This window comes from Eleginops maclovinus, chromosome 6 (assembly GCF_036324505.1).
Source record: "Eleginops maclovinus isolate JMC-PN-2008 ecotype Puerto Natales chromosome 6, JC_Emac_rtc_rv5, whole genome shotgun sequence".
Taxonomy (NCBI): domain Eukaryota; kingdom Metazoa; phylum Chordata; class Actinopteri; order Perciformes; family Eleginopidae; genus Eleginops; species Eleginops maclovinus.
This window is the reverse complement of record NC_086354.1, coordinates 1,474,681-1,546,769: the sequence shown is the minus strand read 5'-3', so window position 1 is coordinate 1,546,769 and position 72,089 is coordinate 1,474,681. Positions and strand designations below refer to the sequence as shown.

Genomic DNA, 72,089 nt, shown 5'->3' with positions numbered 1-72,089 from the left:
AATGTATCTGTGGAGTTTGGTTATCGGACGGCTACCCAGTATCCTGTAGGCCAGCGGCAGCATGTCTTACCTGACAGCAGATCTCCACAGCACGGGTTCTCCGACTGATGAATGCCGTGTCACACACACTGCTGAGCTGCCATCCACTACTTTACTTTGTACATGTTAATATCTCACCTATCGTCAGCACTCGACAACTTTCATTCAAACTACACTACAAATTTTCACTTTCCGTGCAAAACTTTCAAAGTAAGATAAGAACAACACTTTGCTATATCTGCTTAGCACGCAGGAATTTAATTAACACTTAACATGTAGGAGGTAAGATCCAGTAAATAACATTTGTTTTTCTAAAATGGTATCTTGCACTACTGTGTCTGCTTCATTCAAGTCCTTTCCTGCTTTTATTTTTGAAAGCGCAGTCCACTGACTTCCTCTCTCACTCCGCCTGGTTACTTCTGACTTGACGCATTGACAGTGACGCTTCAAGTGCTGGCCTGTAATGGCGCCACGTTGATCCCGACATCCTTCTGCGGAACCAATCATATTCAAGACTCAAAGAGCACAGACCAATCACATCTGCGGGAACAAATACAAGAAAAACAGGTTGCAAATAAAGGTAACTGGTAAAGGAAGAAGTGGGAAGTGAGTTATTTATTCAAGTACTGGCAAAGTACAAAACTTGAGTATTTCCATTTTATGCTACTTTATACTTCTATTGCATCTCTAAAAAAAAAAAAAGTCACAACAGTGTCAAATTATTTAAATACTTTACAAGAAGTCAATCAGAACTTTGATTGTCCATAACAATAAAATGCTGCGTGATGCAACAATATTATTCACATTACTTTTTATACTTTAAGTTCAAATTGCTGATAATACTGTTGTACTTTTACTCAAGTTAGATTTTGAATGCAGGACTCAGTAAAGTGGTCCAGCAGGCTGATGAACAGCTACACCTGGAGACTCTGTACCTTACAGCGGTTATCCAGCTCCATAGTATTCGATGACTCACACCCTCTGCACTCAGAGTTTAAGCTTCTTCCTTCGGGCTGGAGGTTGGTTGTCCCAAAGAGCAGAACTAAGCGGTATAACAACAGCTTCATCCCAGCAGCTATTGCACAAATTAATAAATCATATGATCACAGGAGTGTCACACAGATGCCTATTCATCTAATTACTTATGAATTTTGAATGCCATGCATGTCCATGTTTTTAAATATTTTTGAGATTTGACGGAGCAGGGTGTACTTTTATTAGTCCTTTTATTAGAGATGTGTCTGTTGTCTGTGTTTGTTTTTAGAGTGTCAGCATGGATCCCTTATCTTTTTATTTGCAAACCAAATCTACCTATGGGTATAAAAGAAAAAAACCTGACCTAAAGAATCTGAATACTTCTTCCACCAATGGAAATGTATATCATATGTCTGAAACACCATCCTTTTTCCTGATATGGTCAGACAAAGAAAATATGCAGATGCAGGGTATGTAGGCTGACCAATATAAGGCTTGTGTATGTATTGGAAGGACAATAATAGTTTAAACTTAATGATTTTATGCTGGCTTAACTATCATTTACTCAGAGAGTACTCCCCTCTGCTGAGGCAACACACTGTCTTCTCCCACCTGAGAGGGGGAGCAGGTGGTGTCTTCACAGGGGGGTCTGACCTGCTTTTCCTACTACAAATGTAATGTTATCTGTAACATGAAGGTCTCCATAGCCCAGGTAGATAAAAATGTCCTCAGTTCAGCATGACATGGTGTGAGAAGTAAAGTGGGATGATGCCAGACAAATCTAAGCTGCAGAGGTGGGAAGTAACTAAGTACATTGACTCAAGTAATGGATTTAGGTATCATTTTGAGATACTTGTACTTCACAGTAGCAGGTCTTGCTTTTCACACCTAGGCTTTCATCAGGGTCCTACCTGAGTAAATCCACCTCTTACAGTTTTTTTCAATTGCTAAAACACTTTTTTTGAAAGCAGGGCTCATTTTCTCAAAACACTAAACACAATTCGCAAAACACCTCATACTGTATATCTTGCAAAATGAAGCACTGCACCCAAAACTACATAAACATTTACCAAAACCAAACTTTAGCACCAAATGGCACAAACTTCATTCACATCACAAGGCACTTTGTCCCACTAACTACACACAGACGTGATTGATCTAAAGCACAGTCATCTTTTTGGCCTTTTTCTGTATGGGGACATTCTGCAGCAAAGAAATATGTGCAGAAACACAAATATTGTGTTGAAACAAACCCTTCTACACAACTAATGAGCGCAACATCCATGCACAGCACATACAGGTACAGTTGTGTTAACAAAAATGTGCTCAACATCAAAGACAGTAAATGGAAAAGAAAAGTTTGAGGAAAAAAATCTAAAAACATTAAAAAAAAAAAAAAGATGTAATAGAAATATTTAGGTTGCATTTAACCACCTGACTGGGTCTGGCCTCATCATAAGCAGGAACCGCAGACATGGAGGGAAGAAGCTAGATCTGTTTCACCATCACAGAGGATATCTCCCCTCTCTGCCACTGCCTGTAGAAGAGGCACAGGGCTGATGCTCATACAGCTCCATGCTGAAAACAACTCCTCCATCACTAGATCTCCCTGTACCTCTTCCTCTCGCTGCTATGTCCATGTATCCATTGTTGTTGTAAAACGTTATTACGTGTAATATTTTTCTAGTGCTGACATCCTGATTATTGTGTCAAGAATAAAGCAGTTCCATGTTTATGGTCATATGGCGCGTGTATTTGTTAACTGGTTCATGTGTGCAGCATTTTGAATGACAGAGTTTTGAATATGGCAAACAAGTGAACCTGACAAATTTCTGTGTCATACTGACAGAACTGTGTGCAGTGTTTTGCAAAAAGTGCCAAGATGAATTGAAAATGGAATGCAAAGCTGAGAATGTGTTTACAGTTTTGGAGACTTGAGCTGAGGTTTTGCTCTTTGAGTGTCACTTTAAATAATTAAGCTTTATGTGTCATTTTAGTGTGTTAGCAATGGAAAAAACTGTAAATCATCATTATGATGTCACGACTATAGGACTAATTGATATTATACAGAAACACAGTATAACAGGGCGCTGCATCAAAGACAGGTATCTGATGTAGCGAGAATGAATGCCGTTACTAAAGCAAGAAACCCAAATAACACATTTTAACAATTCTCCTTTCACTGCAGCCACAGCTGCACCACACAAATCATCTTTAGCAGAAGCATCAATATTTACTTCATAACATTTCAAGAATATATAAAAACATTTCAAAGTCATTATAGCCTTCACTCCCCAATATGTTTGATTATTTGTACTCAAAATCCATAATCCTTTCTTTCCCCAAGAAGGGTTCAGTTACCCTGAGTCTAATGGTGCGTTCACGCCAGAGGCAATTCTTAGGCACTTCTTGATTACATGAAAAGTCAATGCAAAAACGCAAATGGACGCGATTGTTGTGAGTGTAGACGGATGAATGATCCTGACAGCTGATTGGGTAATGCGAGAATGTAATAAAAAGATGTTGCGCGTGATTCGCACCACCAGAGCAAATTTGCGTCTATCCACTTTACAGGTAATCGAGACCCACCCAAAAATCGCAACGTGTCCACTGTGAACGCACCATAACTGTTGTACAGATTATCTGAGTTTTCAGTTCCAATAATAAGACCTGTTCTATCGACACTGAGGCTAGTACTGAAAGTCAGGTCTGTCCAGTCCATTGTGGAGGTCCGTTTCCCTGCGCACTTGTTAGTTAAGCTGTAGATCCACTCGGACTTCCCCCAAAAGGCTTCAAAAGCCCTGTTGCTTGTAAGTGTACAAGCAACAGCACCTTAAACATCTAATTGTATGATTGGATAAAAGCTCCAACATTAACAACCATTACTGGACGCAGCGCAGCAAAGCGCAACACAGAGAACAGCTATGAAATGAAGAGAATAGTCTATTGGAAATAATTTAATACATGTTCATGAAAAAACTATTAAAGGTTAGTTAGTGATTCTGATAGTGTTTAGGCCAGCAGAGAAGGCCTTGCTGTCCCTGATGGCCCGCCACTTGTACTTTAATTGAGTATTTCAATGTTATGCTTACTTATACTCCACTACAGTTCAGAGGTCAATGGTGTACTTTTACTCAACTACATTTACTTAATCCCTTTAGTTACTTTACAGATTTGGATTTATGATGGTAAATATAATCAGCCCTTAAATCAGACTTTAGTTCCCCTGGAGTAAATTCAGCAGCTACCCTGCAGTATACAAAGCTATTCAAACTAGCTGCACCTTTAACAGCTTTGAGAACACTTTAATGATCAATAATTATAAAACATATCATATACAGCCGTGGAGAAAAATAAGAGACCACTTCCGCATTACAATTTTCTATTGTTTTATTATTTATAGACACGTCTTTGGGTTAAATTATTATTTTATTTATTTATTGTATTCTATAAACTACTGACATTTTCTCCCTGTGTTGAAATTTAACAGACACTGGAATGGCTGCCATACATGTAGAGATAAAGATTTAAGAACAACTTGGAGTGGTCTCTTGATTTTTTTTTCCAGAGCTGTATATTATTCTGAAATGGACCAATCTGCACAATGGGTGTGTTTTATTTATGAGAGTTTTTAGAATGTGTGCCAGTTGCAATTAAAACAAATACATACAATGAAACAATTTAGTTTTAGAAGTGATCTTGAGCTTCTTATCACTATATCACTATCCCCTATCTCCTATGTGAAGTCTTAACAGCATGTTACGCTATGATATGTTCATATAATGTGAAATAATAAATTATAAAGAAGCCAAAACTCAACTAACTTTATAAGCACTTTTTCTGCATCAAAACTACAGTATTATTGCCTTCTCATTGTGGGTAAAACATGGAAAAAAACTTAGCGGAAGTAACATATCCAGTGATGGGCAAGTTACTTCCAAAATGTAATACACTACATATTACTGTCTTTTTAAAGTAATAAGTTATATTACATTATTACTGTCTCTGAACTGTTCTGCGTTACACTACTTTTGCGTTACTTTGAGTTACTTGCACCAAAATAACCGCAAAAGTATGGCTTTAAATGAAAAATGTAGTTTATTGCAGCTCACTAATTAAAGCTATCTATCTATCTGGCAGTACATGCTGAAAATTAGGAAAAGAGCTAGAAGTTAAACTCATGCTCCGTGGGCTAAATAATATTTGATATCGGAAGCATTACGTCGCTGTTTGTTAGTAATAACATGTTAGTGGAGCCTCTGCACGGCCCTGTAACCTGCTGTATATGAAAGAGTCTCTATGGCAACGTTAGCTCACCTAGTCATTGGTTTGTTAATGAGGATTTTGCTGACAAGTGTTAGAAATAATCAATATATTGAAACGGAACATTAAAAGATAATTCACTGTTTCTGGACGGATCATGTTTGTCCAATTCCAGTAGTATTACAGGATGTTGTTTTTTGCCTCAGATAGCATATAGCTAATGTTGTATTGTTTATATGAGTAGAGGGAGAAGGACGCGTGGAGTTACATACTAAACACACCGCCTCTACCTCTCACTCATTGGTGCTGCAATGATACTATTGCATGTTTAATAACTGATAAACTTCAGAAGGATTGCATAATAGAATATCGTAGGTGAGAGCTTCAGGACATCACTAACAAGATGGCGACGGTGACGTCATAAGAGGACCCGCCCCCGACGACGCCAGCCAATAGAAGAGTCCGGAGAACCCCATGTGACAAGCGGCCAACAGGATCCAGCCCCCGCTACCAACCAATGAGAGCACGAGACCGGAACACGTCTTATTTCGAAGTTGTTTATTTTATGGCCGGAAAGGGATGGTTCTATAAAACATGTTTGTATTTGGAAATCTCTTTTGTTCCGGACCGCCAGACAGTAAGTGGGTCAATGACATATAAGGGTTGGCATGATGACCAATTTAAAAATATATTTTCAACCTGTTAAAACAACATGCCCAAAGACCGTTAGAATGTATATTTTGCATTTCTGTTGGTTTCATAGTATTTGATATGACATTTCTACCATTTTTAATCAAATACAGAGCTAATGGCCCATTATTTTGTCAAATGGTGTAACCACAAAACAATTCATATTCATTTAATATTTCACCCTCTGAGATGTTATGTAAGTGTAGCCATGAAAACAAGTAATTGATTTTCAAATATCACATGAAAAATATTTTGTTATATCTATTTTTAAATTTAGATTACATGGATTTTTTATCGAGCTGAGCAAGACAGTGTGTTGTTAACATTTAAGTTTTCTGCATATTCCTTGACCAGTTGGGTAAAAATGGTTTTAAACCACATTACTACAGTGTAGTTAAATACTTGAATCTCATCCATAGTAACTTTTTTGTATAATATGAGATTTTTGGGAAAAATACTGGTTACGCCAATTGACAAATCGGTTACACCAACTGACCATAAAACATCTACAGCAAAAGGACAAGAAATTGACACAGAAAATAGTCATCAAGGTAAACTGATTTGGATATTTTAATACTCCATATCAAAAATGATTTCATAACAACAAGAAACAGGATTAATTTGTGATCTATTTCAGTTCAGTTCTCATACAATTTCATACCCTTTGTTTTCAAAGAGAGTAAGAGAAAGTGTGTGTGAGAGAGAGAATAAGAGTGAGTGAAAGAGTGAGTAAGATCATATCTTAACAACCATGAAGAAACAGGATTAACTTGTGATCTATTCTCATACAATTTCAGTTTGTAAAATAACAGCCTTTTTTTTCAAAGAGTGAGTGAGAGAGAGTGTGTGTGAGTGAGAAAAAGAGAGAGAACGAAAGAAAGAGTGAGTATCATCATTCATTGTGAGAGAGTATCATCATTCATTTCTTTCATCACTAAACTGTTTTGATTACACTTTTAAAACCCCCAGAGCCATCAGTGTAAATTCATGCCATCTGATGATATCTGAACAAATTATTTAACATTAACATAACAATATACAGTGGTATGCAAAAGTTTGGGCACCCCTCTGAGATTTCATGACAATTTGCTTTTCCTTTATAATAGAAGATCACAGCAACAACATTTGTTTTCCTACAAAGATGTAGACGTTTTAGTGTTTTCCAGACCAAAATTCTTAGGGTAGCATTACATAGTTTTATTATAATAAAATAAAATGCAAAAAATGGGATGTGCAAAAGTTTGGGCACCCTTATAAATTGCATTCATTTCAACACCTGTACGGATTTATAGCTGACAGGTTGCTGCACAAAATTGCTTTGATTAGCTCATTAGACCTTCAATTACAAAGACAGGTGGAACCAATCATGAAAAAGGCTATTTAACATAGGTAATAGCTGGCTGTGCCTGGCCTAGGTTCTTTCTTAGGGAGTGGCAAGATGGGGACCTCAAAACAACTCTCCACTGACCTGAAAGCTAAGATAATCCAACATTATAAATTAGGAGAAGGGTACAAAAAATTATCTGACAGGTTTAAACTGTCTGTCTCCACAGTCAGAAACGTAGTTGTGAAATGGAAGGCCACAGGAACAGTCCGTGTGAAGGAAAGATGTGGTAGGCCGACAAAAATAGGGGAAAGGCACAGGCGAAGGATGGTGAAAATGGTCACAGAGAAGCCACAGACCACCTCCAGAGAACTACAACAACATCTGGCTGCTGATGGTGTAGTTGTTCACCGTTCCACAATCCAGCGTACTTTGCACCAGGAAGAGCTCATTGGAAGGGTGATGTGCAAAAAGCCTTTCCTGAGTGTTAATCACAAGAAGAGTCGCATGAGGTATGCAAAAGCACATCTGGACAAGCCAGAAGCATTTTGGAACAAAATACTGTGGTCAGATGAGACCAAGATTGAGTTATTTGGTCATAACATGAACAGGTATGCATGGCGAAAAAAACACACTGCATTCAATGAAAAGAACTTGTTGCCCACTGTAAAATTTGGTGGAGGATCTATCATGTTATGGGGCTGTGTGGCTAGCACAGGTACTGGAAAACTTGTTAAAGTTGAGGGCCACATGAATTCCTTACAGTACCAGGAGATTCTTGACAAGAATGTTCTAGAGTCAGTCACAAAGTTGAAGCTACGCCGGGGTTGGATTTTTCAGCAGGACAATGATCCTAAGCACCGATCAAAATCCACCAAGGAATTCATGCAGAAGCACAGGTACAATGTTCTGGAATGGCCATCCCAGTCCCCAGACCTTAACATCATTGAAAATGTATGGATTTATTTGAAGAAGGCTGTCCATGCACGGAGGCCAAGAAACCTGACTGAACTGGAGACGTTTTGTGTGGAAGAATGGGCCAAAATACCACCTGCCAGGCTTAAGGGACTTGTCTGTGGCTACAGGAGGCGTCTACAGGCCGTTATTGCAGCAAAAGGAGGCAATACTAAATATTAATGGAATTATTTCTTAGGGGTGCCCAAATTTATGCACATGCCTATTTTTGTTTGAATGCACATAAACATGTTTCTGTTTGACCAATAAAAGTTATTTCACTACTGAGATGTTTCTGTTACCATAAGGTATAACATATGTTAAAATGAAGTTGCTGCTTCAAAAGCTCAGCAAGTGACAAACTGATGCAGTGGTTTTCCTAAGGGGTGCCCAAACTTTTGCATACCACTGTAAATGAAACAGCGTCTCAGAAACGTAAGACTTGAAATATTTCTGCCCAGAAAAGTTGAGTCTGTGGAAGAAAGACATTAACCTTTCAAGTTGTTTGCTTGGAATTGTTTCCAGGCATCTTCTGTTAGTTTGGAATGACGTGAGTTCACAGGTTCTGGCTCAGAAATAATGTGAAGAACATCAGACTCGTAATAAAACAAAATGTCAGGTGGATGAGGCCAGGTGAAGACATTTTTCTCGGCTAGCTGTTGCATGCAGCTTACCTCAACTTCATCCCCAACCACCTGAATGATTTGCCCCACAAATGGTTTGCCCTCGTATCTAACTAGAGCAAACTTTCCTTGCCTACTTTCCTGATCCTCCACGCTGTCAGGTGTTGAAGTGGTGGCTGGTGGATCCCGGAAGTCGACTGTAGTTGGCCCATGACACTTGCAGACATTGGGTCTTTCGCAAAAGCAAGAAATGTCCCGGTACTGAATGACAGCTGGCTCTTCACAGGTCACTTGATGTATCTTGAGTGTGCCTTTTACAGCTGGAATGAAGGCCGGGACTTTTTCATCATATATATGGATTTCTTCTTCTGAAAAAAGATCTTCTTCTTGTAAGTGGCATCTATTGGGGGACAAGAAGTACACTTTATTTATAATAAATGTATTATTGTTTGTATTATTTATTCATAATTTAAACATGTTTACATACAACATAATGAAATATTAAAAATATATTGTGGAAGTTTACATTTTAAATAAACAATATTGACATTTCCAAAATCGCGTAAAATACAATCTAAATGAAACGCTATTAAAGTTACTGTTCATGCTACAGTTAGTCACTATTAAATAAGAAAAATAATATAATTGCCACCTTAAATTACATACTCTTTGGCCTGAATCTGATCAAATTGGCCTCAAATAGAAAGGTGTCAAATGGTGTAACCGGTTACACCATTTGACATTTCTATTTAAAATCAAAATTTGTAGGCATTATTATGGACAACTATGTACACACCTGACCTTTATGTGAATATTCAAACACAGTTTTTACATTCAATTCAATATTTTATGATTATTATGGTTTATCAACATTTTAAGGAGGTCATACCATTTGACATGTAAACTAAGCTTGCCTGACCATGGCCTATAAACACTTAATTATTAACAATTTTAAAGAGAGTTACTAACCTTGACTCATAGCAGTTGGGGTCTTCAGGGGTCCTTCTCTGTGACATAATTTCCTGTCACATGATCTTATGACAAAATACTTACAAAATGGCTCCTTCAATGGCGGTTACACCACTTGACATTTCAAGTGGTTGATGTGACAGACATAATTCCCCATATTCATTAAAATATTCAGAACAATGGGATTTCATTACTTTTATTTCATATAGTAAAGTTCTTATGCAAAATCATGCCAGATTATTTTAGAAGGGATTTCAGAGAGAATTTCACATTTTTTTCAGCAAGTGTAATTATTTGTGTAATGTAATGATGGTATGAACGTTATCAGTTATATTACGCAGTGACGTGGTTCCGGTCTCTGCTGTACAGTTGAACAAGTTATAGAGGCACGCGTGAGTTAGCTCCGCAATGCAGTTTGTAACGTGTTAATCCAAAGCCCTAATAAACTACACGATAAGTGACACAGTGTGTGCGTATCGTGACATGGTGTCAGAAGTTACGGACTGAACGCCGAAAGAACTAAGATGGCCAAGTTTGGACCGCCAGAACAGTTTGACTTTACCCGGCCAGGGGAATGGCCAGTGTGGAGGCGCCGATTCGACAGGTTTCGAGCGGCTTCCAAGCTCAACAAAGAGAACTGTGAGGTACAAGTCAACGCTCTTCTGTATTCGATGGGGAAAGAAGCAGAGCCAATTTATGAATCGTTTGTGTATACGGAGGACGACGAAAGTGATAACCCAGAACTTGACTACGATATAGTTATAGCTAGGTTTAATGATCACTTCGTGCCTAAGCGCAACGTGATACATGAGCGAGCATGCTTCCACAAGCGTGTGCAGAGGGCTGGAGAAATGGTGGAATCTTTCGTGAGGAGCCTTTATGAGCTAGCCCAATACTGTGAATTCGGCATAACAAAGGATGAACAAATTAGAGACCGACTCGTCATTGGCATCCTAGATAGCGAGGTCTCACAAAAGTTGCAACTTGAGGCGGATCTTACGCTGGAGAGGGCTATCCAGCTAGCCCGACAGAGCGAGCAGATCAAGAAGCAGAGCGAGGAGCGGGCAGAGTGCTCAGTGAATGCTGTGGGACAAAGGGGACAGGCAGGCTGGAAACGCGGCAAGGGCAGGTGGCAGCGAGATGGACGAAACGGTCCCAAACGAGAGGAGTACAGCAAACAAAATGGATGCTGCTCACGGTGTGGCAGGACACACGCACGTGAAGAACGTTGCCCCGCACACGACAAGGAATGCCGGGGATGCGGTAAGCTAGGACACTTTGAACTGGTGTGCAAAAGCAAAATGACAAAACAATTAATGGCTGTGACACACGAATTTGACGATGATGATGATGATGATGATCAAGCTTTCTTTATCGGTGCAGTGACAAATCAGGCCCATACAGTAGTTGAGCAGCCAGATTTCAGTGATGATTGGCGTGTCACACTTCCCATCAACAATAGTCTAGTTGACTTTAAAATTGACACGGGGGCAGACATTACTGTAATGACTGAGAAAACGTACAACAAAATGCCAAACAAGCCCCAATTAGCTAAGACTACAGTCAGTGCCACAAGCCCAGGCGGGGAAGTAAAGTGCATAGGCAGATTCCTGGCCACATGCCTGCACAAGGGCCAAAAGTATGCCTTCTGGATAACGGTAATCAAAGGACAGTTTGCACAGAACCTACTGGGGGGAGGAGTGGCAAAATCCATGGGCCTTGTGAAACGGCTGAATGCAGTGTGCACCGTGACGGACGACCTATTCGGAGAAATAGGACTCCTACAGTGCGACCCTGTCAAAATCGAGCTGAAACCAGGCGTGGAGCCCTATGTCGCCACAACGCCGCGCCGGGTGCCGTTTCCCCTCCTGCCAAAGGTCGAAAAGGAGCTGGGGCGCATGTTGGAGATGGGCATAATCGAGCATGTCACAGGGCCCACCGACTGGTGCGCACCCATGGTGCCTGCGGAAAAAAAGAATAAAGACCAGGTCAGAGTGTGCGTGGACCTCAAGAGGCTCAACAAGGCTGTCAAGCGAGAACGGTATGTTTTGCCCACACTGGAGGACATTGCTCCCAAGCTAGCGGGGGCAAAGGTGTTCTCCACGCTAGATGCCTCTAGTGGCTTCTGGCAAATTCCCCTGGACCCCGACAGCCAAAAACTGACCACCTTCATCACACCCATGGGCAGGTTCTGTTTCAGGCGGCTCCCATTCGGGATCTCTTCAGCCCCTGAGATTTTCCAGAGACTGATGACCGACCTGCTCAGGGGCCATGAGGGAGTCGTGGTCGTGATGGACGACATACTCGTCTACGGTGCGGACGAGGAGGAGCACAACAGGCGGCTGAACACAGTCCTCCAGACCATCAGGCGGTCTGGACTGAAACTGAACAAAGCAAAGTGCCGGTTCAACAAGTCGGAGACCGGCTACTTCGGACACATAATCAGCGCAGAGGGCATGAAAGTAGACAAAAGCAAAGTGAGTGCAATCACTGAGATGCCCAGCCCAAACAACGTGGGAGAGCTGCGCCAGGTCCTGGGCATGATCAACTACCTGGGGAGGTTCCTGCCAGGCCTCTCAACCGCGCTACACCCAGTCACTGACCTGCTCAAGAAGGACAGTGCGTGGGCATGGGGTGACCTCCAAGAGAGAGCGCTGCAGAAAGCCAAAGACATGCTCTCGTCAGCCCCAGCACTGGCCTACTACGACTCCAACCGCCGCACCATCGTCAGCGCGGACGCCAGCAGCTACGGCCTGGGCGCCACACTACTCCAGGAGCACAGCGGTGAGTTGAAACCTGTTGCATTCTGCTCACGCACTCTTACAGAAACCGAGAAACGCTACTCCCAAATAGAAAAGGAGTGCTTGGCAGCGGTGTGGTCATGCGAACGCTTTGTACGTTATGTACAGGGGCTAGACAGTTTTTGCCTCCAGACAGACCACAAGCCGCTAGTCCCATTGATAAATGCATGTGACCTGGACAAAGCACCCGTGCGGTGCCAGAGACTGTTGATGCGCCTGATGCGGTTCAATGCGACAGCTGTCCATGTTCCAGGAAAGCAGCTGATCGTGGCAGATGCGCTGTCCAGGAGCCCTCTGACTCAGGAGGCCGAGTCAGAGACGGAGCGCCACGTCGAGGCGTACGTCGATGCAGTGGTGACAAACAAGCCGATGTCACCAGAGAAGTTGGAGGAGATAAGAGGAGCAACGCGGATGGATCCAGACCTTCAGGCGGTCATCTCCAGTGTGCGAAACGGCTGGCGTAAGAGACACAACTTTTCCTCCTTCTCTGCACTCTATTCTGCCAGGCATCACCTCTCTGAAGCGGGGGGACTAGTTCTGTACGACGACAGAATTGTGATTCCAAAAGGACTGAGAGCAGACATTCTGAAAAGAATCCATACAGGTCACCAAGGACTGACGAAGTGCCGTGAGAGAGCCAGGCTCTCTGTCTGGTGGCCTGGCATCGGAGGCGACATCAAAACAACCGTGACGCAGTGCAAGTTCTGCATAGAGCACAAGCCCAAGCAGAGGCGTGAGCCTCTCATCACTACGGCCCTACCAGAGGGGCCTTGGCAGAGGATCGCTGCTGACTTATGCGAGCTGGAAGGGAAGCAGTATCTAGTAGTCGTGGACTACTATTCCAGGTATGTCGAAATGGTACACTTACCTTCTACATCAAGCCAGCAGGTCATCACGCGCCTCAAAGCCATCTTCAGCAGCCGATGGGGTGTACCTCTCGAACTAGTCAGCGACAATGGTCTGCAGTTCACGTCAGCTGAATTCACTGACTTTTGCAAAGAGTACGGGTTCACGCGCACAACCTCGAGCCCCCACTACCCCCAGGCCAACGGGGCAGCCGAGAGAGCAGTCCAGACTGCTAAAAGACTGCTGAAACAACCAGACCCGTACCTTGCCCTGATGAGCTATCTGGCCACACCCATTGCTGCAACGGGGGCCAGTCCGGCTCAACTGATGCTGGGACGACAGATTCGCACCACAGTCCCCACATTGGAGCAAAACTTGCAAATGACTCCAATAAGCCCTGAACAAGTAAGAACAAATGACTCTAAAGCCAAGAGATCTTACGAGTACTTCTACAACCGCCGACACTCCACCCTCCATCTCCCAGAGCTGCCAACAGGTCAGGCAGTGCGTGTCAAGCTGGACACAGACAAGGGGTGGAAGACCCCTGCGCAGGTGTTGGGGAAAGCGGAACAACCCAGATCCTACATGGTCAAGATGGACAACGGCACAGTGTTGCGGCGTAACAGGAGACACCTCCAGGCTGTTCCTGAGACCACCGGGCCTGCTGAGACCACCGGGCCTGCAGAACCACAACTACAGCCCGAGACCAGCCCAGCACGTCCCGTCAGCAGTCCACTTCCTGTGATGGTCACCAGGGGCCACACAGCATCACCGGGGCCTACACCAGAGACTACACAGGGAACACCGGCACGGCCTACTCTGTCCAGTGGCACAGCCAGACTGACCTCCAGGGGCCGTGAAATCAGACCACCTCTCCGGTTCAGACTCAATGAGTGATTTATGACTGCTGACTGCTTTATTGCTAATGCCTAATCTTTTTTTTTTTTTTCAGGTTTCCCTACTGAAACAGATTTAGTTCAATGGACAAAATGTAAAAAAAAAAAAAAAAAGGAGGAGAAAGAAAGAAATGTTTTCTGCAGTTAATGTTGCTAATGCACTTAAGGGTAATGTTTATATTAATGTGTTACAAATACTACAGTACAGTAGTATGAATGGGGAATGGGTTCTGGAAAAAAAATGAGAAGAAATTGCTCTTGGTAAAAATAGATTTAATTTTGATTAAGACTTAATTTACTTACCTGAATCTGCAATTGGAGTAAGTATTGTTTATTTATGTTTTAGGATACTCTGAATGGACTCAGTTCTGGTAAAGGTTACTTTTAGTTTATTGTCTCAAAAGGGGGAGATGTAATGTAATGATGGTATGAACGTTATCAGTTATATTACGCAGTGACGTGGTTCCGGTCTCTGCTGTACAGTTGAACAAGTTATAGAGGCACGCGTGAGTTAGCTCCGCAATGCAGTTTGTAACGTGTTAATCCAAAGCCCTAATAAACTACACGATAAGTGACACAGTGTGTGCGTATCGTGACAATTTGGTTCATGTTTTTGTGGTTACACCGTATTGACATTTTTACCCAAATTCTCTTAATACTCTCTAAAAATTGAATAAATCCAAAACTTTAAGATTAGGGTTTGATGAAAATGGTGTTGGAAAATAATTTGTCAATTTATTTTCAAATTTTAACAATTTTAAATGTATCTAACCCATATGTACACAAAAAAATGAGCGTCACGTCATTGACCCAAGTACTGATGAGCTCCACTCAGTCAGCGGCCTGTGGAGGCGTGTACCAGACTATTGAGCCACAACTGTGAAACTTCTGTAAAACCTACTGCTGCATCCTTTTATAAATATTAAATATTAAATACTCCTTTTAAAACTTATAAGAGGAGCTTCGTTTCTTTTTAATCGACTCCTGGGCTTCGAATAAAAGAACATTTCCTACACAAGCTTTCTAAAAGTCGGCGATTCCACATAGAACATTTGCATTTCTTCAACACTCTGCCACGAGTCTATTAACTTATCGGGGTTCAAGAGGCATGCAGCCAGAGAGAAAGTTACCTTCTGTTGCTTTGGCCTGCGCGCATTCCTGTCTTTTTCTTTTCTTTTCTCCGAGCCTGCAGCTCTCCATTGACAATATGTTTCTGCCAGTGACGTGCGGTGAGGGGAGGCAGGTGAGGCACCATGAAACATACCTGCAAACTAGTCACCTTTCGGCGAAATTCGCCGTTTTCAACTCAAAATATGTCATTGACCTGAATCGTGTAGATCCGAAGAGTTTTTTTTTTAAGGGGGGGGGGGGGGGGGGGGGGGGGCCTGACCGACGACTGACCGACCAACCATAGACTGTATAACCGACTGTATAATGAGCAAGAAACAGGTTTGCTATTGTTGGAATGTGTTCGTTTATTTGAAGCCAAGATGTCGGTTTAAAAGAAAAGGCAAAACTCCCGTAAAAATTATAAAGGAGTGTTTAATAAAAAAGATGTAGTGGAAGGTTTTACAATCGTTTCACAGCTGTGGCCCTAAAGCTCTACACACACTAGAACAGGCCCAAAACATGAATAGAATTCACGATGTGTTCGCTGTCCGTGGGTCCGAGCCAAAAGAGCCCCCCACCCCATCTGTGATGGGTCTTTGTCCAGCGGTCGCCTCTTCCTATTGGTTGCTTCAAGTCGTAACAGCACTTCCGGCCAGTTCAGTGTATACGTGGCATAAAGCCAAGTCGCTTCTTAGGGTATTACAGCGGCAATAAGGAGAATTACTCATTGTGTGTTTTATGTATAACACCACAAGAGATTCCCCTGTTCACCCTGTATTTACATTTCGCTTGTTGAGGAAACCTACGCTCAAACCCACAGTTTTCCTCCGTCCGGCCTCAAGCGCCAGCAATGTTGCATTCAATGTCGTTTGCATCCGGTTACGAGTTGACCATTTCAAAATAAGAGTGCATTTCAGAATAAGACAGCGTTTCAAAATAAGACAGTGTTGCAGTTACTCGGAATATTGATTATTACTTCCTACACTATCTTCACAGTAAATAAAATCTTTGTTCAAATGACTCGCGTTCCACGACCACCGACCAATCATAAGCAAGATAAACCACAGCGCGCGCTTTTACCCATCGGTCCCTCTAGAGCTCCTGCAGATGATGTCATATATGCTGGTCACGTGACGAGATACGACAGGGGCAGCCATTTTGGCAGTCATCGCGGCAGTAAATTGACAGGCACTGGCAGACTGTCAAGGATGGTGGATAACTGCTGTGCACCAGGTTGCACAAATAGGCGTGGGAAAAAGAAAGGTGTATCGTATTATCGCATTCCTAAAGACGCGGAGAGGAGGGAGAAGTGGATTGGAGCGATTAAAAGAGCCAGGAGCCTTCAGAAAAAGACTGAAAGATGGGACCCCCCGGCCGTTGGCTTTCGCTTATGCAGTGATCACTTCATATCAGGTGGGTGAAGGAATACAGTACAATGCTACAAAAAGTTTCTGGTCAGTTTAATTAAATTTAATTAGTTTAATTTAAGAAGTAGCACCCAGTTATTATAGCTAACGGACACTGTGATGTCCCTTTTTAACTCAACAAGTGTGGCTCTGGCGCAGCCTAGCCAGTTAGCAAGTTAGCTTGTAGCAAGCTAGTGGTAAACAAACCCGTGTTGAAATATTCCTTCTTATTTTGTAGGGAGAAAGAGTGATAATCCGTTGAGTCCGGATTTTATCCCCTCAATTTTCGATTACCTTCCATCTCCAGAGAAGAGGAGACATAAAACGAGACTGGAGGTTTTTAACAGAAGGCAGAAGGCTAAACTGCACAAAGTAGAGCAGGCAAAGATATCTGCAGAAGCCATCCGTCAAAGGTGGGTAGATCAAACTCCTGTCTGATTACATGTTGGGTCTACTTGTGATCGGTGTGTTATTCAGATTATTTTATTTCAAATAGTTAACTGCCGTGATATGGTTATAAACAATAACGTCACACCAGTCATTTAATGAAGGCTAATATCATATGATTTCCATTATATTTAATCTCTCTAATTTTGTACTATAAAGCCGAATTTCACTTGAATTAAAATGAGAAGTATACTCGCTCGGTAAGAAAACACTGGCACCGGTGGTCATGTTGACTGCCAAAATGGTGGCTCCCAACCAAAAGTCACGTGACCGCAGGAGCTCTCTTGGAGTGGAGTGCTCAGTCTTCAGCAGTGGTTCTTCTGGACAATTTTCGGGATACGTTACAGATACAAGTTTTGAGGTAAGTCTAGTAGCAGCTAATCTGGCAAAAACATTGTATGCTGTATCATTTTAACGTTGCTGAAGTAAAATTATTTGAGCCAAATAAAGTGTATTAACATGCTTAAGCTTATCAGCTTGTTAGGTTGCTAGCTAACCTCAGTGAATTGTGTTAAAGTTAGCCTAGCTAGACCAGTTCTACGTCACCTCGTTCAATGCGAACAGAATGCATTTGTGAAGGCTAATCTCCACAGCATCCGTCCTGTTACTGTTATTACTGGCGGCTGTCATTGTGGTCAGATCTGAGAGGGATGAAAACGAACACGTAATGAACAAATACACATCCGTGTGTGGTTTAGTGAGTAGGCCTAGCTAGTAGCGGTGCAACGGATCATCATTGATCCGTGATCCGTTCGGATCAATTATTTCGGTTTCGCATTCATCAACTTTTTAGTAGCTACGAAAAGTTTGGAGTTACGAACAAAATCTACAAACGCTGGCGACCGTGTGTAGAGTTTGTTTACAGTGTTCGTAAGCACATATAACGCTTCACTGTTGGAAATGACAGTATTCATATTGCGCTGTGTTATGTACACAAGACGCAGATGCCTTTGAAACACGCGATCTAAAAACGAAAACATGTTTTATATGTAGTAACAATTGTTGGCAATTGGCAGGTTTAAGATCCACATTAGGTTCATGGTTGTGAATTATCTATGTAAATCGACTCTATAGATAACACATTCATTCTACATGTTGAATGATGATAGCGTAATACAAATATAGGCTATACATACAATGACAAAACTGCCGTGGGCGATATGTTATCCGTATCCTTTGTTAAAGTTAATGTTCAATAGCTCTATGCCAATGGGAACAACAGAACGTGCGCATTACATATGGACCAATGCGACACGTTCATTACGGCCATGGACCGATAAACACTCAGTACCGTACGCACACCAACCGGCATTTGCGTGTTTAACACTGGCGTTACCGCCGCTTAACTTAAATAATGAAGAACTGCTTTTAATTACGACTTGGCCGAGATCTTAACGTGCTGTTCATGTGTTTCCCATGAATAGCCTACTACTATAACTCGGAGCGGAGCAGGATATAATGCGCATGTGCGACGTTGCTAGGCAACGTGTACAAAGGCTGGGGGGGGGGGGGGGTTTTGTTTGTCACCTTTTTCAGCCCTTCTGAGTTTGCAGGTATGATGAAAAATAAAATGAAGAAATAAATTTAATGATCATATTTATCCAGTTGTTTGTATTATAAAGTTATTTTCCTTTTAATTTCACCAGTTTTACATTATTTTGATCCAAAATCGCTGAATTTTCATATTCACGTTCAAACACTGAGAACGGCTGCTCGGTGAGGCACCAACCTGCTGACATACTATTCACCCTATTACGCCCCGCCCATTTTTAACGGCTTTTTTCTTCCGCTTTGTGTATGATCTTCCGGTCAGCTAGTTCCTGTTAGAGCTGTTAGAGAAATCACGGGTTAGGTCATCAGCCAAAGAGGTGAAAGCATCCAGATGCAACCCAGTGTAAAGTAGGCTCAGGTTGTCATTTCGCACAAGCTCTTGATATTTTGCAGTGCTCGCTGAGCACTGGGTTGCCTGGTCACACAGCAGAGTCAGGGGGCCCTATGGATGGAGACACCAACGCGGGCAATACGAGGTTCCCAGAGCCAATTGTGGAAGTCCCCCCGAACTGTCTTTGTGCATACCATTTATAGAAGAAAATATGTGTACATCCAAAGTGTGTGTGTGCTCACCTGAGGTAATCATTAACAATGTGTGCCACCCCAAGGGGACATAGGTCCATCCATAGGGCCCCCTGACGCATGTCAGATGTTTGTTTTTTCCCCATATTCCTCTTACCCAACCTTTGTCCTCAGAGAGTATCTACCTCTGTATATCACCCCAGATTTAATACACCACATATTCCCCCCTTCGAGACTACACAGAGTCTCGAAACTAAAAGAATAAACCATACATGAATACAATTGTGATATAGATAACAATTCCTCCAATACATGCTTTCTACAGCATAACTTTAACACTAATACAATTTTATGGATATAATAACTTTATGGAGTGTGAGAGCAAAAAACCTGTCCGGCAGCCATCTTCCCAAGTTACCCTCAAACAATCTAGACAGGAAAATTCTCCCACGGCCCCTCTGCCCTAGGCGACCACACAAAGTACTCCAGCCCTATCAAAAGAAGGAACTCTAATTATTTATAACAATATAGAATGTAACTTAAGCAAATACATATGGAAACCTCAGAAATCAAAATCGAAACGATGTCCAAATTCTGGCTGGTCGACCCATCGCACCTTCCAATGGACCTTTCCCTGCCTAGACCCAATTTCCCTAGGCGTTAAAGAAAAAGAAAACATCTGAGGTCCCAATATATCTACTCAATATCAGATAACATCATTCCCCACACATTGATACAGAGACAATATTATGGACGTTTAAGTATAACTCATACAAATATATGTAAGAAAAAGACACAGTAGTGGTTCACACTGCAGCTCCTTTGCAGCAGCGTTGACGACTCTCCGTGTAGGGTTGCTCATATGTCAAATCCGAACACTTTGTTACCATGTCCTGGTTCAGAATCCTTCAGTCCCTTTTAATTGTCCAGTTTGAGTGTCTGGATCCCTCCAGTGTAAATTCCCCCCTTGTCCTTATGGAAGGAAAGAAAAACAAAAACCAGTATCTTTGCAGAAAACAACAGATGCAAAGTAAAACATCAAACACTGATTATAATGTCAGATTCACAATATCATATTATTATAGGTTATGATTTCCATATTTCCCCCTAAACCTAGAATCCCCCAGTATAACTACCACATGACAACACTCTAATAGATATAAATGTCATGAGCATATCAAAATCGGACGTTCAATATGGATATGTCTCCAGTACCTTTCCTTCTATCCACACTTCTGCCTCGTCGCCATCTATACTAGCCACCTGTAATAGTGGCATCTGAGATGGATCACCAGGCATCACAACACCAACCCATCTCATTATCATCGCCTTTGCGAAGGTCAATAACAGTGTACAGAAACAGAACATCGCACACAATGATATAAGCACTACCACCATGACTTGAACCAATACTGCTCCTAGCAGTCCGAATTTGTTCTGCAACCAAGCATTTGCAGACCCTCCTGCTCCTTGTGATGGGCCAAACTCATCCCTTATATGCTTCAATGCGTCTATCACTCTAGTTATATTGTCCGAACGATCTGGAATTACCGTGTAACCAGCGTCTCGGGTTAAATTCAACGCCACACATAGGCCACTTTGTTTGGCCAAAATATAGTCCAGCGCCATATCATGCTTTAACAATGTCAGCCTATGGCTCTTTTGAGTATTGGATAAGAAGTCAAATCCCCTTATGGTTTGATGCGCAAACCCCTGCAAGGTATAAGTGATATTATCAATGTGATCCGCCAAAAATGTCACCCCATACCATGGAAATAGCCCTATACCCCATTTTTCTCCTATACTGATCCTCCAATGGTAGGATTCCAAATTATGAAATTGTGTCAACTCCCTTTTCTTTCTACCTTCGGAGAGACTATTAGATTGATTCCTATCATGTATTCCCTCCTATCAAAATCAACAAACTCCTCTTCCAGATCTAGATTAACCTCCTGAGCTGTCTCTGATGACTCAACATCCTTCTCCTCTCTCCACTGTTCTCCAACTCCAAAAGTCTCCTCTTGAGTTTCCTCTGAAGTTACACTCACGGGCGAAATGGCCACACTGTCCGCAATTATAGCATGCTTCTGAAGATGGTTGGAAATATGGCTCGAATCTTCCTTCTCTTCCTCCTAAATTTCCTCTACCTCTTCCTCTCCAGGTCTGCATCTGACCGGAAGTTGGTTGTGTGAAGGGACCGGCTGGGACCACTAATGTTGACTGTGCTGGTGGAAACTGAACTTGGTTTTGCTGTGGTTGTGGTAGCTGTTGATTCAATAGAGACTGACTCGGTATCACCAGAGCCTGCATCTTCTCCTTCTTGGTATCCATCAACTGCACTTGGTTGAGTTTTCGGAGGATCTCTTGATCCTGTTCTTTCTGATCGCTTTCCTTCTTCCTGTGTAGCTCCACCTGATGAGCTATATGGTCCATATAAACACTCTTCGTCATGCTTCCAAGACCAACCACTTCGGCTAGTTTACTCCTCACTGGCTGAGGAAGCCCCTTCAGTATTTTGGCTCGTAAAATTGACTGCTCCATTCGACCTGAATCCGGGTCATTTCCAGTAATGTTTCTCCACTTTTGAATGGCTCTTGACACATAGGCCCTTGGATTTTCTTCTTGCCCCAGTGGTTCAATAAGAACATTGTCGGGGTGTACATTTGTTGGAAATGTATCTCTCAGTGCTCTTCACACTCGAGCTCTGTTTGCCGAAAACAGCTCTGGATCGCTTACAGCAGTTCCCACATATCAGTTCAGTCCATCTCTCTGTAGAATCTCTTCCATAGCTGGAACCCCAAGAAGGTTAGCTAACAATCTCTTGATATCTCCCATGGCGAATTGTGTTCCCACCATGAGCTCATCCATCTTTGAAGTCCACGGATGTGCTCCATCTTGAAGAGTAGGCAACTTCTCCATTATATCTGACATATCGGTATTCTGCCAAGGCTTGTACTCCAAATTCTGTCCACAAACTATTACAGGAAGCATCTTCTTAAGTGTTCCTTTTCTTGGGCGAAGTGAATATCTCGCATTTGTTTCTCGGGAATGTTTTCCTTGCAGCTCTTCCTTCTCCGTCCGCAATACTTCTATGCGGCATATCAACCTTCTTTTACGTTCTGATGTAGTGGCTCTCTCCAAAGCCGTTATACTTTCGTCGATCATTTCTTCCATCTGTTTTATAACCTTCTTTCTGTCTTCCTTCCTGGTAGTACTGGAGATTGTAGGTTCAAATCCTACTGACGTCGAGGGACCCTCGCCCCCTGAATATTCATCGTTGTCTCCAATCTCACATTCACTAGAGTCATCATCTCTCGAGTCCTCTTCCGTCTCTGTGTTATCTCCTCTCTTTTCCGCTTTAGCCAGCATCCGCCTGACTGCTGGGTCATACCCGCCCCTAGCCTCTTCTTGATCACTCTGGTCATCATCCTCGGACTTTCTTCTCCTGATCCTCAGTTTTCCCCCTGTTTCCAACCGGGTCGTTTTCTTCTTACTTTTGGCACTTGGATACATTGTTATAGTTGTTTTCGCTCGTCCCATTTCTATTACTTGGTCATCTTCATCTCGGATGCGGTACCCACCCCTTTGGCTGATCACTGGGTGTTGGGGATAGATTTCCTCAATGGTCCCCTCTTTCTTATAAGGTGGAGGGCTCTTTATTGGTTCCGTATGCGAAAAAGGTGTATTCATTTCCGCCGCCAGTTTTTGTATTTCCTTTGCATTTTTCCGAATTACTTCCGCGCTTCTCTCATTCTTACCTTTTGTTACTTGTAACCGTTTCTGTCCCTCATTTTCAAACAATTGAAGAATGCCGAGCTCTATCTGTCTCTTTTCTTAAGTTGCCTCCCTTTCTTGCCCTTCTTTTGGTCAGTTTTGTAGGTAGAAACGAGCACCTGCATTGTTTTGATTACATCGAGGTTAAGCGTCCCTTCCACTGGCCATGGTTGTTCAATATCAGGCCAACGTTTGTGCCATTTCTCAGACATCTTTTCAATACCTTTAATTAAAGGATTATTTTTCTGTACTACATCCCCAGGAGTAATTACATTTGGATTGGTAGTTTTAATGTTCTTTTTCTTCATTTTGACAAGTGTTCTACGTTCCCAAATCCTAAGTTAACCCTATTGCTGAAACTTCTAAACTACTTAAAGCTATTGTAATCACTTCTCCCTCTCTTTTTATTTATTTTATTATCAATTGTTCCATAAATCATCCACTCAATTAAACCAATCAATCAATCAATCAATCAATCAATCAATCAATCAATCAATCAATCCATCGACCAAACTAATCAACTAATCAATCAATCAATCAATCAATCAATGTTAGGTGTTGTGCACTCAATTCATTACTCGATTGTAATTTGGTATTGCAATGGAAAAAGATATAAAGGAAGCCCCACTTTAAGGGACTGAACAGCTTATTTCCATAAAAACAAAGCCACCAAAACAAAGCCACAGGTACTACAGTCTGAACCGACAACCAATAATCCACGCCCATGCGCTCCCAACAGAGTCAATCTCCAAACCCTAACACTCTGATAACTATTTCAAATGCTTGTACTCAGTCTGTGGCCAAGCCTTATTCCAACCCAACTACAGCAGGTATACTCGTGAATGCAAATCCTGCAATTTATTAACCCCAATTCGGTTTAGAAGTGTTTAAATACTCATATAATAAAATATATGAAAGTACACCAAAGGCATATCAATGATGTTAACTATAAATGAACACACTTGAATATAGTCAAAAAGCAGGTATAGAAGAGTGGACAAGAACTGTACTGGCCTGGATTCAGACTGGATTGATGCTGCACCCTCTGTAGTCAGCAATCCTCAGTCCCTATCGTATCCTGGCCAGGTTTTCACGTCCTCTGCAGCCCCTTCTCTGCGTTTCAGCTCCCTCACATACAGATGATGGGGAGGAAGGAGGAGACCCCCCTTTTCCCAACCAAACTCCAACAGAAAAAGGAAATTGAAGTAGCAGGTCTTTGTTTGGCAAAGACAAACTCAATAGATACCCAGCGTTTGTATATTACTTCAAAAAGTGACTTTATAGTCATGCATAGGCATATAAGTATCTCAAATGATCTCTCCACTTTTCTTCAAAATCATAAACGTCTTTTCTGGGGGCTCATACACTTTAACCAATTTAAAAATGTTCCCTTAACAGAGACTCATCATTTGTAGCAGATTCGAAAATGTTCCCCAGAAAGGTCATCAGTTTTAGCCAAATAGAAGTCCTCTGAGAAAAAGTTCATATATGTACTTACATATATATTTTACTGTTTCCAAATGTCCTCTTCTTGGAGGCTCATATATTTTACTAACACGAAGTCAAAACATCTTCTTCAAAGAGGCTCATATGTTTTAATAGTACACAGAATCCTTTTTCCTGGATTTTACTGAATCTCTTCTCTCCTATCTCGCCCTCAAACGTTGGGCTATTTTTAGCCCTTCACACACACAGATGCAGCAGAGCCCAGCTCCGTCCAGCACCCCATAAATTCAGCATTCTTCCAAACACACAGTATGCATTCAATCCTAACTTTCACCAAGAGCTCTCATTCATACATTTCCCTATAGCATGCTTTTCCTTGCCGCTCCTATTATCCCTTTATTTCTAAATTTCTGCTACCTTAATAGGTGTAAAATACTCAAATGACTAATCCCAACATTCGTTCGTCAACAAATGCCAAATAGAAACCAATGAATTTCTTATTCTACACCCAGTTCCCAGAACAGACCCAAAAAATCAACCTAGTAACTTTTCAGGATTTTTAGGCCCATCTAACATCGCCTCTTCTGAGGGCTTTATCCAAATCCGCTGCTATTTTTCCTTTAATTTCCTTTATCCTTATTCCTTTCTATATTTTTACCGTTGACCAATAGGCTACGAGCACAATGGAACTTCCGGCTAACTTCCGTGTGTTGCGTGTACGCTCGACAACTTCCGGTAGGTCGTGTTGTTGTGGTGATTTCCCGGAGATGCTAGTTTCAAGTTGCTGAGTAATAGAGTAAAATGTAGTACAATGAGCGGATTTCGGATAAAAGAGAGAAGGATGTCGTATCAACGAGTCAAAAAATCGGCCCTACATTGTTGTGTACAAATTTGTCTCGGTACAATAGTACTATTAGCTTCCATAGCTTGTCAGTGATACAGTCTATTTGATTTGCAGGTACGCATATTGTCCCCACTTAAAAATTGCAGTATACCTAGCTAGACTCCACAGGTTCAAATCAACTTTTAGACATATCTTATGTATTTTACCTAGCTGGGATGTTCAGCATACATGGGAAAGCAAACTATACTACACCACTGGTTGCTATCAGTGAAAACACAGTAGTAACGGCAGCATACACTGGTAGATTATAACGTGAATTGGTTAACCTAGAGAGCAAAGAACCAAAATAACACGGTTAACCCAGGAACATGGGTAACTATCTTAACGCTACATTCATCCTACACTCAAACTGTGAGGTGGTTTTGACTTGTCCATTGACGGATGACATAACGCTCTCACACACACTACTCCTGTCACTGGATCTTTCCTGAGGGGAAATACAACACCGAAATTAAAACACACACAACCAGTTGCTCTTAAAGTATTTAGTACATTTACACGATTTGATTTAGAAGTATTTAGCTGCTAGATATTCAATGTAGCTCGCTAACGTTAACAGCTGAGCTGACAGCTGAGACGTTAGGTAACGCGAACAGCTTGACTTACCTTCAAAGTTGTGGATGTAACTTGATATGTACAGTTTAAATCCCTTTTCACGCTTACAACCGGGTGCAGGTGAACAGTGGTCGACAATCCTGTGGACGTCATTCACGTCAATCTCTGAAATATGCCATCTTTTCACGCTCAAAACCAAAAACTGCAGTGAACCGGAAATGGGTACGTGTACACTCAAGGCGCCGGAAGTAGAACTTAGTTACGTGCACGTAGCCTATTGCCAGAGAACTTTTAATATTGACGAGAACGTTCACTCTCAAAACCGTTCCGGTATGGTACTGCACCTGGGGGGCGCTGGTGGGCCAGTGCAGAATGAATGTGGTCCTATGGAGCCCCACCCATAGATTCCTACATTTCTTTGGATATAATTTTTTTTTAAATCACTGCTATAGTTTTTTAAACATGGAATGGATAATCCTCACAAACGACACATAGCTAGTATTTTATATTCGCTTGATTTTGACTAAAATTAGGTTTTTGTAAATCGGATGACGTCATGCGTGATAAATTGCTTTACGGCACCTTGTGTCTCTCCTTCCCTTTCCTTTCCCTCGCAGCAACAGCTGCATACGATCGCAGCTGATTTGGCTCCGTGGGACTGATTTGAACTCGGCTCTACATGTTTTGAAAAGGTGTGACATTATTTGATACTCATAATTTACAAATCTTAACAAACAATTAAGTGTTAATGAAGACTTTCTGATGTGAATATGTCGTTTTTGAAAAAATACGTTATTTGGTTGCTTCAGTTGGCTATATTAGCACTGTGAGTACTATTACCAGAGGGAACTTTGCTAACGTTAGATATGGTCAGCAGAAAAAAAAAGCTTTGACAATAAAAGTGTGTGGTTAACTGGTGAAAGTATGATGCTGACGAGTTAATACAAGCGTGTATGAAAACAGTTTGTCGATTATATAATGTTAACATATTGTTTTAGTCATCCATCCAAAGTTGTAAGTGAGATCAGAAATGGGAGCTAGGCTAAAGCTAAACGATATTTGACGAGATGCATAGATCTTCGTGCTCCCGGCGCCATGTGACCTTATCATTTTATCTCTGTCACATTCACATATCATTCATGTACATGCTCATAGTTCTGTGTAACTTACACCAGTCATAGACATGACGAGCTACTGTTATCAAAGCAGTTAAAACAAAAAAACCTTCAAGAGAAAAGACACAGAAAGGTTGATATGGTTTGTTGCAGACTAGTCAAAAACAAGCCTGCATTCATTTATTTATACTGTATTAATTAACTTGTAAATGTAGATACTTTTTTTTCTGCCACCTTTTTCTCGTTGATGGCAGAGAGGCCCCTGTTTCTTATCCGGATCTCTGCCCCCAGCCTACACATTGTACATTTTTTAATCGAGATTTCCTCGATTAAAAGGGCATGTTCCGGGTGGTCTCTGTGGAACTCTTTGAAGGCCTCTGTTCCCTCCAGTGTCTTCTCAAGGTTCTGTCGTACCCCACTCTTTGGCCAGAAGGTATTGATGTTTCTTCCAAATGCCTCCTCCAGATCCCTCACCGCATTAAAGAACCTGGTTGAAGGCCTCATCAAATTCGCGTTGGGAGTGAAGCGTTTGGCTTCCAGAAATGGGTGCTCCTGTGGAGACGCGTAACTGTGATCATGCAGTGTGGAGCCCAGCAGCAGCACTTCACAGTGATGACAGACCTGGATGGCTTGATCCTTCTGCAGCATCCTGACCAACCAGCCGGCAACATAAAATAGCCCCTCTTCGAGGATACAGTCACCAATGGTCTATGGAGGTAAGCGGAAAAAATCTTAGTTTACATGTAAGAGCATATATAGGATGTATTGCATATTGTAGCTTGTCAATTTGCATTTATATTTTAATAATATATCAGTGTATTGATAATGTAGTTAGTTAGGATTTTATGCAAGTGAAATGCAGTGACTGTGTGTTGGTTGTATAATCAGATGACCTGGTCCTCCACAATATCCTGCGCCACCATTTCCTCAGTGGTCCCCTCTGTAGGCAGTGTTTTGGGCTGGAGAGTGAGGGTGGCTGGATTGTGGTCCCCGGGGGATGGAGTGGTGGGCTGAGGTAACATTTCACTCTATGGAGGTAAGTGGAAGTAATGTTAATTCACACGCAAGACATGCAAGGGCATATTTAGGTTGTATTGCACATTGTAGCCTGTGCATTTATATTTTAGTTATATATCAGTGTAGTTTGTATCATTATATTTGTATTTTACTTTGTATTATTCCTGACCCATAGTTATTGTTATCATAATAACAATGTTGTCTACAATGACCTGCACCTCCATATCCTCATTGGTCCTGGAAGGTGGAGCGGCGAGTTGAAGGTTGGCCAGAAGAGGAAATCCGGCATCTTCCTCACAGTTGGAGGTGTTCGACAGTGATGTCATGATATGCGACACACTCAGCCCCCTTAATGCTGCCGTGAATTCCATGGCGCTTGGATTGTATTTGTGCCCTCCTTTGCCACGGATCAGAGAGAAAAGGTTCTACTCACAACAGAAGGAGAAGGTTGTTAGTGATTGAATGGCTCCCCTGATGGTGTCTGCAATCTCCTCCGACAGCATGGAGCTGGAGGAAAAGAAGTATCCAATTGGCTGGAAGACATTGGGAAAGTGCTTGTTAGGTATGTTTCTCACATAATGAATGATTCCATTCTCAGTAATGGAATAGAATATAAATTGTTGTAGCTTACCTGCTTCCACTTCCCCAGGATTCCCCTGGTCATCAGGACCATTGCCTGCTTGGCGGCATTTCCGTTAGCGGACACCCCATAAATAGTGTCCGTTTTTCTGTTGTAATCGAACTGCCTTTTTATGGCCATTTCGTCAAAAATTAGTGTACATAGCCTCTCGGCAGATGTCATAGAAGAGACCTTCAGTTTCATCTGGGCGAGAATCCCATGGAGGTAACCTGGCTGTTGGGGATGTAATCAGAGTTGGAGATCAATGTGTAAGTTCTTCATTTACTTTGAAAAAAGCCAAAATCTAAATTGGATACCGATCAGAGGAGAGGAAGATGAATTGAACTGAAAATCTATCCATCCATCTCCCACAGAACATCACTAGTTTCTCACACTGTTCTGATTTGATATAGGTCTATAATAAGGTGTATTATTGTTGTAGCCTAGAAATCTAGATGCATCCTTGCAATATTTATATAATATATAGATTATCTACAGTACAGGGTTTAGATCTAGTCAGTGTGCAAGTGCGCCATATCAGACAAAACCTTGTATTCTTGAAATCTTCATTGGGATTGTCTGTTTTATACATTTTTCTAAATTTGGTCTCTACAATGATAATGTCTCACATGACTTATTGCAAAATGTTTATTGAAATAACATCTTTCTTACAGAGAAGTATCCAACTCGTGCCGTAACGAATCTGTGAAGAGTTGTAGGTGAGGGCAGTGCAAAAATACTGCGCAAATATCTGTAATTCTTAGGGCTGCTGTGTAGAATTTGCAGCCCCATTTCCTTCAGAGTCCTTCCAAATCTCCTCCCTCTACCCTTTTTCCCTGCCTCTGACAGCTGGGCCCGGATGAAATCACGGCACTTTTCTGAGCAGTTGGGCAGGATCTCTTTAAGGCTACATGGGGAGAAAATGTTAAGTCCAAAAAACAAGTGTGTACAGCTACATTATACTATTTCCAAAAGTCAAAACCTTTATGCTGTTGTAGACCTTTGGTAATACATTTTGTGTATATGACATATACAGGAAAAAGTAATAGAAATTCAGATCAGGAAAAGGAATGGAAAAGTTAGGGCATTTTTAAGTTTGACTTCAAGTGGGTACTCTGTAATTGTACACCTTATTCTGTGACTGTGTTTTACTTACACTAATGAAACCTCATCTTATTAACTTAGGGCAGAATTTTCCGATGTGCTTACCTGCACACCTTTTAGGTCAAGTTAGTCTGTGACTAAAATGTCATAAGGCCAGTTGTGTATTCTTGCAACAGACTTAGGACTTTTGCAAAATGCGTGCAGGCTGAAAAGCACACAGCTATGCACTTTTGAACTTTTGCAAATGGAAGAATTCTGCCCTTATTGTTTTGTTGGCCTTACTTTGACTGTTTAGCCTTTCGTCCCTTCGACTTTTTACGCTTTGCCTTTGCCTTTTGACCTGCACCCTTTCTTTTAAGCAGCGCCACCTCAGCCTCCAGTTCTTTAATTCTCTATAAAAGACACAAAGGCATAACTTCATAACTGAATAGTGAAATGCTACGTCATTGAACAATTCAACCTCATTGTTCTTGTTTTTCTTCCAGAATCTGCTCACTGAGATGGTTACCTGTCTTAACTGCTCCTCCTCTGGTCCTTTCTCTCTCTTTTCATCTGTCCCTTTTTGTGTATTTGCCCTTTCCTCTGTTCTTTCTCCTTCAGTGCCTTCTTCTGTCCCTTGTACTTCAAGAGCTCCTTCAAGAGCTACAATTTCCCTTTCCTGCACCTTATTCTTTTCATCTTTTGAAAGTTTATAAATGTTAATATTAGTCAGTCTGTCATGATAATTTATGAACTCTGTTAACTCATCGTTTATTGTCATCTTACCTCTGTTGATTCTCTGCCTTTTCAGAGGAGAGGCAAGCAGTGGTGGGTTTCCACAGTTCACCAATGTGGGGATGGCTTCTTGTGTGAGTGCTTTTCTTCCATTAGACTAGTACAGAACATGAAGGACATCGTCAAGGACAGTAATGTCACTGTTGACTAAAAATGTTTCACTAATGTTACACACCAGCACAACTCACTTTTCGAAGAAAGCGCTCCTCAAAATGTAGCTCACACACCACATATCCTCCCTGCATCATTTCTGCATGGGACAGACTAAGTCTGAGGTCAGCCCTTCTGATATTAATGAGCCATCTTTTCCTCCTGAAAGTGAAATCTGATTAAATGTAGTCTTTTTGGACCTGTGTTCTGTTGTAGGTGTCTTGGTTTTCATTCCGTTTCTGTTCAGCCACAACTTTGTTTGCTGTATTGTTTTGTTTACTTTAGGGTTAGGGTTAGGGGTTAGGGTTTCTGTTCTTGTAATCTCTCATTCACGAAGGCTTTGAAGTCTGCAGTTGTATGTATTTATCTATGTATCTATCTATATATATATATATGTATTTATGTTATCTATGTATGGAGTAATGACATCCATGAAGACCATGTGTTGAGCTCCTAAATGCTGACATTTTTTTTTCTCTGCCACCTTTTTCATGAAGAGGCCCCCGTCCCTGTTTCATATTCTGATCTCGGCCCTTAGCCTGCACATTGTAAATTATGTAATTGAGATCGCCTCATTTAGCTGGCATGTTTCTGGGTGGTGTGTGTATGTGTTTGTGTTTTAAATAAAAGTCATTAAAATCAGTCCAGTTACAAGGCTGATGCATGCTTTTTTTTTGTCTGTGTTAGGATGATGATGGGCAATCAATCCTAAGATTACCCTGAAGGCACACCTCCTTTAGCATTTGACAAATTATTCGCAGACCTGTGTTTATGAAGTAATTGAGCAAAGTACAATCAGTGATGTCTCTAGTCACATTTGTCAACTTCCTTCAGGCATTGACAATTGCGCAGATTTTCCCTCCAAATTTTTTAAATACCGGCTTTCTTGCGAAGCCGAGCGCAGATAGGCTGCATATAGTACAGATATAACTGAATATAGAAGGAAAACATGTTACCTTTCATCATCCTTGGGGAAGCTGAAATAGGACAGTCCTTTTTGAGAATTTTTGCAATTAATTGCAGCACACTGACGCGGCATCTTTATCTTAATCAACTTTTTTTTACGGAATGTTTAATGTTTAATGTTCTAGAAAGCGGGATTTATCCTTAAGGTAGCAATATCGAGCATACGCTCAAGGTAAGAAAACAAACACATGCTCGTAATCAGTTAACTTTCAAATTTATTTTTACAATACAATGTATGTGTGTGGTAGGATCAGTACATCCAAAGTTGACCATAATCAAATAAAAAAGTTCGATTGTAATGTCCTTTCAGAGTCCTCCTTAAGAGCTTTCTTCTTCTTCTCTTTTAACGGCGGTTGGCACCTTAAGAGCGTTGTTGATGTTCTGTGGACAGGTACCACAAAGCGTATTCTTCGGTCGTAACCAGTCGTGAGTTCTTCATTGACCAATCGGCTTTCATTAGCCAGATGCTAGCAGAACCTGGGTCGCAACTGCCCAACCTGTAAGAAAACAAAAGGCTATGACCCCCAGATTATTCCACTTTTGACGAAAAATCCCTGTCGACCTCTCGGAAACCACAGTAGTATTTTGGATTTTGTAGACGATATGCTAGGAGAATGATGTAGCTAGCCGCCTAGCTCCATAGGGGTCCATGTATTCTGCACTCGCCCGCGATCGCCCCCTAGGTGAACTGCAGCCAAATTCGGTACAATGGGGGTGAATAGAGAGTGAAGGGGCTTTCCGTAGACGGGCTTTGCTATTGCCCTGGGCCCAGGGTTATTTACCTTACCTTCCAAATCTGACGATCTTTCAAAGTCAATTTTCCCGCAGTGCCTACTTTACAAATGTCTTACCGTTAAGAAGCTCGGGGGCCTGTCTTCGTTAATCTTGCACCGTTATGTAGCTCCAGGCCCGTCGCGTTCAGGTAGGCATGGTAGGCAATTGCCTAGGGCCCCCGAGTAGGAGGAGGCCCCCCAAAGACGACAGGTCAAGATTTATTTATTTTTTTTTTTTTTTTTTTTCAAAATTCAAAGAAAAGTCTGATACAAATGCAACATGAATCAAACAACATGCATACCAATAAGACAGGTCATGTATTCAACAGCAATGACGATTTTAAATAGCTTCATAATAATAAGCAGTCATCTGTATATGAAGGGCTCTGCTGCGACTGCGAGGGCAGCAACAGCGCCTCCCTAGAGCATGCGATGTCCGAAAAGCGCAACGACACATTGTAGTCGAAATACCCCAGCTCGAGGGGGCCCCCCCTTTCCCATGCATTAGCGCGACAGCGTCAAGTGCAAGTGAAAAGTGAAAAATTAAAATGAAGCGAAATTATCTCTCCGGCAATCAAAAAAAGAAGAAGAAAAGGGAAGAGGAGCAGAAAAGAAAACAAGACACCGGTAAGTAGAATATACACAATCAACATGAAAATTGTGCCAGGCAGGGTATACCATATTTTGCTAGAGTAGCGAGGTTGTAACGACGACTAGCTAGGAACCAGTGGTTTGGCATGCTAGCATGCTAACCAAACTTAAACTGCTACCTTTGACTTCACTATAAGTTCATAACGTTATCAGCTGGCCAAATTGATCAACGATTAATTCCTCTTAATATCCTAAATAAACTTCACATATGTTTTCAGTCGTTAGAGCCTTGAGACAACCAGTGAAATAGTTATTCCTGTAGTAGCTAGCTATTTAATAGGAGATTAACATGGGAGTTTACAATAATTTTGCTAGAATACCATTGGGTTGATTTACTTACTTTATTTACATTTTAACGGTTAACATCCCGGCGCAGATCAGCCACATGAAGAAAACAGCCACTTTAGTGTCAATTAATCCTTTTCTAAACCTATTCTGCTGTTTGTTGTTGTTGGTCTCCATGATAGCTGTAAATACCACTGGACCACCGTTAAAAACTGTACCGATAGCTTTGAGCTTTTTCTATGGGACACAGACAGTACACAGACACACACAGACACACCACGGGTGCGGGGATGGCGCTGTTGCCACTCACAGAATTGATTTCAGGAAAACAGCTCGTCTTAGTGACTGTATTTCTGTTTTCAAACCAGTGAAAACGGGATTATTGTAAGATTTTATTATTTTTTTTTTTTTTACTTTTTTTTGGTGAAGCAGTGCTTCACCTGTAGTCGTATAGAAACCGCCACTAAACCGCCTAGTAGGAACTGTGTGTAATGCTTTTAATATCTATTTCACCACAATTATCAGACTGTAAAATGATAGGATTTCAAAAGCATTTGAAAAATAACCAAGCTAATCATACAGTACTTATTCTTTCTCCAAGGGGCATTGCTGAAATTTCTTCATCCCGCTCTACCAAGTGTTGTCTCTGGTGCTACTGAAGGTAACGTTCTTTTCTACCTATTATTAGTGCCTTCTATCAACACACTTGATGTTATCAAAATGACTTTACATTTTTCTAATTCAAGTCATAGTTGTGTGTATTCATTCCACTTGCCCACAGAGTCTTCTGGACATTTCAAATATGTGGGACATTCACTAATGTTAATGAATAACTGAGTTGTTGAGATCAATGCATGCAAAATGTGCAATATAAATAAAAAGAATATTATTTATGTATTTATTTATTTTTGCACCAGGGCCATCAACATCGTCTTCGTCACATGTTTATGAGGAGGAGCAAGTGGAAGACAACATTGCGGCGTCCACACCACTTCCCAGCAGTGGTTCAACAGAAGGTGCATTAAGCCGCACAATTTCAACTTATCACCTATCATAGTGACCCAAAGTTATAGCAGCATGTGCTGTGAAAGTGTATTAAAATGACCATTTGCTATAAAGCGTTACACAAGTAGATCACCATACCTTAAGCATTTAGTTGTCGTACTTCACACATGAAACTGTGCCATGAATTAATTTGTAATTACATATTTTTCAGCAGTGCCATCAACTCCATCACGACTTGAGGAGGAGCAAGTGGAAGCATCCACACCACTTCCCAGCAGTGGTTCAACAGAAGGTGCATTAAGCCGCACAATTTCAACTTATCACCTAACACCCATGTGCTATGAAAGCGTATTAAAATGACCCTTTCTTTTTAAAGCATTATACAAGTAGATCACCATTCCCTAGTTGCTGTACTTACCACATGGCAATTGTGCTATAAATTAATTTGCAACTATATGTTTTCAACAGTGCCATCAACTCCATCTCCACTTCATGAGGAGGACAAAGAGGAAGATGACATTGACATGGCAGAGACCACCCCACCATCCAGAACTGGGGTACCTGTAGGTATTGCAAGCACCACATTAAGTGATGACCCAGGATGTTGGCCCAGTGTCCTAACAAGCAGTATGCGCTGTGAAATAGTCAAAAAAGGACCTGTGCAAATCATGGACATTGAATTCCCGCAAAACTTAGACAATCCTCCTCGAAGATTCACCAAGGACAGTTACAAAAGAACCATGAAAAATGGTGAGAATATACATCGATCGTGGCTGGTGTATTCCATCCACACAGATGGAGTGTTCTGTTTCCCTTGTACTGTTTTCGGGAAGCGTGAGCGTGACAATGCCTTAACGACCTGTGGCTACGGTGGATGGAAGAACCTTTCCTATCGCCTAAAAAAACACGAGTGCACAAAGGTGCACTGTGACAATGTGAAAAAGTGGCACGACCTTCAGAGGAGACTGCAAACCAGTACACTGATTGATCAAAGACAGATGGAGTTGATGCAACTTGAAGTTGAACACTGGAAAGGCGTGATTCGGAGAGTGATTGCCATAGTTTCCCATCTGGCAGAACGCAACCAGGCTTTGAGAGGAACTACCAGTACCGTGTATGATCGCCACAATGGGAATTTTCTGGCTCAAGTGGAACTCCTAGCACAGTTTGATCCGGTAATGAATGAACACATCAGACGAATACAATGCAAAGAGACAAAGGTGCATTACCTGAGTGGAGTCATTCAGAACGAAATCATTCAGCTGGTCGGAGACAAAATCCTACAGGAGATTGCAAGAAGAGTGCACAAAGCAAAATACTTCTCCGTGATCATGGATTGCACTCCTGACATCAGCCACAAGGAACAACTTTCTGTTGTTCTCAGGATTGTCAACTGTGAAACACCTGTTTCTATTGCTGAGCATTTTTTGGGATTTGTACATGTTGAAGACACAACTGGTAAAGGGCTCAGTGAAATCCTGCTTGACCAGTTGGAGAAGCACAACCTCAGCATTTCAGATTGCCGTGGGCAGTCATACGACAATGGCAGCAATATGATGGGCCACAAACAGGGTGTGCAGGCAAGAATTTTAGAGCTGAACAACAAGGCGCTATGCATCCCATGCAGCAGTCACACACTAAATCTGGTTGTGTCAGATGCTGCCAAGTCTTCAGTGTTGTCCATGTCTTTTTTTGGTATGCTGCAACGACTGTACAACCTTTTCAGTTCCTCTGTGCACCGCTGGGCAATTTTGAAGCAGCATGTGAAGCAGCTCACCCTTAAGCCACTTTCAGGGACGAGATGGGAGGCCCGAATTGACAGTGTGAAGGTAGTGCGGTACCATCTACCTGAAATACTAGACGGACTGTCAGCACTGGAGACATATGCTACAGAGAAGGGGGACTCAGAGACCATGTCCTCAGCAAAAAGCTTACATGGTGAGCTTAAAACATGGTCCTTTCTTCTGTGCACAATAACCTGGTACAACGTTTTGTATCAGGTTAACCATATGAGCAAGCTCCTCCAGAGCCCGGATGTTTCAATGCAAACACTGAAAAAAGAAACCGAGGGAGTGACAGAGTACCTAGAAGATTTCAGGGAAAATGGACTCGCATCAAGCCAAACGGATGCAATGGAGATTGCAGAAGATCTGGAAATTGAGAGGAAATTGCCTGAGAAAAGGCAACGTAAAAAGAAAAGGCAGTTCCTTTACGAGAGTACAGATGAAACCCAATCGACCCCAGAAGAGGCCTTCAGAAGGGACTTCTTCCTGCCTTTGGTTGACACTGCCATCACCAGCCTAAAAGACAGATTTTCCAGACTGGAGGGGGTGTATGCCCTGTACGACTTCCTGTTCAGTATTGATATCATGAGGGCCACAATCAAGACTGGGAAATTGCATGAGAGATGCAGGAAAGTGGAACAAACCCTCCATGATATTGATGCAGACGACTTGGCATTGGAGATCAACTCTGCTGTCCACACCTTTCCAGATGAAGTATCCAGGTGCCCATTTAAAATGCTGGACTACATATACAGTGAGAAGCTGTTGGACCTGTACAGCAATTTAAGCATTGCACTGCGCCTACTTCTGACCCTTCCTGTCTCGGTTGCCTCCGGAGAGAGGAGCTTTTCATCTCTGAAGCGCATAAAGAATTACATGAGGTCAACTATGAGCCAAGAGAGGCTCTCTGGACTGGCACTCATGTCAATTGAGAGTGACGTCCGCAGGTCTTTGGACTTGGAGGGGATTGTGTCTGCATTTGCTGAGGCCAAGGGCCGCAAGCAGCAGTTTCAGTAGGAAATAAAAATAATAATAAAGGCTACTTTTCAGTGTATGTTTGACCTCTTTTGTGATTAAAACGCACAGAATTGCGGAAATTTTTTTTTTAAAGGCCCCCAACAACTTCTTTGCCTAGGGCCCCCAAAATCCTAGAAACGGGCCTGTGTAGCTCCCTTTTTCGTTACTAATTAGGCTTATTCTACCCTTTTGCTTTTAACTTCACATCCTTTATTTATACCTATATTCCTTCCTATTCCTGTTTCCCTATTTCTTTTACTTCAATACACTCCCCCCTATTGCGTCGTGCACTACGCAATAAATCCCCAGTTTAGAACGGAGTCTCCCTCCAACATCAACACAAACATGGCATATCCCCACACATCAGTTCGCCCGGTGCGAACCAGAGCAACACCTCACATCCAACCCCACAAATGCTCACCGGACTGTGATGCCTTGGCAGGAGATGTGGTGTAGAGTTGCCTGAAGATCGCAAGACGGCCAAGTTCGTGACGCCAATTCTGAAGTATATCTTGTAGCGATGTTTGTGAAGATGATGAAGAAGTCTCCGGAGACACCAGCTTGTATATAATAAGGTTTATTACAACAGCATAGTATCAGACACCAACACGGGCGATGCGGGGTTCCCAGAGCCAATTGTGGAAGTCCCCCGAACAGTCTTTGTGCATACACTTTATAGGAGAAATGTGGGTGTGGGTGTCAAACTGGATGTTCTATGAGGATGTGTACCCACATAAGGTGAGCTATACGTTCGTACACCATGTCTTGCGCGTACCCATATAAGGTGAGATATACGTTGGTCTTCGTCTTATTCATCCCTGGAGGTATTCTGACGTAGTCCAGATGTTTGTTATACAACCTCCTGTTGTACCACATCACTCTCTGCACTCTCTATGACCTCAGGGAGTAAACAACTGTATATGAACTGATTTACTATACCACCTAGGCCCTAACTTTGTATGCCCCACTCAGTGACCTAGGGCGTCTTCGAAGTATTCCAGATGTTGTTTTTCACTCTTCTTCCACCCAACCTTCCTCTGGCCTCAGGGAGTATCTGCCCTGCTATATCTCCAGATTTAATACACCACAGGTCAGAGGTGGGACCAAGTCACTGTTTGGCAAGTCCCAAGTAAGTCCCAAGTCTCAGCAGTCAAGTCCAAGTCAAGTCCCAAGTAAAGACAGAGAAGGGCAAGTCGAGTCCAAGTCCAAGTAACACCAAAGCCAAGTCGAGTCCAAGTCCAAGTCCAAGTCCCAAGCTTCTTCGAGTCCTGAACAAGTCATCATGTACTCTTCACTTAATAATGCCATTATCAGACTAACGATCACACAATTTCAACATATCAACCTAATCTTCAGTATTTTTTTATACATACAGATTAAACTATGCATATATTTTATATATCTGTATATACGCATGCGCCCAAAGACCTTCAAAGTATTGTGTGTGAATGGTGGGTTAGAAATGTATGAGCACGGAAGGCACCACTGTCATCCTAAAGTTGGTAAAGCGCCTTGACTAGTGAGGCATGGACTGTGTGGATGCATGTAACTGGCATTGATGCTTCAGTGGATGCCAGTTACAGTAGGTCAACATTTTGCTTAAATCACAAAGAAACCTAATATTTCAATAAAAAAATGTTTAATCTGCATAACAATTAAGCAGCATGACTACACACAATGAAAGGTGCTGGGGGTAGGCGCTTGAGAGACAGACAGACAGAGAGAGAGACAGAGTACACCTCCCTAATCTTAGTTATTTGTGTACATACCTGCAAACTCAGAAGGGCTGAAAAAGGTGACAAACTAAACCGTTGTAGGGGGGTCTGGGGGGTCTGGGGGTCTGGGGGTATCCCCCCCCCACCCCCCCAGCCTTTGTACACGTTGCCTAGCAACGTCGCACATGCGCATTATATCCTGCTCCGCTCCGAGTTATAGTAGTAGGCTATTCATGGGAAACGCATGAACAGCACGTTAAGATCTCGGCCAAGTCGTAATTAAAAGCAGTTCTTCATTATTTAAGTTAAGCGGCGGTAACGCCAGTGTTAAACACGGTGTTAAACAAGGTGTTAAACACGCAAATGCCGGTTGGTGTGCGTACGGTACTGAGTGTTTATCGGTCCACGGCCGTTATGAACGTGTCGCATTGGTCCATATGTAATGCGCACGTTCTGTTGTTCCCATTGGCATAGAGCTATTGAACATTAATTTTAACAAAGGATACGGATAACATATCGCCCACGGCAGTTTTGTCATTGTATGTATAGCCTATATTTGTATTACGCTATCATCATTCAACATGTAGAATGAACGTGTTATCTATAGAGTCGATTTACATAGATAATTCACAACCATGAACCTAATCTGGATCTTAAACCTGCCAATTGCAATTGAGAGAGACGCAGACCAGACGGACAGCTCTCGACTAGGCTTCCCTTCCGTGGCACAATTGCATCTTTTCCGTAGATGAAATCCGGGGAAATCGTGAATATTAATGAGGGGAAACCCGGGGATTATCCAATCACGCTGGTTAGGTCCCTGATCCAATCCAAAAAGGCCAAAATCCACCACATGATTGCATTGCTCGCACTTGCCTGCCGGCTCTCTCACTTTGCGGTCTTTGGGGCTTCGCAGGTTCGCATTGCAGGGAAGGATGTCCATGATCAGGAAATTTAGCTTTTGACTCGAGGCATGTCAAGTCATTACAAGTAAAAGAGGCAAAGTCCGAGTCAAGTCTCGAGTTAATAGTATTCAAGTCCAAGTCGAGTCGTAAGTCATGCCGAATTTGATCAAGTCAAGTCTGAAGTCATTAAAATCATGACTCGAGTCTGACTCGAGTCCAAGTCATGTGACTCGAGTCCACATGTCTGCCACAGGTACCTTGTCCTTCGCAATGTGATGGGTTATAGCCTCCGTGATGTCTCTCTATTTCTTTCTTGTCCGCTCATAGCGAGTACCGGCAGCGAATGATGTTTGTAGTGATTGCTGAAGCGATTGAGTGGAAGTCTGGCTTGTCTTTGGTCGAGCTCCTGGGCTGATCCCAGGACCCAGCCTACTGCAAGACAGACCAGAACCAGGTTACCAACATGCTTTATATTAAATGCCTGATTACCTGATTCCGATCAGCTGTCTGGTCTCCGGCCGAGCCACTCCCCTCACCCCAACAGCCGGCGCTCTAACCACACCCGGCTGCCACATACCCCCACCGCCCGACTCAGGCCGGGATCCCGCCGGCCGACAGCTGACTCCCCCCCCTCCGCCGAGCGGGAGAGGAAATCAGCCACGACCATCCGGTTACCCGGCCTGTGGATCACCTTGAAGTTAAACAGCTGTAACGCCAGATACCAACAAGTGATCCGGGCGTTGGCATCCTTCATGCGGTGGAGCCACTGGAGCGGGGCATGGTCCGAATAGAGGGTGAAAGGGCGCCCCAGGAGGTAACGCAGGGCGCCCACCGTATGGCGAGGCACTCCTTTTCCACCGTACTGTAGTTCACCTCCCTCTGAGCCAGCTTACGGCTAATGTACAGTACGGGGCGGTCGACCCCCTCTACCTGCTGGGACAAAACGGCCCCCACCCCACTGTTCGAGGCGTCGGTCTGCAAAACAAAAGGTAGAGAGAAGTTAGGGGTGAACAGAAGCGGCTTTCCACAGAGGGCTTTCTTAACCCTCTCAAACGCCAGCTGACATTGCTCCGTCCACTGGACCGGATCTGAAGCACCCTTTTCGGGTCAGGTCGGTTAGAGGGCTGGTCAGCTCTGAAAAGGCGGGGATGAACCGCCTGTAGTAACCGGCCAGCCCCACGAACCTCCTGACCTCTTTTTTCGTCTTGGGCACCGAACAGGCAGAAATGGCGGCAGTTTTCTCTATCTGTGGCCGCACCTGCCCGCCGCCCAAGTGGTACCCCAGATACCGTACCTCCCTCCGCCCAACCGCACACTTCTTTGGGTTGGCCGTGAGCCCCGCCTGCCTCAGGGACTCGAGCACTGCCCCCACCTGCTGCATATGCTGCTCCCATGTCTCACTGTGGATGATGACATCATCCAAGTAAGCAGCAGCATATGCAGAGTGGGGACGCAGCACTCGGTCCATGAGCCGTTGGAAGGTGGCTGGAGCCCCGAACAACCCGAAAGGAAGTGTGACAAATTGGTACAAACCGTACGGAGTGGAGAAGGCCGTTTTTTCCTTCGACTCTGGAGAAAGGGGAATCTGCCAGTAGCCCTTGGTTAAATCCAGTGTCGTATAAAAACGAGCAGTGCCTAGCCGGTCCAGGAGTTCGTCGACCCGGGGCATTGGATAAGCATCGAATTTGGACACCTCGTTAACCCTGCGGTAGTCCACACAGAACCGGATTGACCCGTCCGGCTTATGTACCAGCACGACAGGGCAACACCAGTCACTGGTGGACTCTTCTATTACTCCCATCTCTAGCATAGCCTGAAGCTCCGCCTGAACAATTTTCCTCTTGTGTTCAGGCAGCCGATAGGGCCGTGAACGAATGGCCACGCCCGGGGGCGTTTCTATGCGGTGGTTTATGAGAGAGGTGCGCCCTGGCAGCGGGGAGAACACATCGGCAAACCGCCCTTGCAACGCGGCAACGTCTGCCCTCTGACCGGGTGAGAGATGGTCGCCGCAACAGACCGGGGCTAATTCGGTGTTAATAATGACCTCCGGTCCCAACTCATCTCTCTCTATCACCGTGGTGGCCAGAGAAGCAGACGCCACTTCCCTCCATGTTTTAAGGAGGTTTACGTGGTAGATCTGTGTTGCTCCCCCCCTGTCAGAACGCACCAACTCATAATCTACGTCCCCCACTCGTCGTGTGACCACGAAGGGCCCTTGCCACTTGGCGAGTAATTTGGAGCTAGAAGTCGGGAGTAACACAAGTACTTTATCTCCCGGTGAAAATTGTCTCAGTTTCGACCCTCTGTTGTACAGGCGCTGCTGACGTTCCTGAGCCTGCAGCAAATTCTCCCGTGATAACTGCCCCAGTGAATGGAGTTTTGCTCGCAGGTCCATAACGTACTGAATTTCGTTTTTACTTGTGCTCGGACCCTCCTCCCAGTTTTCTTTAAATAGGTCCAAAACACCCCGTGGCTTCCTGCCAAACAGCAGTTCAAAGGGAGAAAATCCCGTGGAGGACTGAGGCACCTCCCGCACTGCAAACAACAGAGGGTCTAGCCATTTATCCCAATTACGGCTATCCTCGTGAACGAACTTACGAACCATGTTCTTTAGCGTTTTGTTAAACCGCTCCACCAGGCCATCGGTCTGTGGATGGTAAACACTAGTCCGGATCAAGCGGACGCCCAACAGTTCAAACAGCTCGCGTAGTGTGCGTGACATAAATGACGTGCCCTGGTCAGTCAGGATCTCTTTCGGGATCCCGACTCGGGAGATTATATGAAACAGTGCCTGTGCAACGCTCTTTGCAGAGATATTGCGCAACGGCACTGCCTCGGGATATCGTGTTGCATAATCCACTAGGACGAGTACAAAGCGATATCCCCGTGCACTCCGGTCTAATGGCCCGATGAGGTCCATACCAACTCTCTGAAAAGGCACCTCAATTAATGGGAGTGGGCGCAGAGGTGCTTTTAGGCTGGCCGGCGGATTAACCAGCTGACATTCGCTGCAGGATGCACACCACCGCTTCACATCCGCGCGAATGCCCGGCCAATAAAATCGGGCCATGATCCGGTGTAGTGTCTTATCGTACCCTAGGTGACCTGACATGGGGTTGTGATGAGCCGCCTGGAAAATCATTTCCCAACGGCTTTGTGGTACCAACAACTGTGTATTGATCTCTCCTGTCTGTGTGTCACGGCTCACACGATACAGCCTGTCCCTAATAACAACAAAGTGTGGGTGTGTGAGTGCTGTGTTTGGGTGGAGCTGGGAGCCATCAATACTCACCACCTGATCGAAAGCGTGCTGAAGGGTCCCATCCCTAGACTGTTCGAGGGGGAAATCCTCAACCGGGAACACTGGCGGGGGCAGAGGGGCCTCCCCGGCACCCTCCGGTGGTAAAGGGACCTCCCCGGCCCCCTCCGTGTCTGTTCCCCCTTCGTCGCCGTCAGCCGCTTCCGATTCGCCACTAAACACAGCACACCACTCACATTTCCCTGACTCCCGTGAACGCACCCCCATAGCCCCCGCTAGCTTAGCAAACCCCGGCCAATTTGTTCCCATGATCAGAGGGTGCGTGGGGCGAGTACTAACTCCAGCCCTGACTCTATGCTTTTTACCCCTAAAAGATATTTCCAGAGTCACCTCCGGGTACTGGTGAATATCCCCATGCACACACCTCACCTTCACCCACGATGCTTCAACCAATGCCCCCGGCCTTACCAAGCGCTGATGGATCATCGTCTGATTACAGCCCGTGTCCATCAGAGCCTGGTGGGTACCCCCCTGTATACATACCGGTATACGGTACGTCCCTTCTAAACCGGGGGAGGCAACTGGCGGTCCCGCAACCCGGACCAACTGTCCAACCTCCATCATGGGACACTCCCGCCGGAAGTGGCCGGGCTGCCCGCACCGCCAGCACTCCTGCCCTGGCGCCTGAGGAGCCCCCCGTGGTGCCGGACGACCAGAGGCGGAGGCTGGATCCTGGGGAGAGAGAGAGAGAGAGAGATGAGGTAGGGCTTGGGTGGGAAGGGGCCGGGTCGTGGGTTGAGGGGAACGCGGTGCAGCGGCTGCTGTCTGGAACCTCCTCCTCGGGGCTGGAACGGGTCGGTCCGTGGGGACGACAGGTTGTCGGGGCTCCTCCTTCATGCTCCGCCGGGGAAGCGAAAGGTGGTCCTCCGCGAGGACGACGGCTACCTCCAGGCTGGCAGGGCGGTGACACTGGACCCAATTCGTCGCTGACGATGGCAGCCCAGCGACAAACTGCTCCAGTGCCACCTGCTCCATGACGTCCTCGGCGGAGCGCATCCCCGGCTGAAGCCAGCGCCTCGCCGCATCGAGGAGCTGCTTCGCGTAGAAGAAGGGGCGGCCAGCGTCCTCGAAGGGAAGGGCCCTGACCCGGCGGCGGTGTCCCTCTGGCGTGCTGCCGAGCCGGTCCAGGATGGCCCTCTGCAGCTGCTTGTACTCATGTCGATCGGACGCTGGCAGGCTGTGGGCGGCTAGCTGCGCTCCCCCGGCCAGCAGGGGAAGAAGCCGCACAGCCCACTCCTCCTCCGGCCACCCGCACGCCGCCGCAGTGCCCTCAAATATGTCCAGATAAGCCTCTGGGTCGTCGTCGGCTGACATCTTCTGGAGGGCAATCTGCGGCGGCCGGGCGGGGTTGGTCACCGGCTCGGCCTCCCGGGCGGCCGTAAGCTGCAGCAGCTCCCGCAGGAGAGCACAGTCCTCCCGCTGGCTGGAGGCGATTTCGAGGAGAGCCTCGCTCTGCTGACGTTGCAGGGCAGTTGTGCTCTCCTGCATGAGGGCAAGACGCTGGAGGGCCTGGCCCAGCGGGCTTTCTCCTTCCGTCATCTGAGGGGTTCAGGTCCCTGTTCAGGTGCCACTGTGAGCGGGATGGCTCAGGTAAAAGGCAAGAGACGGAAGCGTTCGGGGTTGGGCAAAAACAACAGCGTTTATTGTTCAAGAACTGTGCACACAACAGACAGCTCCGCGGTACTTTTAGGACGGGCAAGGCCAGGACGGGGTGTGTCGTCTTCCCAGGACCCAGCCTACTGCAAGACAGACCAGAACCAGGTTACCAACATGCTTTATATTAAATGCCTGATTACCTGATTCCGATCAGCTGTCTGGTCTCCGGCTGAGCCACTCCCCTCACCCCAGCAGCTGGCGCTCTAACCACACCCGGCTGCCACAGTGGTGTTTCCTGCTTTTGCGAAAACAGCACGGCGACACAATTTACATAAGATACTTTTTTGTTCGAGGTCGGAGATCTTAAAACCGAACCAGTTCCACACGACAGAGGTGCCCCCTTTCCTTTTCACCAATTCATCATCCTGCACCTGGGTATTCTTTTCTGCCTGTTGACTCATCTTTAATTTTCAATGTCTTCTTTTTCTTCAATGTCTTCTTCTTCTTCTTCTGGTGCATGCTGGGAGATTTTGGAGTGTGAGCGAAAGAAAAGAGCGACGCTTTATAAGTTACATTTTTCCGTTTGTGCTTGTTTATGGGTGTTAATTTCATATAGTTTATCGGTGATAGTTTACTTTGCTTAACTTTTGGGTCTTTTGGTGGTGTTTTTGGGGTGTTTTGCGGGCTTCTCCTGCCGGTGTCTCGCCGGCCGGTGTCTGACGCCATGGTGAATGGAGACTTTGCCAAACTCACGCGGAAGCAGGGGTGAAAAATCCGTGTATCATTCGTTCATTTGTTTTTCCGATTTCAAAACCAAAACCAGAAATCGGATAACGGTTCGTTTTCTCGTTTTTCCGATTTCAATACCAAAACCAGAAAACGGATAACGGTTCGTTTTCTCGTTTTTCCGATTTCAAAACCAAAACCAGAAATCGGATTACGGTTCGTTTTCTCGTTTTTCGTTTTCTCGTTTTTTCGATTATGCACCCCCAAAAATGGAAAATGAAACAATCGGATAACAAATGAACGAATGATACACGGATTCTTGCGCAGGGCTGGCAGGGCTCGTTTGGTTGTCAGGGAAACCAAACAATCGCGAGCCACAGGGTAAAAGATCATCGGTGCCTACTGTATGAAGCAGCTTGTAACATGGGGGTTTTGAGCATTTGATCTAAATAAATACGTCATATGTTTAATCCTTACTTTAGCAATCTCCATCGTAGCCTATTCGCGTAGGTCTGTCATTGTTATGTGCATTGTTGTTGTTGGCTGATATCAGGCTAGCTTACTATGAAAAACCCATGAAAGTCCATATAGGCATACAAGAGTAGACCTAGGAAATCACCTTATCACCACTGTTGGGCAAGTTACTCAAAAACTGTAAAGCAGCCTACTGATCAGGCCTACCCAATAGGCATAGGCCTACTGTCTTTTCAACCCTTACACTACCATAGGCCTATTACTATTTAAAATGTAGGCCTAAGGCATTACTTTTGCATTACTTAAGTAACTTTAACAGACTAAAAAAATTGCAGGTTCAGGAATAGCTTTCTGACCCACCACACTGAACACCATTAAAATCCAGGTTACAGTAAAACGTATTGTAACTTAAGTTACTAGCATTGTAACTAGTATATATTACAGTTCCCCCCTCTGCAATGCCTTACATTAGTTACAGGAAATAAATAAATAATGCATTACAGTAATTACATACTTTTGTAATGCTTTATTCCCAACACTGCTTATCACGTGGGTGATATCAACAAAATACAACAATACGATAAGATAGATAAATAAACTTTATTGTCCGTTAAGAAAGCTTTCTGCTGAGGAGTTCTTGTAGTTGGTGGTAGTAGATTGAATCTCCTGTCTGGTGGGAGTTGATGAAGGGGATGAGAGGGTCCTCTATCATAAATCTTAATTCTTATGGTAGTCAGCGTAGAGAAGCTTAAGCAGGAGTGATGTCATAGACTGCAGAGAATAATGTTGAGGAATAAAGATGAAGTCTTGGAGAACTGTGGCCTATCCAATGGAACTTGAAGGACACTGTCCGGTGGGATAACAAAGTAAGACTCTTCGGAAACAGACGCAAGAGAAGCAGATCCCAAATCAGGAACATCACATTGCTGTGGAAGAAGACAGAAAAAAACCAGGTATGAGTATATGGGTGGTTGACGTGAACTCAAATCCAAAGTGAAAAAAATAATAATTCAAAAATATATGTCCAATGACATATAATTATATTCCCTTATATGTGAATAATTCAAAACTGAATGTGTCCATTTCTAATTCTTCATATATTTTGCATATTATTCACTTTTTGGTGTGGTAGTCCTAAAATGTGTCCACCGGTGCAACGACATAAAGAATGCCATTATTTAATTCAGAGAATGTTGGACAGGTAAGATAGATAAGCACAAGGCATATTAGTTTGTCCCAATTATATTTCCACATCAAACATACCCCCAACAAATTCAGAATTATGTTATTTATATACTATAAGATGTACACATAGAGACTTAACCCAAATGTCTGGGTTACATTCATTATAGTTTGTATAAAACTCAAGGAATCTTCATTTCATCCTTAAAGCTGCATAGTGATGATATCATTGTTATACTATCCAACACTTTTTACATACATTTTTCATTAAAATACTTGTAACAACTTGTAATAACTTGTAATACAAAAAATGTTGGTTTACATGTTTGCTTTCACTATGTTAAGTTTCATTATGATATGAGTAAAGGAAAAAATAAGTGAAACTGACTTCATGTTGTACTGTAGGACAGTGCGTTGCACCAGTGGACATTTTCAAAGTCAATGCTAGTTTGTGGCCTAGCTATATGAGAGACAATGTTCATCCGGAGTCCATGTGCTCCAGTGATGTCTTCTGTACTTCCTGGTTCTGGAAGGACCCCTCTCAGTAATGGGGTGGTCACATTAATGCCTGTTTTATTGTATGTATTACATTGCAATATGGAGCATTGACATCACTTTATAACAGGAATTACAATGTCCCAAAGGCACTTTGTGATACCCATAACCTTATTGTCACTAAAATGGTAATGACACAGTCTTAATCGCTTACTTGAGACTCTGCATTCTCATAGCAATGTTGTGATGATGCAGTAACACAGTTAGGCCTACAACCAGAGTGGAACCAGAACGTTTCGGCAAGCTCGTGCACTGAAAGCCCGCCGCCCTAGAGACGACGTTAACTTTGTTGGGTTAGTAGGTGCCAGAGTCGAGAGAGAGCGCGTCGCGATACTACTACTTCTTCTGAGGTGAGTGAACTCTCAACAAAAAATGCCTTACGCGAACAGTTAGAGGTGGCCAAAGTAATAATAGAATAAGTAAATGTATAATGTAAGCAAAACACTAGCACAGGACATAGTTAGTGCTACACCAATTATTCCATTGTGCGCTTAATGATGTGGCTAGACATTGTTCTTGGGGGAACTGAAAACCTAAAAAGAACACCCCAGTCAGACTGTGGACCAATTTTCCTCTCGTGTTGTCTCTTTATATATATATATATATATATATATATAGAGAGAGAGAGATAAAAACCCAACTTAGCAGCGATAAGACGAAATATTAACTTTTTGAAAAAGATACAGGCCGTCTGTTACGTTTATTTGACATGCTGAAACTGCCGCTGTTAGCTGAATATGAAGTTAGCTGTTGTATAACTAGCTAACGTGCCTAGAACCTCTAGTTTCATTCAGCTTTCCGCGGGAGTCACTGGGTTCCAATCACCACTTGTTCCACGCTGCTTGTTAGACTTATAACATCCTTACAAAACAACAGAAACTAATGACATTGGAATAAATACATAAGAAGATCTCACCACTGCATTGTTCTTGTCCACTCTTCCTTCAAGCTGTACAAAACAGAGCGTTATGATGTTAACTGCTTCAATGAAAAGTATAGCCTAGCATGATAAACCTTCAGCGCTTTACAACCATATTTGATGCAACGTTTACTATTATAATGCAGATGGATACCTACGTACTTTTTTTGAGAGAAAAGAGGGTCACAGTGAGACCAGAGGACCTCAAGACCGAAAAAATAGCTGTCATCTTTCAAGTAAGTAGCCTATATCACACAATCCTGTCTAATTTCACTATTTAATTTTTATTTCACTATTTTATTCATGCATGGGGTAAGATTAGCCACCTGAAAAACATATTTAAAAAGAGAATATTATTTTAACCATGAAAGTTTATCAATTAGTTTTTGCATTAATAGTAACATGACACTTTGAAATTTGGTATGATGTGAAGATTTGAAACAAATTACGCCTTTATCACTCAAATTACGCCTTTATGTAAAAAGTGGCTCAACTTACCCCGGTCTCCCCTATATGTAACAAATCATAATCTCATCTCTTATCACACAGGTGCAGAAGGACACTATTTATTTAACAGATGACCACAACATCGCCATCTTCCCAGAGGAGAACGGGCACTTCATCTCTGTGGATCTGGTGGACCGGGGCCACTACGAGGTGCATGGGGATGCCTCGGCATCAGCAGCAGCAGCACCACCACCACCACCACCACCTGCAACAGCAACAGCAGCAGCAGCGGACCAACGTCCACGTTTTGCTTTTCAGCGGCCTGTTGCCAGTGCTGTCGCGAGAACAAAGGCATTTCAAAGGTAGGCTATAACAGTAATGTATGATTGAATGATTTCAAAAAGTCTGGTGTTTTGGTTTCATTCACAAATGACCAAGTGTCCTAACTCTTTGAATTGGGGTTGTACTGTATGTGTAGGAATATTTACATCGGTGAGGTGATGGAGGGGAGGCTGCAGACCAGCAAAACTGTGACAGTCAGATTCTCAGAGTTTGAGGCTAATGTGCCATCCATCTTGGGGAAGGTTGTGGAGGCACTTGGCGACGCGGAGGAAATGATCCTCACAGATGTCCAGGGGAACGCCATTCTTGACTCCGAGGGCACCAGAGGTAAATCTGAAATGGTCATTTACTTGAGTTTGGCTGAAGTAAAGATAAAGAACTATAATAAAAAAGAATAAGGAATTGTATTATATTATGGATATTTGTATTCTTGTGCTGTCACTGTAGGATCCAACTTCTGGAAGCAGAATTCTAGGAAGACTTTTGCTGTTCCTGAGATTCAGCTGGGACAGCTTGGCAAAAGGAGGCGGCTAAGGTAGTCTTTTGTCATAACATCTAAATAGTTAAATGCTGTATTTCAATTTAATTTAGTCTTTTAAGGCGAGAGGGCACACCTAGATTCGGATTAATAGGCAGGACTTTGAAACTTCTCCAGTTATTAGGGGCATAAAAACCTAATTTTTTTTGTATGGCAAGCTTTCTATTTTGAAAGAAGACATGTAAATGGATCAAATTCTGAAACAATCTCAAAATCACCCACATTTGAGATAAATGGCATTCGGGGGTGTGCCCTCTCGCCTTAAAGGGGACTGTAAATTCCCAGTCATTTGTTTATATTTTCCATTATTCAATAATAAATAATACATTGTAAATTCAAAATGTTTTTTCAGTCGTAGAGAAGACACTGGTCTTCAAGACGTGGTGGCCGAGATAGAGGAGGTGATCGAGGCAGCCCAGGGCCTGAAGGAGGTCACCAAGAGCATCAAGGAGGTAACAGAAGGGACTGGCAAAGCAACTCTACTGTGCCTACAAGACGGAGAAGTGAATGCCCTGAAGACTGTCTTTGGCTGCCTTGTGTGCCCAGGTTAGTACAGTTTTACTTGTAGTTGATTATCAAGCTGATTTCCAAGTCAAGAAGGTAAACTAAACACGTAGGCCTAAGGAAAAACAATTAAGGTCTACCAAAATGTTATGTTTTTTAATCTACAGGTCCTGTGGAAAAACCCATTTTTTCATCTTGCTGCAGAAGCATCATCGGATGCAGGTCGTGCATTCAACAGTGGGAACACAGCCACGACTACTGCCCGAAGTGTCGGTGTCAAGACAGGGAGACAAATGAAGTGGCTGGGTTGGACGAGGCCCTGGCAGTGCTGAGGAAGCTTTTTTAAAATAAATAAATAATTCAAAACGATGTTGATTTTAACACGATTCATATGTATTTATTTATTTACAATGTTGCATGCATGTCAGAGACATTAATTAGATGGAGCAGTGCCTCCTGAAACATGGTGTAGTCCTGGTTAACGACCGTATCGAAGAGATGAGACATGTCCGGGTACCTCTCCCCAAACGCTTGCTCTGCTAGACCTCTCTGCAGCATTGGGCAGCAGCTCTACAGGACAGCTGGCTGGACACCTAGCAGCCGCAAGTTGGTTTGGTATCCCTCTGCCTAAAATGAGTAAAAAAAAGTTTTACATTTTATACAATTTTTTCCCTTTTTTTTGGTCATTGAAAAACTGCTATTACACTTGTAAGCTATTACACTTTACCTGGTATCCTATGTGCATTCCAGGACTGCACAACTCGAGCAAGTCCTATTGCACTGACTTGACAGGCCAAGTTTGACACACAGAATTTAGTTGTGTTGTCCTGCATGTCCACTAGTTCCTGGTCCTGTAGGTGGATGAGGGCCTGTTTGATGGGATAGTTGACCCGGTTGTTGACCTCTGGCCAAATTCTTTCCACTCGAAGATTCTGTTTAAATCACACACACAAAAAAACGTTTTGTATATGACATTTCAGACATTTTTTAACCACCCAAAAGTAATAAAAGGCTGAAGACAGATCCCAGTAGTAGTAGGCTAGTAGTAGTAGTAGTAGCCTAGTACTACTAGAAAAAAATAGCTTTGAAGAGGTTGTCTGCAGGTAAGGGAGTCTATTGGTGTTGTGTCGATGTTCAGCCAACTTCTCCTGCATGTATAACGTCAAATAAAACTCCTTGCCGTGATCAACTCTAATCTGGTCCCACATTCCGTTGTTGACAACTGCTTTCCTGTATTTAAAAAAGGAAGGAAAGAAAGAAAGAAATGAAAAAGAGCAGTGTAAATTGGCATTAATTAATTAATGACATTAATGAATGGATTAATGAATCATTTGTAGGCTATTACTTGTGTAGTACATTTGCTTTTGAGCACACATGTAACACTGATGTAGACATAGAGGATTTCCAACTTGCCTGTAAACTTCCTCATAGATGATCAGATTGTTCTTCACGGGCATCGTGAATTGAGCCATAATTTTACTGCTGTACCCATCTACAGCCAACACATGGGTCACTCCGAACATACCCAACTTTTCGTTTTGGTCCATGTGTAATTTATGGCCCGTGTAGTCTGCGTGATAAGGGACTGGGTTCAGGTTTCTTGCTCCCTAAAAGAAGTACAATCCAATCAATGAAAAATAGGCCTACAATAACATCAACAGAAACATTCACGTTATTTGCAAATATGATTACTATGTAGGCCTAGTAAACACACAACATTAAGTTAACATTGATGATGTCAGCAATTTTAGAGCTTATTTTTTGCGCACTCTTTAGGCCTACCTCACGACGTAGCTCATTGTAGGGCTGATGGACGTTTCGTAGGAACCTTCCCACTCGCGGTTCACCCACTTTCACCCCCACAGATGACAGGTACCCTGTCATAAATTTACGTCCGTACGTTGGACCGGTCTATGGACAGTAAATAAACACACAACTAAACAAACAAACAAATACCCTAATAATAAAGTCATAAAGGATTACAAGTGTGTAGCCTAGCCTACATTCAATTATTAGGCCGAGGCTAGGCTATTTCGGCTACGGTTTAGCCCAGACGGCAAAATATGTTTGGCCCGATCTATTTCCTATCTGGGGCTCATCTGGCCCTGAATCGTTTTCGGTATTCATAAGGCTATGGCAATAATATTCAAACAAATGCCTAGTTCTAGATCTAGGCTTACTCACCTTTTGAATAGATGTCAGGACAGCTTCTTCCAGCTCTTGGTCTGTGATGTGCCCCTTCCGTCTCAGCCCAACGTCGCCACAGAATCTCCTCACCGACATCTCCGAGGACCCCTTAATTCCCATACTCTTCAATGTCTCAGACATTTCGGCGTGAGTTTTCCCCGACAGAAAGAGTTGATTTATCATCTCGTAGTGAGACTCCAAATTAGCCATGTTTCCTTACAGATCAGTTGTGGCATGAGTCAGTTGTTGGCTCGCGATCGGTTTCCCTGACAACTAACATTCCCAGGATTTGTTATCCGAATGTTTCATTTTCCATTTTCCGTTTGGGGGTGCATAATCGAAAAAACGAGAAAACGAAAAACGAGAAAACGAACCGTAATCCGATTTCTGGTTTTGGTTTTGAAATCGGAAAAACGAGAAAACGAACCGTTATCCGATTTCTGGTTTTGGTATTGAAATCGGAAAAACGAGAAAACGAACCGTTATCCGATTTCTGGTTTTGGTTTTGAAATCGGAAAAACAAATGAACGAATGATACACGGATTGTGAAAGTAAGCCGGTGCGAGGCGGTGCTGCGTTCCTGTAAAAGATTTCGCGGCGGTGCGGCGCACCGGTAAGATTTGATAAGGGTTTATTATGTTGAATACATTTTTTTTTTTTTTTTAAATCCAAAAAATGCAGTAACGCACGCCTTTTAAGAAGAAAACATATCTAGGCTACCCACAATATGTCATTTTTGACCAGCTCCGATGAAGATAACAGCTTGGCTTGCTTAAAATAGTCATTAGTCAAAGGATCTCCTGCGTGCGCAGCTTCCAATTGCATCGACTGACGCTTTCAAATCCACCCCTATTCAGACCCCAACAAAAAATATTTGGAAATAATGGTACTAAATTGTACTAATGGGAAAGCCATCCAGTAGCCTATGGTAATCAGTTTTCAAAACGTCTGCAAATATCCCATATATTTTGGTCTTTCTGTTGGTGCCTTTCTGGAGCTTGCGTTCCGTTTGATTCCATCTCCTGCCCGCGCTTGCTCCGCAGTTAGTTCTAGTGAATGAAGTCGTCTCGACTCTCGTCTTTAAAACTGTGTCAGCGAAATGTTAAATCGGCTTTTCAAAAACTTCATGTTTTTGTGATTGGGTGGCATACTGAGACATGTCTTCTACTCGGACAAATAATAAATTACTCTTCTTCAAATAGGCTGTTCACGCTGTTTGTAACGGGGGCACAGCTGAGCAGAGCGTCCGCTTTAGTGGGCTACAGGACCGTAAGCTTGTGATTTAAATGTGAGCATGCTTTGTAAAGTAAGCAAGCGTTTTCCTGACACCCTAAAAAGTATTCATATGAGCCCTCTCACTCCCTGTAATATTTACATTATCACGTGTTAAAATATTTACAGTGTATCAACTAGACAGCCAATATATGGGAATGTTTTCAGAAGCTGATTGAGGAAGTGCGTGCTGTGAAGAAAAGCATTGTGATACGGAGAGATAAAAGAATGCAGAAAAGAATAACCGAGCTATTTAAAAGAAAGGACCGAGTTATTGAAAATGAAAATCAGGAAAAAGTCAGAAAAACAGATGGCTCGGTGCATGCAGTCCCTTGCGCGAAGGAAGTGAATGAGAACGCAAGTGTGAATGAGAGTAACGTTGCAGGTGCAGGACCGTCAACAAGTGATGCTGGGCCTGCTGCAAGTAGGTCTACCGCTTACCCCCCTGTTTGGTCAAAGGAGCAATTTGAACAGTTCAGAACAAAAAACGAATGGTTGTATGCCCAAAATGGCATGCTTGGCTGCATCTCATGCCGTGATGTTAAGGGCCTTGGTGTCAGCGCATCTCGAGGTGTTAATATCGTAAGCAATTGGGCAGAGGGGAATATCGCCCCATGTGGCCATTCAAGGACCGTGCAGCTGTCATCTCTCCGCAAAAAAATTCATGAGCACAGAGAATCTGCAGCCCACAATGAAGCTGTTAAGATTCTTAAAACTGCACAGAAAGAGATCCTTTTAAACATGAATGCCACCAGCCAGGAGTCTGCGTTTGAGGCCACTGCCAAAGTGTTCAGGACCGCTTATTTTGTTGCCAAACATGACAAGCCTTTTACAGATTTTGAGAAATTAATTGATCTTCAAGAAGCAAATTCACTCAATTTAGGTCGCATTCTGCACAGCAAGACAGTCTGTGTTGACATAATTGACCATATATCAACTCAAATGAAACATCAAATTGTGAGGAGGATAATTGAAAATAAAAGTAAAATTACTGTGTTGGCTGATGAGTCAACCAGTGTGGGGCACAAATCGACACTGATTGTGTTTTTAAAGGCCAGCATTGACGGCGAGATGGAGCCCATTGCTTTTCCCTTAGATTTGATTGAGCTGGACAATTTGTCTGCTGCCCACATCAAAGGCAAGATAATGCACTGTCTCCTCAACAATGGCTTCACAATGGAGCTCCTGCAGGAGATGCTTATTGGATTTTGCAGTGATGGGGCCAATGTGATGCTGGGAGTGAAGTCAGGCGTTGGGAAGCTGCTCCAAGATGACTTCCCAAATATAGTTCTATGGCACTGCCTGAATCATAGGCTGGAGCTGGCGGTGGCTCAGGCATTGGAAGCCACTGGAGGGACAAAGGACTTCCAGGCGTTCCTTGATGCCCTGTACACATTATACAGCCAGTCCCCAAAAAGCATGCGGGAGCTGAGTGAGTGCGCCCACAATCTCCATATCACATTGAGAAGAATCGGAAGAGTCTTCAATGTCCGATGGGTGGCCTCCTCATGGCGAGCTGTTAATGCAGTCTGGTATTCCTATGGAGCACTGGCACAGCACTTCCGTGAAGCATCAGAAGACCGCACAAAAGATGGCAGAGAGAGGGCCAAATTTCAAGGCTTGCTCTCTAAGTTGTGCTCCATCAACTTTGTGAAAAATCTTGCTCTGATGGCTGATGTCCTGATGGAACTGAAGAATCTCTCTGAGATACTTCAGAACAGGGGGATCACTCTGCCAAAAGCTCATGACATCATGCTAACATACACCAAGAGGATAGGAAGCCTTATCACATACCCAGGACAGCATGCAGTTGAGGCAAGTCAGGCCGAGAAAGACATGAAATTCAAGGAAGAAGATTTAAAAGTCGGCAGGTCCCCCATCATTGATGCATCAAAGTTCATCCAAGCAGTGGCAGACAGTTTGAATGAGAGGCTCTTCACAACCACAGCCATCAGAGCACAGGCCAGTGTTGCAGCTCAAAGAAAAGAAAGTTACACCACACTGATGAACCAAATGGCAGCCCTTGACCCAAAGAAATGGGATCATGCCAATCCCAGACATGGAGAGGATGAGGTGAGGGCTTTGTGTCATACTCTACATGTAAATGAGAAAACAACACACCTTGGATTTGTTGAATATAAGGCAAGTGGGGGGAGAAGCATTCCAAGCAACATGAAAAAGTTGTGCATAGCAGTAGACACCCTCTCAGCAAGTAATGCAGACTGTGAGAGGGGGTTCAGCGCGATGAACAATATCATTACTGAGTACAGGAGCAAACTGACGACCAAAAATGCTGCAAACCTTCTCTTCATCAGTACAGTTGGCCCCCCAACCAACCAGTGGAATCCTTTGCCATATGTGAAGACCTGGCTTGCCAAAGGGAGAAGAGCAGCACATTCCACATCTGGCATGGCTCGCCAGCACCCTGAAGAGGACAACTACTTCAGCCCTGTTTGGAATTTGTTTTAAATATTTTGTTTGGATGGAGGGAATCCACCATCTTGCATGTTATGTGGCATGGCTCACCAGCAACCTGAAGATGACAACTAGGCCTACTTGGATTTTTTATATATATTTTTTTGTTTCTACCATTTTGTATTTTTCAGTCAAGTTACTAATCTGGAATGTGTTTTTAATATGTTTGGATGGAGGGAATCCACCATTTTGAATTGTTCATGTGGCATGGCTCACCAGCACCCTGAAGAAGACAATTAGGCCTACTTTGATTTTTTTAAATATTTTTTTTAGTTTTTTCCATCATTTTGCATTTTTCAGTCCAGTTCCAAATGTACTGAAAATAAAGTACTCACAGTAAAATATTTACAAACTGAAATATTTTGTAATGTCATTTTTTCACATAGAACACTTAGGTAGGCCCACAAGAATGTGAAGTAGTTAAGAATACCACCCCCCGGGTAAGACGGAGTTAAAAAATAATACAGTGAGTGACACACCGGACATTGTAGCACCTGTAAGAAATGAAAACTACTTTCACCCCTGCGCGGAAGCACGGCATTAAAATATCGGCCGGCTTCCCATGCACGGTGGAGGATATCGGGCTGGCTGTGGGGGAGAAGGTCGGACACAGCAGCATTAAGTCCCTGGCGCGGATGAACAGTGCAGTCGTGATCTTTCTGGACCAGGTGGAGAAAGTGAACCGCGTTATCGAGACGGGCATCACGGTGAGTGAAATGTTTGTGCGAGTGCAGCCGCTGACGCTCCCTGCAACCAAAGTGGTTCTATCCAACGTCCCTCCCTTCATAACTGATGAGTTCCTCAGTAGAGAGCTATCCAGACACGGGAAACTTGTTTCTCCGGTGAAGAAGATGCTGTCTGGGTGTAAGTCTCAGTTACTGAAGCACGTGGTGTCTCATCGCAGACAGGTCTATACTTAACAATCGGAACGCGGAGCTCAACCTCCGTTTTCACGTTAAAGTAGATGATTATGACTACGTGATTTTTGCAACCTCATCAGTTATGAAGTGTTTTGGTTGCGGGGAAGAGGGGCACACCGTGAGTGCCTGTCCGGGGCGCGGGGACTCGGCTCCGCCTGGTCCGGATGTCACTTCTGCCTCAGCGCCGGGGCCGGCTGCGGCCGGGCCGGTTGTAGTGGAGCAGCGGGCGGCTGCTGTTGCTGAAGGTGGGGTGTCTCCAGCGGCGGTGTCCGCTGGTGCGGCCGCTGTGGTGGTTGAGGGCTCCCCTCCGGAGGCGGCGGCAGCTGCTGAGGGAGGGGTGTCTCCAGCGACGGTGGCCGTTAACGCGGCTGCTGTGGTGGTGGGGGGCTCCCCTCCGGAGGCGGCGGCTGCTGCTGAGGGAGGGGTGTCTCCAGCGACGGTGGCCGGTGATGTGGCCGCTGTGGCGGTGGGGGACTCCCCTCCGGAGGCGGCCGCGGCTGCTGACAGCGCCGCTGCGCCGGAGCAGCCGGCTGTTGCTGTGTCCGACGGGGCATGCGGGGGTGTTGCACAGGGTCTGGGTGATGGTAAGGATGTTCACGAAAGGGAGGTTGTGGTTTTGTGTAGAGGTGAAGAAAATCAGGTGGGGGGAGAAAAAAAATAAAAATGGTGAAAAAAACACAAGAAAAAACTGAGATAATCGAAAAAATGGTAGAGACGGGTGAAGTCTGCCAAACACAGGAAGAAAATATGGTGAAAACAGGAGAGGAGAGGAAAACATGGGGTGAGCAGGTGGAGATTGCTGAGATGGAGGATGAAGAGGTGGCAACAGCAATAGCAACAAAAAAAAAGACTGCTAATAAACGCAGAAGCAGGAGGAACAACGCACCTACTGTTAGAAAGAGCAGCAAAGTGGTGAGCGAGGGAAAGAAAGGAAGAGAGCAATGGCAGACAGACGAGAGTGGGGGTGAGTGTGTGTCAGACGGCAGTGACGTGATAGTAACTATCTACTCCAGACAAAGAACCAGCATGGGGTAGTTGTGGAAGAGTATTTCCCTGATTTGGTCGTTTTTTGTTCTTCGGCCAAGTTCCATCATAGTCGAAAAGAGGAGTCTGTCTTCACAGAACAGGAAGCTTGGAGACTAAAAAAACTGTTGTAAGCCACAGCACCTCTCTCAGTGGAGGGGTGGGCTTCCTTCTCTCCAAGTCTTTTAATCCTGTCTTACTGGAGGTCGAGCAGTTTATCAAGGGGAGGTTGCTTTTAATAAAAGCAAGGTTTGACCTTTTTACGGCTGTTTTTATAAATGTGTATGCTCCAACAAACAGTGCAGAGAGGAAGCTGTTTTTACAAAAAGTTAATGATGTTTTAAACGGCTGTGCCACGGAGGATTTTTTATTCTTGGGTGGGGATTTTAATTGTACGGAGAATGCATCTTTAGATCGCAACCATGCAGAGCCGCAGCCAGCATCCCAGCATGCTCTGCGGCAGCTGGTCCACTCCCACGGCCTGGTGGATGTATGGAGAAGGATGCACATAGACGAAAGGCAGTACACCTGGTCGCACATCCGAGAGAATAGGATTTCATCAGCCAGACTAGATCGCATTTATTGCTTTAAGCATCATTTTAATACTTTTAAAATGTGCAGTATACTTCCTGCTGGTTTTACAGATCACTCTTTGCTTCTATGTAATGTTTTTATTAGAAATGTTTTACCGAGAAGTGCTTATTGGCATTTTAATTCGGATTTAACATTTGATAAACATTTTAAAGAGGCCCTCACTTATTTCTGGAGTGTTTTTAGACAGAGGAAGGGAGAGTTTAGCAGTCTTAGGCAGTGGTGGGACCATGGTAAGATTGAGATAAGAATGCTCTGTCAACAGCACACCCTCAATGTCACACAGGACAACATCAGATCTATGAAAGACCTGGAGAGTGATATAGTGGAACTAGAATCAATAAGCGAGTCCACGGGAGATCGAGGATATATTGAAATCCTCAAAGAGAAAAAGATGGCTCTAGCCAGCCTGCTGGACGTTAAAGTTCAGGGTGCACTGGTCAGGTCCCGGTTTCTAAACATAATGAGATGGATGCTCCCACTAGTTTCTTCTTCGGCCTGGAGAAAAAGAATGGACAGAGGCGGGTAATCCACTCACTGCTGTCAGACACAGGGCAGGAATTAACAGAGCCAAGCCAGATCAGGAGGCGAGCTGTGAGCTTTTATTCCACCCTCTACACGAGTGAGTATAATGAGGACGAAACGCTCTCAGAGGAGTTTTGTGCAGAACTACCTCAGGTCTCTGAAGAGGCCAACTCCCAGCTCGCAGGGCCGTTGACAACGCAGGAGTTGCAGGCTGCACTGCAAGGCATGCAGGGACGGCGGGCTCCTGGTATCGACGGCCTCTCGGTTGAGTTTTTTAAAGCGTATTGGGACATCTTGTCTCATGACCTGTTAGACGTTTTTAATGAGAGTCTGGCCTCTGGCTCTATGCCAATGTCCTGGAGCAGAGCGGTGATCACGCTGCTGCCAAAAAAAAAGTAGATGATTATGACTACGTGATTTTTGCAACCTCATCAGTTATGAAGTGTTTTGGTTGCGGGGAAGAGGGGCACACCGTGAGTGCCTGTCCGGGGCGCGGGGACTCGGCTCCGCCTGGTCCGGATGTCACTTCTGCCTCAGCGCCGGGGCCGGCTGCGGCCGGGCCGGTTGTAGTGGAGCAGCGGGCGGCTGCTGTTGCTGAAGGTGGGGTGTCTCCAGCGGCGGTGTCCGCTGGTGCGGCCGCTGTGGTGTTTGAGGGCTCCCCTCCGGAGGCGGCGGCAGCTGCTGAGGGAGGGGTGTCTCCAGCGACGGTGGCCGGTGATGTGGCCGCTGTGGTGTTTGAGGGCTCCCCTCCGGAGGCGGCGGCTGCTGTTGAGGGAGGGGTGTCTCCAGCGGCGGTGTCCGCTGGTGCGGCCGCTGTGGTGTTTGAGGGCTCCCCTCCGGAGGCGGCGGCTGCTGTTGAGGGAGGGGTGTCTCCAGCGACGGTGGCCGTTAACGCGGCTGCTGTGGCGGTGGGGGGCTCCCCTCCGGAGGCGGCGGCTGCTGCTGAGGGAGGGGTGTCTCCAGCGACGGTGGCCGGTGATGTGGCCGCTGTGGCGGTGGGGGACTCCCCTCCGGAGGCGGCCGCGGCTGCTGACAGCGCCGCTGCGCCGGAGCAGCCGGCTGTTGCTGTGTCCGACGGGGCATGCGGGGGTGTTGCACAGGGTCTGGGTGATGGTAAGGATGTTCACGAAAGGGAGGTTGTGGTTTTGTGTAGAGGTGAAGAAAATCAGGTGGGGGGAGAAAAAAAATAAAAATGGTGAAAAAAACACAAGAAAAAACTGAGATAATCGAAAAAATGGTAGAGACGGGTGAAGTCTGCCAAACACAGGAAGAAAATATGGTGAAAACAGGAGAGGAGAGGAAAACATGGGGTGAGCAGGTGGAGATTGCTGAGATGGAGGATGAAGAGGTGGCAACAGCAATAGCAACAAAAAAAAAGACTGCTAATAAACGCAGAAGCAGGAGGAACAACGCACCTACTGTTAGAAAGAGCAGCAAAGTGGTGAGCGAGGGAAAGAAAGGAAGAGAGCAATGGCAGACAGACGAGAGTGGGGGTGAGTGTGTGTCAGACGGCAGTGACGTGATAGGGTTCAGTGACAGTCAAAAGGAAAAAATGTACACAGCGGAAATGATTAAAAACTATCTACTCCAGACAAAGAACCAGCATGGGGTAGTTGTGGAAGAGTATTTCCCTGATTTGGTCGTTTTTTGTTCTTCGGCCAAGTTCCATCATAGTCGAAAAGAGGAGTCTGTCTTCACAGAACAGGAAGCTTGGAGACTAAAAAAACTGTTGTATAAAGTACGAAAACAAATAAGCAGCAATGAAGTTAAAACCCCTTATGTGTGTTTTAATTAACTTATTTGTTTTTATTACTGTATGCACTACCTCACTCACAATGGACACTTTTAGAGTGGGAAGCCTGAACGTTAATGGAGCCAGAGAGCTAAGAAAGAGGGCTCTAATTTATCAAACAGCAAGTATAAAACATGTCGACGTGCTTTTTTTTACAGGAGACGCACAGCGACGTTGGTAACGAGAATGACTGGAAAAAAGAGTGGGAGGGGGAAGTCATTTTAAGCCACAGCACCTCTCTCAGTGGAGGGGTGGGCTTCCTTCTCTCCAAGTCTTTTAATCCTGTCTTACTGGAGGTCGAGCAGTTTATCAAGGGGAGGTTGCTTTTAATAAAAGCAAGGTTTGACCTTTTTACGGCTGTTTTTATAAATGTGTATGCTCCAACAAACAGTGCAGAGAGGAAGCTGTTTTTACAAAAAGTTAATGATGTTTTAAACGGCTGTGCCACGGAGGATTTTTTATTCTTGGGTGGGGATTTTAATTGTACGGAGAATGCATCTTTAGATCGCAACCATGCAGAGCCGCAGCCAGCATCCCAGCATGCTCTGCGGCAGCTGGTCCACTCCCACGGCCTGGTGGATGTATGGAGAAGGATGCACATAGACGAAAGGCAGTACACCTGGTCGCACATCCGAGAGAATAGGATTTCATCAGCCAGACTAGATCGCATTTATTGCTTTAAGCATCATTTTAATACTTTTAAAATGTGCAGTATACTTCCTGCTGGTTTTACAGATCACTCTTTGCTTCTATGTAATGTTTTTATTAGAAATGTTTTACCGAGAAGTGCTTATTGGCATTTTAATTCGGTTTTAACATTTGATAAACATTTTAAAGAGGCCCTCACTTATTTCTGGAGTGTTTTTAGACAGAGGAAGGGAGAGTTTAGCAGTCTTAGGCAGTGGTGGGACCATGGTAAGATTGAGATAAGAATGCTCTGTCAACAGCACACCCTCAATGTCACACAGGACAACATCAGATCTATGAAAGACCTGGAGAGTGATATAGTGGAACTAGAATCAATAAGCGAGTCCACGGGAGATCGAGGATATATTGAAATCCTCAAAGAGAAAAAGATGGCTCTAGCCAGCCTGCTGGACGTTAAAGTTCAGGGTGCACTGGTCAGGTCCCGGTTTCTAAACATAATGAGATGGATGCTCCCACTAGTTTCTTCTTCGGCCTGGAGAAAAAGAATGGACAGAGGCGGGTAATCCACTCACTGCTGTCAGACACAGGGCAGGAATTAACAGAGCCAAGCCAGATCAGGAGGCGAGCTGTGAGCTTTTATTCCACCCTCTACACGAGTGAGTATAATGAGGACGAAACGCTCTCAGAGGAGTTTTGTGCAGAACTACCTCAGGTCTCTGAAGAGGCCAACTCCCAGCTCGCAGGGCCGTTGACAACGCAGGAGTTGCAGGCTGCACTGCAAGGCATGCAGGGACGGCGGGCTCCTGGTATCGACGGCCTCTCGGTTGAGTTTTTTAAAGCGTATTGGGACATCTTGTCTCATGACCTGTTAGACGTTTTTAATGAGAGTCTGGCCTCTGGCTCTATGCCAATGTCCTGGAGCAGAGCGGTGATCACGCTGCTGCCAAAAAAAGGGAACTTGCAGGACATCAAAAACTGGCGCCCTGTGTCTTTGCTGTGTGTGGATTACAAGCTTCTGTCCAAGGCTTTGGCCACCAGGTTGGGGAGAGCTATTGAGCAAGTCATCCATCGGGACCAGACCTACTGTGTGCCCGGCAGGTCCATGGTGGACAATGTTCACCTGATTCGAGATGTTTTGGAGGTCTCCAGCTCATTGGGCATTGATACTGGTCTGATTTCTCTAGATCAGGAAAAGGCTTTTGACCGCGTTGAGCACAGCTTCCTCTGGAAAGTAATGGAGAAGTTTGGGTTCAGCGCTGGTTTCATAGCTAAGATCAAAGTCTTGTACATTAAGATTGAGAGTGTGCTGAAGTTCAACGGTGGGCTGTGTGCTCCTTTTAGAGTGTGTAGAGGGGTCCGGCAGGGCTGTGCTCTGTCTGGGATGCTCTATGCACTCTCCCTAGAACCCCTCCTCTGCAAAATACGCTCTAAATTGCAAGGGCTGTTTTTACCTGGTTTTAATGGAAACACGGTTTTATCTGCATATGCGGACGACGTCGTTGTTTTTATTAGTGACCAGAGGGATGCAGACATTATAACTCATATTGTCACAGATTTTGGTTCAGCATCGGCAGCGAGGGTCAATTGGAAGAAGAGTGAGGCCCTCGCTGTTGGTGAGTGGCGTGGCGGTCTCCCAGTTCTTCCCCAGGGAATGACATGGAAAAGAGATGGCATAAAGTACCTGGGGGTGTTTGTAGGGAACACAAATATAGTCCAGAAGAACTGGGAGAACGTCACAGAGAAAATTGAGGAAAAACTGTCCAAATGGAAGTGGCTGCTCCCGCAGATGTCTTTTAAAGGTAGAGTTTTGGTTTTAAACAACCTTGTGGCATCCCAACTGTGGCACCGCCTTACCTGTGTAGACCCATAAAAGGTGTCCAAAGACTGACTCTCTGCACTGGTTGTTAAAAGAGCCTCTGATTCATGGAGCCAGGCTGGACGTTAGCTGCAGCGAGACACCAGGACTGGCGGTGGCGCTGCGCAGATTTGGGACCCTGAGCCTTCAGCAGGTGGTGGATGCAGTGGGGCCGGAGCTGAGCGATGCCCGGGCCTTGGGCTCTCTGCTGGGTCTCCACTGTCTGGGTGGCCCAGAGGATCCTGCAACTCTGGAGCCGGAGCCTCTGCGCTGAGGAACAGAGACTGTTAAGGAGCTACAGACAGGGCAGAGCCAAACCAGACCCAACAGACCCTTTCCCGGAGATATACCTGAGCCCAGGGCTCGGAGAGCTGACGACCCCCTGCTCAAGGTTGCAAACCCAGAGAAAATGACCATGCACAAAGCTGACAAAAAGACTATATACATGAACATTGTAAAAACCATAAACAAAAATGGACTGAAGGACAGGGGCCTGCCGGAAACGGACCAGGCCCACAGTGGAGGATTCTGTACAAGCCCCCCTTAAAAAAACGTACTGCCGACCTCCAGTGGAGAATTTTACACGGCGCTATCGCCTCCAATTCTTTTATCTCCGTCATTAATCCTGCTGTTAGTAACAACTGTCCATTTTGTGGTTTTAGAGAGACTGTTTTCCATGTTTTTACAGAGTGCCAGAGACTCACGGGTTTATCTCTCTTTTAACATTGGTTTTTAGTCTTTTTAGTATAGCTTTTACAGAGAGCGTGTTTATCATGGGGGCTCCATACAGAAAGACAAGCAAGGAAAAGTGGCAGCTCCTAAACTACCTCTCTGGTGAAGCTAAAATGGCTATTTACCTAAGTAGGAAGAACAGAGTGGAAAACAGGAAGGGACAAGAAGCAAAAGCGATCTGGCTGTGCAAAATAAGAGCCAGACTCTGGCTAGAGCATCGTTTTTATAAACACATTGGGGACTTGGAAGCTTTTAAACAACGGTGGTGTTATGAAGACATTGTATGTTCTGTGGTGAATGATGATTTGCACTTTACACAAGTTTTTAAGGCTTAGCTTTTTTATTAACCTATTCTATCCTATCCTAACTTGTTGAATGTTGTTGAATAAGGTGCTGTTTTGAATGATGTGACTTTGAATATCTCTTAATCTGATTTCATTACTTTCCAAAACCAAGTTTACAATGGCAGCTTCCTGTACCCCGGTGAACATTAGGCCCCTTCCTCCACCATGGTTGCGTCTCTCAGTCCTTTAGAAAAACAAAAAAACTAAAACATAGGGCACTGCAGCCTAAAGTATATTATAATATTTCCCCCACAGTTAGGGGGGGGGGGGGGGGGGGGGGGGGATAATCATCAAGTTCAAAATTTCAACACACCCATTTGGGACTTGATTAACACTATCAATACAAGAACTTTGACACCAAAAGTAACTCTGTATCTTGAAAATAACCCCCCACCCCTTGAAAATGAAAAAAAGAACCCCAAAAGTGGCATTTTCTGCACATTCCGCCTGGTATGCATAAGCTGTTCTTACTGTTTGCCTATATACTGTTGAATAAATGCTTTCAAACCCATTTGATATTTAATAAACACTATTAATAGAAGAACTGTTACACCTCAAAGTGACCCTGTATCTTGAAAATATTCCCCTATCCCTCTTTAAAATGAAAAAAAGAACAAAAAGCGTTTTTTTTAGCTGTTCTGCCCTTTGTATGCATTCACTATTCTTACAGTCTGCCAATACTAAAAGACTAAACTCCTTTGGAATTTTTTAATTTCAAATACAAAACAGTCACATTGACATGGAAAGAACTTGAACTTGTCAGTCTTAAGTAGCACCTCACATTTTTCTTAGCCTTTCAAGACTTTCTTGGAATTTTGCATATTCCAGTGTGGTTCGGTCACTCCTCTTGCCTAGGTACGCCATGAGAGCATCTCCAAACTCCTGTGCTGTTTTCATCCTCCTCTTCCCACTGGGCAGTGTCACCTGGATTCTGAAGATAGGATCGACTTTAGGCAGAAGCGTGGTGCTTTCTCTGGCAAACTGAACCTCAAGCTTCATCCTCTGCAGCTTTGCGTTGTTGTTCAGACTTTCATCCACAAGGAACTTTTCAACTTCCCCACTGTCAGTGAAGGGGCCACCTCTAGATTTCAGTGTGTCCAGCATGTCTAGTCTCTTCCTCTCCTTTCTTTGAGCCATCTCCTGTTTCTCGTCTGCCCCACTCTCGAATTTCGCCTTCATGAGTTTACTCCAGTTGAGTTCAACCTCTCTTTTTGCTTGGGCTGCTGCCTTGAAACCTCTGAAGGACGGAATCTGTCCATCCCTAAGCTCCTGGCTCTTCTGTAAAATTATTGACCTACTGACTGCGTTCAGTGTGCCTAGCTTCTTCAGTCTGTAGTCCACCTTGCCACATTGTCTCTCCATCCCAATGTTGTGCACAGGGGTGCCATCAATGTTACTAGCCTGTTCACTGACAGGGTAGTAACATTGGGAAGGTCTCCTCATCAATCCCATAGTCCCTCCTCTGCCTGGCCAGGACAGTCTTCAGATGGGGCTGCATGAGATCTGTCAGCTTCTTCACTTCATCCAAGTGTTCGGCAGCCACGTCTGACACTGAGTTCAAGACCTCTTCCGTGTAGGTCTTCTTTACGCTACTGAAAAGCTTGTCAGACACTACAGGATACTCAGGTGTTGTGAACGTAGTATAGTTGTCGCTGATTGGCTGGCCCAAGCCTGTATGCAGTCCCTTGTAGAACTCCCTGAGCTGAGTATGGGTAGCATCTTTCTCTATGGTTCTGGCATAGAAGGGCTCCACCAAGTGCACACTAGGGCTGTAGCGATACACTAATCTCACGATACGATACGATACACGATATTCAGCTCACAATACGATATATATGACGATATTCAGCCAACGATACGATTCGATACGATTCGATATAATTCGATACACTTACATCATTTTCTGAAAGATTTTAAAGGGACAGTGTGATTTTGGTGACATCTTTGGTGAGTGTTCCATTGACTTGGATTGAATTAATTCAACTGAAAACTGAAAGCATCAATTACACAATATATGACTCTGACTAGACAGAGAGTCTACAGCTTGCAAATGCTGGACAAAATGAATCAAAATATGTGGTGAGAAAATTTGTTTCATTTATTGAAACAGTGCAAACTGTAGCTTACAAGCCTTTGAAACATAAGTACATAAAGTGCAGTATCACAATGGACAATGGAGAATTAAAAGGTGCAGCAGGTGGCCGCAGCTTCTTGAGTTCCTCAGTTAGCATTACCTTGTCCGGGTGGTGAAGTTGTAGGTGGGTTCGTAGGTTAGTGGTATTTCCAGAGTATTTCACGTTTGTGTGACACAGCTTGCAAACCGCAATAGTTTTATCTAAATTGTCACTTTCCTTCTTCTTTTTAAACCCGAAGTGCTCCCACACATCTGCTTTTAAGCGCGGAGGTGCTGGGTTAATGTCAGCCGCCATTCTCCTGAACCGCTTCGCACTCACCGCGAGAAGAAGACACACTAGATCTGTGTATCTAGAAATGCTCTACAGCGACACTAGCGGCTGGCTGACGTAATGGGCAGCGAGCAGAGTGCCAGGCGGAACACGGGGGATTTGAATGGGACTTAATGTATCGATACTCGCGGCTGAAATATCGATACTTTCTCGGGAAACAAAATATCGATATATATCGCAGGATCGATTAAATTGCACAGCCCTAGTGCACACCCAGGCAGGCAAACACCAAAAGGGCCACTTTGAGGTAGGGAAGCTCCATCACTTCTCTGACGAGGCAGGCCAGGCGGTTGTTTATGTGAGGGTTCTGGCTCAGGAACTCTGTCAGATGGCCAAAGTGGTATATTAGGACTGCTGCTGCCCTGGAGAGACATCCAAACCTGCTGTCTTTGTAGGAAAACAGCACACTGGATACCTGCCTTTGCTCAAGGAAGAGGAGGAATTCCCTGTAGCGGTTCCAGGGTTTGTTGCACTAAGCTAGCTAGCTAGCTAGTTTGAGCTATGTTCTTAACAGATAGAAAGCTAAAAGTATGACTAATATTGGAACCTGACACAAACCAAGCTAAATTATAGTACAATAAATCATATAATAATACAATTAGAATATAATAATTTTGTTTAAAAGGAAAAAACATACCTGGGACAACTTTGTTTAACTGCTTGTCTGATGGTGTGTTGAATATGACTGTCTGCTTGGGGATTTCAACGGTTTGCTTGCAGTCAACCAGCAGCCACAATGTATTATGTAAATGTACTTTATCACATTAGAACATTGCAACATCTGACAGGTGAACCAAAGTGTTCTCTTAAGATTTTCTTTTCTTTTTAATGATAAAAGGGGGGAAAAGGGGGCTAAAAACATGTCCGATTTAGTTTTTTGGGTGGGGTGGGGGGTTTATTTCATGATAGGTACCAACTTCCAATACAAAATATCTCCCAAATGACCCAATGCACCATCACTGAAGTGGGCGTAATCATTTTCCAATTTTTTTATTTTTAGGCCATTTATCCCCCCCCCCTATCATGGAGCTAACATCAACATCATCATAACACAACGGTTATGGAGATTACAACGACAGTACATTGAATTCAATTGCAATGAAGTTACAAACGATCCACAACATTAAAGAGCATGGGCTCAGAAACAGATCAAATAAATAAAAAGGAGGATCAATCTGAAACTTTTCAAGTGCTACAATAAAATTACACACGATCCACAACATAAGTAATAAAGAACATAGGCTCAGAAACATAAAATATGCCTAAATTAAAAGAGGATAAAAGAGGATCCATCTGGAACTTTTCAAGCACACCGAAAAGTCGCTCAGCCTGCAGCGAGAGAGGGAGAGAGGGAGGGGGGGTGGGAGACGGGGAGGAGGATTCCCAGTAGGCCTATATTTGTAGCAATAATATCAATACCGACAAATACTTACCCATATTAATGCGACGGGTGGGCTTGCATCTTGGCACAAAGCTCTCCGAAGTTTGGCACAATGGAAGACAGTTTAAGCCTCAAATCCTTCTCAACAGCATCCAGTCTTTGCCGATGTTCAGTTTTAACTGCTGCCATAGCAGAGAAACCATCCTCGCCGAGATAAGTTGTGGCGAAGGGCATCAAAACTCTCAAGGCTTGCTTTGCCAGGACTGTGTATGATGTCAGTGACTCGGTCCAAAAATCCACAGGTGGCTTTCGTTTGAACTGTAACTGCAGCGCTCCATCAGATGACAGCTCGATCAGCTGCTCCTGCTCGTGAAATGACAGCTCGATCAGCTGCTCCTGCTCATGAAATGACAGCTCGATCAGCTGCTCCTGCTCATGAAATGACAGCTCGATCAGCTGCTCCTGCTCGTGAAATGACAGCTGTGGGACGGGCAGGGAAACTTCAAATGGATTGCGAATCCAAGCGCGAGATGTGTCCATAGGTGGGAAGTGTTTCCGTAGCTGCTCGGCCAGTTGGTTGAGGTGTTCAATTATGAGACTTTTCACATGCTCACCCAGGTCTACGTCATTTTCCCGCAAGAACTCGTGAAGCGTAGGGAAACACAGGTGTGTGTTCCCACTCACAACTCGCCCAGAACTGTAGCTTCTTTATCATGGTCTCAATCCTGTCTTGTGTGTTGAACAGTTACACTGACTCCCTGCAGACTTAGATTGAGTTCAGTCAGAGCTGAGAAGATGTCCGCTAGATAGGCGAGCCTCTTCAGAAAATCTTCGTCATGCAGACTGGAGGCCAAATGAAACGGATTCTCCTCAAAAAACTGCTGCAGTTCGTGCCGGAATACAAAGACCCTTGTCAGCACTTTGCCGCGGGACAGCCAACGCACCTCTGTGCGCAGCAGCAGTGATTTGTGTTCGCTGCCCATCTCATTACATAACAGTGTGAATATTCTTGAATTTAGCGGGCGAGCTTTGATGAAGTTCACCAGTTTGACTGCGTCGTTCAGCACTGCAAGTAGATCAGCTGGCATGTTTTTGGCTGCGAGGGCCTCTCTGTGAACACTGCAGTGTAACCAGCTGATGGGTGGACAGACTCTCCTAATATGAGCTATAAGCCCCGTGTGTTTCCCCGTCATTGATTTTGCCCCGTCTGTGCACATTCCCACACAGCGCTCCCAATCGATTCCATTGGTCATCATAAAAACATCAATTCAATTGAAGATTTCCTTTCCTGTTGTTCTGGTAGCAAGGGGCCGACAGAACAAAAAATCTTGTACCGTTCCTTCAAAAAGGTAACAGATATACACAAGACGATTGGCCAGATTTGCAACATCTGTAGACTCGTCTACTTGCAGAGAGTAAAACTCACTTTTCTTCACACGGCTGACTAGTGTAGCCAGGATGTCTTCAGACATGGCATCAATGCGGCGCGACAGTGTTATTGGACACAGGAATCATGTCAGACAGCGGCTGTATTCTTCTACGTTTCTATCAAAAACTAACAAATTACAGTTTTTTTATTTAAAATAAAAGGGATTACAAAGGAAATGTTTATTGTTCCTGTTTTTTATTGTAGCCTATGGAAAAGTCCCACTGTGTAATATTTTTACACCAGACCACCATTACATTTTTCATCTTGCGCACCCCCTGGTGGCAGCTCGCGCACCCACTTGGGAATCCCTGCTCTACACCGATGTTGGCCTGGTAGGCAAACTGTAGAGGGTCGACGGAATCACATACAAGGGGTTTGAGATGCAGTGATCAGTCTCTCAAAGATCTTCATGACAGGAGAAGTCAGAGCTACAGGCCTGAATGCGACCACACACTTATAAAACACACACTTTATAAAGTCAGGCAACACTAAACAGGCTCAGTGTGATGCTGTTTATTTTTTACTGTACTTTAATCACCATCCGTTCACCATTATTGATCATTGGAAAGAGCAGGCAGACGTACTTCTATTGTTTTGTATTATTGCAGGAATCAATACATGGGCTACACAGGTTGCCATCAGAAGTAAAATCATAACGAAAACTACGCCGGCTTATGCCACAATAGGATAACAGAGTACTCAAGCTAGTCAGAGTGGCTTTGGTTGCTATGCTAACATCACCTGTCTAATGCCAGAGACACTTTCATAACAGTGTTGTAATGCCAAACAGCGTCAGTTCAGACTGAAACACATCTACTGATGAAGACGGGGGGTGTGCTTCCGCTGCTTGTGTGACCGTCGGACAGTGAATATTTTTCAGCGAACACCACCGTCAGTTCACGGCAGATTAAACGCCGGTGGATGAGCAGTGCTGAACAGGCGGTAAGTGAACCAAGGCACTCTGGAGAGAAGTATAAGGTTGGAGAAGTAGTTCTTTAATTTAATCTGACTTCGTATGACTAAAAGCAACACCAGCATCGACCCACACAGTCCTCTATTGTTGTTGTTGTGAGCGGCGTCGACGAGAAAATCAACGACGTAAATGGTGAAGTCATGACGCAGCACCAGTCAGGCTTTGGCCGGGGAACACACCTGGGGCTTAAAAGAAGAACCGGTTTGGAACCAGAAGAGCTCTAGCACGGAGCTAGAACTGGAACTGGGTTTGGTTGGAAAGGGGTCTTAAAGGATCTGCGGATCTGACTTAGGCGCAAAATAACACAATATTAGGCAGGTGGTCATAATGTTATGGCTGATATTTTAGCTGTATGTCAACAGCTAACATATATACTCCTTTCAGTTATTTCAATGCTTTTCTAGACAAATGACATGATATTACTGTATTTATAGTGTATCTAGAGGGGTATAATTAACACAGACCAACACATATATTTCAATGTAGCTTCAGCACCAAACAAAGAGAATAAGAGAAACATTTGTGATATGATTTGATATCACTGTATTCAGGAGCCAATGACGCTGACTGTGGTATTATCTGCTGATGGTATTGAACACAAAGGACACAGGGCGATGGGGAATTTAGGGGGGATGGTTAGGTATAAGAGGGGCACTCAAACTGATGGAGCATAGAGAGGGGGGAGGCAGATTGGCTGCCACAGAAACATGACAGTTGGCTTGCTGTGTATGCAGTGTTTTGTACTTTATTATTAATCACCATTATAATAATTAATAGCACAAGAACACAGAGCTGCAGGGACTTTTTACAAAAAAAAAGTCATTTTCCTGCTTAATGCCTCCTTGCCAGTTTCATTATCACTTCATGTCTGTTTTAAAGCCTGTGTAGCAGGGGGCTCCT

The 72,089-nt window shown here is 44.1% G+C and overlaps 2 protein-coding genes and 2 long non-coding RNA genes across 7 annotated transcripts in view; 1 reads left to right on the top strand and 3 right to left on the bottom strand.

Annotated features, from left to right (window-relative positions):
* cnpy1 (canopy FGF signaling regulator 1) overlaps positions 1-316 on the bottom strand; it is a 16,244-nt gene extending 15,928 nt beyond the window's left edge. The window contains exon 1 of one of the 3 annotated variants that reach the window (XM_063886837.1): positions 71-316. The gene's annotated coding sequence lies outside the window, so the exon portion shown is untranslated. The remainder of the gene's footprint in view (positions 1-70) is intronic. The other 2 variants (XM_063886836.1, XM_063886838.1) reach the window with 2 other exon arrangements.
* Positions 317-26,429: 26,113 nt separating this feature from the next.
* Positions 26,430-28,648, bottom strand: LOC134866354 (uncharacterized). 2 transcript variants are annotated; one of them, XM_063886474.1, is made up of 3 exons: positions 28,440-28,648; positions 28,104-28,238; positions 26,430-27,918 (listed from the first exon to the last, which is right to left on the bottom strand). In XM_063886474.1, the coding sequence occupies exons 1-3, from the start codon at positions 28,596-28,598 to the stop codon at positions 27,409-27,411; spliced, it is 804 nt and encodes a 267-aa protein (XP_063742544.1). In that variant the 5' UTR covers positions 28,599-28,648; the 3' UTR covers positions 26,430-27,408. The 2 variants fall into 2 exon arrangements, with proteins under 2 accessions (XP_063742544.1, XP_063742545.1); XM_063886475.1 differs by having other exon boundaries at positions 28,446-28,648.
* LOC134866355 (uncharacterized) lies at positions 26,470-28,668 on the top strand. The gene is made up of 3 exons (XR_010166036.1): positions 26,470-26,787; positions 27,676-27,926; positions 28,099-28,668. It is a non-coding gene; the product is annotated as an uncharacterized LOC134866355 (long non-coding RNA).
* A 22,997-nt stretch (positions 28,669-51,665) lies between these two features.
* LOC134865607 (uncharacterized) lies at positions 51,666-52,409 on the bottom strand. The gene is made up of 3 exons (XR_010165977.1): positions 52,360-52,409; positions 51,991-52,184; positions 51,666-51,807 (listed from the first exon to the last, which is right to left on the bottom strand). It is a non-coding gene; the product is annotated as an uncharacterized LOC134865607 (long non-coding RNA).
* Between the last annotated feature and the right edge of the window lie 19,680 nt (positions 52,410-72,089).

Coding starts and splice junctions, on each gene's coding strand:
- LOC134866354 (XM_063886474.1), bottom strand. CDS start 28,598: ATGGAATTCACGGCAGCATTAAGGGGGCTGAGTGTGTCGCATATCATG. Junction 28,239..28,439: donor ATGAGGATATGGAGGTGCAG/GTCATTGTAGAC, acceptor TTACCTCCATAG/AGTGAAATGTTACCTCAGCC. Junction 27,919..28,103: donor AGGATATTGTGGAGGACCAG/GTCATCTGATTA, acceptor TTACCTCCATAG/ACCATTGGTGACTGTATCCT.